This window comes from Corythoichthys intestinalis, chromosome 3, assembly GCF_030265065.1.
Source record: "Corythoichthys intestinalis isolate RoL2023-P3 chromosome 3, ASM3026506v1, whole genome shotgun sequence".
Lineage (NCBI taxonomy): Eukaryota > Metazoa > Chordata > Actinopteri > Syngnathiformes > Syngnathidae > Corythoichthys > Corythoichthys intestinalis.
In genome coordinates this window covers 33,756,580-33,817,527 of record NC_080397.1, presented here as the reverse complement: position 1 = coordinate 33,817,527, position 60,948 = coordinate 33,756,580, and the positions used below count along the sequence as shown (strand labels likewise).

At 37.8% G+C, this 60,948-nt stretch overlaps 1 protein-coding gene across 1 annotated transcript; it reads left to right on the top strand.

The window, feature by feature from the left end:
* Positions 1 to 8,141: 8,141 nt before the first annotated feature.
* On the top strand, positions 8,142 to 14,959 carry lrrtm4l2 (leucine rich repeat transmembrane neuronal 4 like 2). Its single transcript, XM_057830918.1, has 2 exons — positions 8,142 to 8,409; positions 8,767 to 14,959. The coding sequence occupies exons 1-2, from the start codon at positions 8,406 to 8,408 to the stop codon at positions 10,374 to 10,376; spliced, it is 1,614 nt and encodes a 537-aa protein (XP_057686901.1). The 5' UTR covers positions 8,142 to 8,405; the 3' UTR covers positions 10,377 to 14,959.
* Positions 14,960 to 60,948: the final 45,989 nt, after the last annotated feature.

The window sequence follows — 60,948 nt, the reverse complement described above, 5'->3', positions numbered from 1 at the left end:
ATTACAGTTAAAAATGACTTCTTCCAAAAAGTGATTAAGTTAGTAACTCAGTCACCTCAATGTAAGAGTAATTAGTTACTTGGCAAAGTAACTGCCGTTACTTTTCATGTTTTACACATTATTATATTATATACAGTATATTTTAATCCTTTCTATAACGTCTTTCACTTCAAATATGTTTGTATTAACTGATTGAATTAAACTATCTTTGCCATTCAAAAAAGAAGAAAGCATAGGTCACACTATGTGACGTTCAAGGATTTTTTGGACAGTCGGCCCTAGCCTAGGCTTTACCTAAATTTAACTAAACACAGGGATATTGCGGATTTTGCGATAACTAGATTGTAACCTTTATTATGTTTGGAAGTCATTTAACTCATTCACTCCCAGCTATTTTCACCGGTGCAATCCCCCTCGCTCCCAGCCGTTTTACTGGATTTTGAATGATATTGCAAGGCCCACAGAAAATTCTGTTCTATTGCTATATAAACATGGAACCCACCAAAAGAAAGATTAGACTCTCTACTTTCAGCAGGAAAAAAAAACAGTTCATATCTTTTTCCATTCTTTAGAAATCAGCATTACAAAATAGCTTAGTTGGAGCAATTTTCCAATTTCTGATGAAAAAACAGAAATTGAGCTTTTTGTAAAAGCATACATTTCAAACATAACTGACTTTAACACAGCTATTTTTTTTCTTTTGTGACATCCCAAACATCTGAATAATGTTTTCCTCCTACAAAATAACATAAACAACAAGACATAGAGCTTTGATAGCAAAGTAACAATTTATTTACACATAACTATACTATTGAACTGAGAGATGATGCTGTTGTGGCTGCGACAGCCTGGCTAAACTTTTCCCTCATCGCCGCCTAGCTAATCAAGATGGATTTTTTTTTTTTGTCTTTCTTTTGTGGTGACCACTGCCTCGTGGCGGAGTTCCCCTGGGGAATTGTGTGGGGCATGTTCTGTTCCTGGGGGGGAACTGGTTTGGCCGTTCGCGTTTCTGCCTGAGTCGCGGGACACTGGAGGGTAGTGGGGGACGCGAGCGGCCGAGCACAGCTGCGCGGGCTCTGCTCGGTGAGCAGCACGGGCTCAACGGCATCGTCCGCTGCACTGGTGGTCCCAGTCGTTCTGCGTGGTCGTCCAGCACCCGGCATCCCAGGCGTCCTCCCGGTTGTTCTGCCCGGTCGTCCGCCGCCTGGCCTCCTGGTCGTCCATTAGGTCGTCTTCCACCGGCACCCCGGTCGTGCGGCCCGGCCGTTTGTTCCTTTGAATCGGGTTGTGGGTCTTACCAAATGCGCTACTGCCCTCCAGTGGCCAGTTTTATTGCTTTAAAATGGATTTTCATCATTGTGCTTTGGAGCCAAGTTGCATCAGAACCTAGAGATGTCTCTTGTGAAAAAAAGCATAAAAGACGTATAAATATGTCTTTGGGACACTGAAACAATTAACAATCGAAAGTATTTATATGTTTTTGGGAGCAAATGAGTTAATATTGTGAATCAACCGTTAAAGTTGATAAAATTGGTCTCGTTATTGCATTAGTTCCCTTCTGTCTACTTTCGACATGTGAAAGTTTTAAAACTGTTTTATCATTTACAGATAGATTCAAGTCAGGATTTTGCCGATTTAGGAGTATTTTACATAAAAAGTTACTTAGGTTCGCTTGAAAGGTTTGCTACAACAGAGCCTTCCTGAGAAGTCTGCTGCTTTAAGATGGCGGCTGTTTACTGACGTCGCGAGTCTGTCATTTCGCATCTAGTTCTCTATACATGTGCTAACGCCACCGAGTCTGTCATTTGGCATCTAGTTCTATGAACATGTGATATCTAATGTAGTATCATGTGAGTGTAATTTGTAGGCTGTCGGCTATTGTTAGAGCCACCTAGCATCGCGTTTGCAATATTCAACCATATTGCAGTAACGCACTAATGCACCCAATAACGGTAACAGCGTTGCAAAGATGAGAAAAGTAATCAATTAGATAACTCACTACTGAAATCTAACACCGTTATACTCTGTTATTAACAACACTGGTCGTTACACTTTCTTCCTTTATTATACGCATTAGAGTTTATTTTATTTTTGCTAGAGATGCCCATAGGTAGGGTTAGGTCCACTAGAGGGCACTCATGACCTTTAGATGGGCGATGTTTCAATTCTGCAGATATTTCTACCTGGCATTTGTTGATTTTTGTGTTGTGTTTTCTTTTTTTTTTTTTTTGGCCTGATATGGTCTTGTAATAGGTTAAGGTAGCATAATAATACTAAAAGTTAAAAGTTAATTTAGACAACGTGCTGAGAAAACTGTTTATAAGAAATATAATGAAATAATAATAATCAGACATTGTAAGCAGTTTACTCATTACTTGAGTATTCTTTTCATCAAATACTTTTTTACTTGTACTTGGGTAAATTTTATGGACGACTACTTTTGCTTTTACTTGAGTAATATTATTTCGATGTAACACTGCTCTTACTTGAGTAAAAGTTTTGGCTACTCTACGCACCTCTGCTCGTTAGCATGTTGCCTCACAGTTTTCACGGGACCATATTTTTTAACTGAATTTTTCAGTCCATTCCTCTTCCTGATTTGCCTTTGAAAAAAAAAAAAAGGAAAAAAAAATCATGAAATGATGATTTCATTTACTCAGACACTCGAAGGCGAAGGACACATTTATCTATCTAAAAGGCATCAATATGTGACAATTAGTGGGAAAAGGTTGGAAAAACTTGAAGTTACATGTGGAGTACCTCAAGGCTCTGTCCAGTATGGTTTTAGAAAAGACCACTCAACTGCACAAGCTCTGACGGAGTCAATGGAAATTATTACGGATGCAATTGGTCAAGGACAGTATTCCAAAAATTGATATTCGATATTTTCTGCGTCCTATACAGGGTGACCCAAAAAAAAAAGTTTATACTGCCATAATACAACTTAAATTCCATGTTTATTCATCTTAGAATTAGAATTTAATCACAAATTATACATTATTGTAAAGAACATGTACAGTACACTCTGTTTTTCAATGTGTCCTCCCTTAAGTGTCACAACAGCCTCCAGGCGCCTGCGGAACGCTTCTTTATGTAGGATGCTGTCATCTTTTCCCAAGATCTAACAATGGACCTCTCCAAGGCTACCACAGAAGTTTGTGGCTTCTTACAGGCACTGTCTTCCACAGTTGCCCATATGCTATAATCCAGGGGATTGAGATCTGGACTCTTGGTGGCCACATATCACCTTGTCAATCAACTTTTTGGTCCCCACAGATCGGGCACTTCCAGACCCAGGTTTTCGTAAGGCTGTTCCAGTATCTTTCAGCTTCTTTTTAACTTTGTAGACTGCAAATCTGGATATTCTCAGATTTGCTGCAATCTCAGTAGGTGTCAGACCGGCACGCAGCAGTTCAGGTACAGCTAAAGTTTTCTTCATTTTCAGCAGAAGCACAGGAATTGTAGAGACGAGAGATTACCAGCTGCATTGAGTGACCTTAATTAATCACTTAAGCATGACAACCTATTTAGATATGTTTCAATGGCTTTTAAACAAGCAGTCAACTGAGTGTAAACTTTTTTTTGGGTCACCCTGTATGGTATACTGGGGACGGGTTTCAATAAACTTCGGCTTCTCCCGTCAGCCCTTTTCTTTTCGGGTTGAATTAATTGTAAACACATATAAATGCTGTTGGATTTGTCATGCCTGAAGGGAAAATAAATACATAAACATCAATCAATCAATCAATTCTTGTGGTGGGGTCGGAGTCTCGTCTCTGTGTATTGAGCAGACCAGATAATCTCTCTGCCCCTAATAAATAGATAAAGGTATGGGGATCTACCTTTCATAGCTATGTTTTTGGACAAATTAAAACTGCTATTGCTCATTTTGCATCCATTTTCTAAATACCTCTAATTTCAGTGTTAATCTATTTCCAGGAAATGACCCAAAAATCAACAAGAGTCTAACCAAAAGTGCCCCAAAATCAACAGCAAGTGCAATAAAATCCACTGCAGTTCACGGACAAGCAGGAAAGCATCCTCACGCAATTGCATTTTCAAGTTTAAAATATATTTGACCACTTGAAAAAATTAGCAGGCCTATTCAAATTTCCTTGAATTTTTTCTGGTTTCCCTTTACATTCAAACTAAAATTGATTTACTTGAATGCCTCCTTTATTTTTCTACTGCTTTTTAGACATTCTTCAGTGTCTGTCAACTGAGTCAAGTAATGTGACAACATTGAATTGGGTTTAGTGCACCTGCTCATTTGTATGATAGAGCCAAGCACAGCAGAATAAAAATCGGTGTATAAAGACACATTCAAAATTAACTTTTCAAGAGCTCCTCCTGTCTATCCACTGTGTGACATTGGGACGATCTACATTAACATCATTTAGCAAAGGTGAATTCACCTCCTGATCTCACTTAATGGGGTTGAAACAGGTTAATTGTGCTACATATCAAAGAAGTGTGATGTGTCGTGCATTTCTTTGCTCTCTTAGCCTTCTGTTATTGGCAGTTATAGATAGCAGTTATCACCTCTCTGAAGATGATTGCATTGTAAATTCCCCGCAGCAGTCTTTGATGTGCACGCAGTCAGTTCATTTTGGATGTTTTCACACAAAAGATGAGATACCATTGATAAAAAAATTAAAGATCATGAGAGCCCTGTTTTTCAAGTGTGACAGTGTCCTTCTGCCTAGACATTCACAAAGGAACACCTTCTCGCCACATCAAAAGGTTGCTTGATTGGTCTGAGATTGACTCCCACTGTGGTATTTCATGATGGACTGCTTAAAAATGTATTTTTACACAATAGGGCAAGTAACACTACAAAAAAAAAAAAAAAAAAATGCTGAACATTTTTTTTCAATTTATCCAGTAAAAGATACTATAGGCCAAATCCAACAAGAAGGCATTATAAGGAAATGAGAAGAAGGATTTCTAGTTCTGGTAACCAGCAAGGACTATTAATTCATGCTAAAGAAGATTTAAAAATAAATAAATAAATAAATAAATAAATAAATAAATAAATAAATAAATAAATAAATAAATAAGCTTTTTTCACAAGTGTTGGTGGTACAGATTTTTCTCCCCGTTCAATGTATAGAATTTCAGGATTCAAATCAAGGTTCAAAACAACATTTTTACACACACAAGGTGTCGCTGTTACTACATAGTACAAAAACAGGGACGCAACTGTTGTCTATTGTAGGCCTTCTGCATATCCCAACTGGCGCTTTAAGCAAAATGAGGCAAGTGTGGAAAAAAAATAAACACGAGATTAGCAGGAATTCACTCTCATTTGCCTCTTCAAATTGATTCCATTCCCAGTGTTCCCACCTCTTCAGGCTTAAATGAGCGTGTATTTATTTATGCCCTCTTTTCATGCCTCTGGGTGCAGCTTGATAGACATGTTGATGGTATAACATTTGAGTGAATGAAGCAATCACGATATTAGCGCAAAACCCACACAGCTATATCATTAATAAAATATAAGTGAACCAGAAAATTGACGGAATTGAGATAATGCTGTCCCTCCTTGGTGAAGCCTTTTAGTGTTTACTAATTTAACAACTTTTCATTTTGTTATACTCTATGATTGAAGCAGCTAATAGTTATTATTCTAGTTAATATTCTAGTCTTCTATACAATACTATAATATAAAGGTGATTCCAAACCATGTCAGGGACAGAAGAGTCAATTTTCATAAGATACACTACATCTCTCCTTTAGGACTGTAATGTTGTTCTGTTCCAACCCAAAAAGGTCTCAAAGGTCAAAGGTCAAGATAAAAAAATAGTTATGTTTTAGTTAAATGATAAACAAAGTGAATTATGTTGTATATATCATGGCCCTGACATATATCGTTTCGAGGTAACAAACAGCAATTAGGAATGAGTTGGATTTGCCAGTGGCGTAAGAATTTAATACTCATATTTGTGAAGATTTACATTCCGTATTTTTCGGACTATAAGTCGCACCTGAGTATAAGTCACACCAGCCATAAAATGCCCAATGAAGAGGAAAAAAACATATATAAGTCGCACTGGGGTATAAGTCGCATTTATGGGGGGAAATTTACTTGATAAAATCTTACACATAGAACAGATATGCCATCTTGAAAGGCAATTTAAAATAAAAATACAATATAAAAATAAAATATACAAAAACATGCTGAATAAGTGTACAGTATGATAATGTTACATGATGCTTGGACAACGAAATGTGAAACTGGCCGGTATGTTAAAGTAACATAGCTATTAAGAGTTATTTAGATAACTATAGCATAAAGAACACGCTAACAAGTTTAACAAACCATCAGTGTCACTCTAAAACACCAAAATAACATGTGAAATTATATAAGTCGCAGACACACAAGTCGCTCCTGAGTATAAGTCGCACCCCCAGCCAAACTATGAACAAAAATGCGACTTATAGTCCAAAAAATACGGTAATTACGACATTCATACAGGTTTGTAATAGGTGAGTTCCGATATATGCTTTTACATCGCTGTATATTATTTAACACTATATGAGCTGTTGCAGCATAACCGCACGCTACTCACAGAGTCAAAATGAGGCATGGCACGCTCTGAGGGTATCGGTAAAAAATCTGTAGGGGGTATTTTCTGAATAATTTATTAATAAACACTCACCTCAGAAACTTTAATTTCAAAATATGTATCCAAGAGTTGTTGTTATGGGTATTTTTTCAAGTGAACCCATCATTGGCATTGAGAAAACAGCTGAAATAAATACTCTAAAGAAGTGCATTTTTTCACCATGTTTACTGCTTTTACATATTTGCGCCGTCGATCAAAATGAGGGTCAGAGGTTTGTTTATAAAATGGATGTTTGCTCAGATCATTGGATGGTGAAACCCATAAAAGAGAACCTCGGACTTCAAGACTCTAATAAGCCACAATTATTCTCTTTTACAATATGTTATTAGAAACACATAAAATGTTGCCATTGATTTAAAAATCTAAAATATTTAGTACATGTTTTGACCTACGCACATACCATGTTGTATGTGCGCAATGGAGTGTCAGTGTTATGACGTAGATTGTCAGTGTCACTAGACGAACACTACCGGGTTACTCCAATTCCATCTACGTGGGGAGACACATGCGCACATCCAAGGCGAGCACTTGCTATTTGTGTTTTTATTCAGTCTTTCGTTACCATTTCGTTGCCTCAAAATACTTTTTACAAGTGTTTCCCTCTCATACTTTTAAACATTGTGTTTTCTTGTGGTAGTTTTAAAGCAGATTGTTGATCTGTTGACCACATTAGTCACATAGCATATTTAAAACATTCTTATTTGATATTACGTTTAAGGATTTTCTTAAGGCATATTTAGTATGTTCTGTCTGTATGCACCTAAACAAAACAACCTGAAAGCGCATGGTAGTACTTTGGGTGTCAAATTTGCCTCTTGCAGTATGTTTTGCCGGTGTTGCACATTTTGGCAGAACATTTTATTTTCCCTACTTTCGTCTCCTCTCATCCAGTCTCTCTTGTTCATTTTGCTTTTGCTGCTCGTTTTGTGAAATATCGACAGTGCTGTCATGCTTATTGACGTTCATCTCAGGTTCAAATTGAAAGGGTTGTACAGATGACATGTTTATGTCGCTAGAGTCATACTGAGGAAGCCCGGCAGCGTAGCTATGTGACGTCACCACCCTGCGACTTCAAAAACAATAGCGACCTACTCTTTAAACTAATTTTAACATCAACGGGGTTACAATATCAATTTTTTAAAAACTCATAATAACATTTATCTTTTAAGAACTACAAGCCTTTCTCTCCGTTGATCTTGTTGAGACTCTTTACTTTATGATCTTGAATTTACTCAAATTAGAAGAACAAAAGAATTTGATTATTTTATAATTTTAAATCGGGTTTCAAATACTGTTGCAGTTTTGGAACTCTGGCAAATGTACAGAGAAATTCAAATGTTCAATTTTTGACCTAAGTGTCTGTTTTCAGCTTAAATATTATGTGCAATTCCCTCAGCAACCCTCTCCCTTAAATAAAAAGGAGAAGAAATGTTAGAGAGAGAGAGGAGAGACAGAGAGAGGGGAGAGAGAGAGATAGAGATGGTTCCACATCCCTCCGTCAGTGCTCCACATACTGCTTGTGCTGCACATAGAAGGTTGTAAAAGCAGCAACCAACCACGCTTGAAGGCGTCCCTTTTCCTTATGTTTCCTTACTGCACGGCGGATTAAAACTTCCCGCTGTGTTCGTTTCTCTTCCTGCGAGTGAAGATACAGGTGGTGCCTTGCGTTGTATTCGACCCTCCTCCTGCACGAGCTGTGTTTTCTTCACATCTGCGCGCAGATTAATATGCTCCTCATCCATTTATTTCACAGCATTACTCCTTCCCTCAGAAACCATGGGTAAGTGAATACCTTTTAAGTGTATTTAGAATTGTTTTGCATTCCCACAGTTCCTTGAAGTATTTTCATTCAGATTTTGCTCAGTGACATTTTCCTGTACAATACATTAACCATGACTGCCAGTGATTTTAATGGTGTTGTTCTCCATCTGTAAGCTCCCTCAAAATAGTTAATGTCAGTCTGTTATAAATTCTTCATGAAGCAGGTCTGCGCATCACACGTTTTCTCACTTTCACATCCAGAGTTTAAAGGATAAAGAAGTTTTCATCTTTACTTATTTAAATGTCTTTGAGCAAAAAATCTCTAAAAGCGATGCACTGTTTTGATTGCTTGTGCCCCACTTTACTCCCACAACAGGTTCTGTGATGTTGGGCTGGAGGTTTTCATGTGTTCTGGTGCAGGCGACTGTCTGGCTGTTGCTCAGCAAGGGGGAGAGGATATGCCCTGCAAGTTGTCGCTGCGAAGGCAAGCTCGTCTACTGCGAGTCAGGCATTTTCCAAGACATTCCCGAGAATATCACCGCAGGATGCCAAGGTCTTTCTCTACGCTATAACAATCTGCTTGTGCTGATACCCTACCAGTTTGCGCATCTCAATCAGCTTGTCTGGCTCTATTTGGACCATAATTCAATCAGTGCAGTGGATGTTTTAGCCTTCCACGGTGTGAGGAGGCTAAAAGAACTCATTATTAGCTCCAATAAGATAAGCCACCTGCACAACAACACGTTTAGCGCCATCCCAAACCTGCGGAATTTGGATCTATCATACAACAAGCTCCAGTCTTTGCAGCCGGGACATTTGTTTGGCCTGCGCAAGCTCCAGAATCTCCACCTTCGATCCAACGGACTCAAACAGATTATCGTCCGTACATTTCTGGAATGCCGTAGCTTGGAGTTTCTGGATTTGGGTTACAACCGGCTGCGGAGTCTCACCCGCACAACCTTTTTAGGACTGTTCCGGCTCAAAGAGCTTCATTTAGAGCACAATCAATTCTCACGGATTAATTTCTACATTTTCCCACGGCTCACAAACCTACAGACTCTTTACTTGCAGTGGAACCGCATACGAGCCGTAAGTCAAGGCGTACCTTGGACCTGGCTGAAAATGCAGAAACTGGACCTTTCGGGGAACGAAATACAAACATTGGACCCTTTGGTTTTCCAGTCGATGCCAAATTTACAAACACTCAATTTGGAATCCAACAAGCTCAGGAGCGTTCCCGTGGAAGCCGTGGCGGCGTGGACTTCGGTGACCTCCGTCGGCTTGGCCGGCAACGCCTGGGACTGTAGACCGAGTATCTGCCCGCTCATGGCGTGGCTCAGGACCTTGAGGGACGCCAAAGACATTAGCATGATATGCAGCAGTCCCAAGTCTGTGCAGGGAGAGAGGGTCATGGATGTCGTGGGGAATTATTCCACCTGTGCGGACATAATGGCTAAAGTGAATACCACTGCTGCTGCAGCTGTATTGACTTCAAGCCCTTTTATGAACGCCACTTTGGACCATCTCTTCAGTGATGTCACGGAGCTGGATAATGACGAGTCTCCTGCGCTGACATCGACATCTTCATCCATCTGGCCTGATAAAACGGATAGACAGAATCTGAGCACCTCACCGCCCACGCCCTCTAAATCTCCTACTTCGTCCTTCCCAGAGATGCCGTTTGAACATATGGCTTTTCATAAAATCATCGCGGGCACTGTAGCCCTGTTTTTATCAGTGTCATTGATCCTCCTGGTTATTTATGTCTCATGGAGGCACTACCCCAACACCATGAGGCAACTGCAGCAGCACTCAGTCAAACATAAGCGTAGGAAAAAAGTGCGGAAGCAGGAGCAGGACCTTAACTCTCAGTTACAAGAATACTACCTGAGCTACCATTCAAACTCAGAAACCATGGATTCACTAACAAACGAGGCACGGCCGTGCACATGCACCATTTCGGGATCAATAGAATGTGAAGTATAGAGTTCCGCTCTTCTAAGTCTTCTATTAGACTATAAGGGACATTTCCGGGCAAATCTTTCACCTGATATGTGATTTTATAATAAATGGCATCATAAAATGTTCCTCTCCTCTGCAATGGAGGCAAATGTTCAGCAACCGAGTCCAATATATCTGTGTGGAAGGAGCAGAGGCGAGATATCCTGGAAGCTCTTTAATACAGTGACTAACATGCAACACCTACCATCTTACCTGTGCATGACACAATCTACAAACTGCCCATGATTCAGCTCTGTTAATTGGTTGATCCTTTGGTTGGTCAAAATGGATGGTTATACCATGGGTAAAGCAACAGAGCCATTTTTTACTTGCCTGTTTACATCATGTTAATTGTATACTATGTAAAATATGAAATTGTAGGGGAGAATCTTGATGTAATTGAATGTGTAAGTGTATGTGTGAGTGTATGTCCCAAGAGGATGAGTTTATTATCCAGATTAAAAAATTCCAGAGGGATTACTATTGTCAGTTTTAATATTTAGCTATGTTACTCTATGTCCTACCAGTGCATTAGTTACAAATATGTAAGCTATTCCGCTGAGACCAGATGCTGCTCACACAGCGTCTAAAAGAGGTATAATGGCCTGTGAGATGCCATGTGTGTGTTTTATCAGAACAAATGTTTGCGATAGTTCCCAAAATATGAATAAACTCCTACTTCAGAAACATTCACTTATACCGTGGTATCTCAACATACGATCACTTCGACACACGATCTAATCGACATCCAACGTATAAATTAACCCGCCATTTGTTTCTACATCCGACGATATGCTCGAAATACCACGATTTAAGACAGCGACGCAGTTTTCTTTGTTTTCCTGCAAGACGGACGCACAGCGGATTTTCTTGTGAGCGAATTCAACGTGTTCCAAGAATGTTAGTGCAGGTGATGAAAAAAGGAAAAACGTGAGGCTTACCATTGAAATCAAGATGGAAATGATAGAAAAGTATGAGCGTGGTATGCCGTCCGTGAACTGGCTTAACAATCTGGCCGTAGAATGTCTAAAAATCGCCAGCTTCATCAGATTTTTAATTATTTATTTTAGAACTTGTGCAACACAACATGCCTACTGTCTGCTGTAGCTGAACAAAGTGAAGGTAAAATGTCCTCTCTCACTATGCCAAGTCACCAACGCGGTGCGTTCAGGTACACCACGCAAAACACATCCACCACATTAGAAGCCGATGCGTTACATTTTTACAGGTATTATGATCTATAGATACTATCGATTTTTATTCATTTATTCATTTGTTTTGCTCTGTGTAATTGCTATTTGCAATAGTACCAGCAGCATTTATTAAGGATTTAGTGTAGGTTTTTGGGCTGTGGAATGAATTAATAGAACTATAATGTATTCTTATAGGAAAATCCTGCTCGACATACGACCAATTGCAAACAAGGTCCTGGAACGAATTAATTTTGTATGTAGAGGTACCACTGTATTTCTAAAGTTGTGTTTGTGTTTTTTTAGAGGTTTGAGAAAACGGGTTAAAAAAAGAAAGACAGAAAGAAAGAAAGAAAGAAAGAAAGAAAGAAAGAAAGAAAGAAAGAAAGAAAGAAAGAAAGAAAGAAAGAAAGAAAGAAAGAAAGAAAGAAAGAAAGAAAGAGAAAGAAAACGGTCATAATAATCCAAAGTTTCTTTTTTATTTTTTAGCAGCTCCCACCATGTTTAGGTACTGTTTATCAGACTCTAAATGCAAGATCATGCATGGCAATTTGGTGAAGGCAATTTTCCCAGAACTGATCAGAATAAAGAAGTTGAATAAAGCATGTTTGCCAAGCACTTCAGAAAAAAAAACATGTCTAATCATCTTTGGCTATTCTCACACATTGAGTTCCCTCAAGTTTAAACACAAAAAAAAAGATTACTTCATTAATTCTAACTGATTTTCTAATATGTTGCCAGTTTTGGAGAGCTCATAAGAAGCACAGTATGATAAGCCCTTAAAAAAAATGCAATTGTTCTCCATTTTTGACGCAAGTGTCTGGTTTTGGTGGAAGGCTCACATATTATTGGCACATCAATTTGGCAAACTAACCCACACTCATTTCATTTTCAGTATGGATAACACTCCTTCAGACCAAAGTGGCTTTTATGTTTCACAGATGCATCCCTTTATGATCAAATCTGTTTAAAACATGAATATAAACAAATGTACTTTGAAGATTTTTGAATACACCGGCCATCACATTATGACTACACTACTATTGAAATTTAAGTTTTGGATTAGTGATGGTATTGAAGTGAGAAGTGTTTCAATATTTTGGTTACTGCAGTTATAAAGGTACAAAAAGCATTAGGAACAGCTTTCAATCTGATGCAATACAGGGCAATGCCATTGTCAACTAAAATACAATAATGGACATTTTTAAATGAGTACTTGTCTTGCAATGTCTTTCAAAACTGAGACGGAACAATATCTTCAACTCCTGCATTGGAGCTCATTACATTGTACAATTGATCATGACATTTTTGTATTTTTATGAGAAATGGTGTATTGATTCAGCATTGTTTGTGAAAAGCGCTAAGAAATGTGGTTACAATGCATTGCTGGGGAAATGACTGTAATTAGCAGAATACAGACGGTGAAAAAGAGAAGGGAAGGAAAAGAATCCATCTTTATTTCTGCATTTGCGGGATCTACATTTCACAGTACATAATGGCGCATATAAAATTGATGACAGATTTTGTCGTTTTCCATCCTCTTTTGTGACTCCCCTCTTGACTTTAATAACACTGACAATAGTATTAACTAAATGTGGGTCACTCGTGTTGGCTTTATATAGACAAGACTCCATTATTTTTTCTTTTAAGAAAACAATGATTCCAAAATAGGAAAAGGAGAATTGAAGCAGGCCCTATGGGGATTGTTATAGGTCAAGTCAAGTCTGTTACGCTAATAGGAAGACATTACCCACCTTCATCTGTCTCCTTCTGCTTTCCTTCCACCTACGTCTTTCTGGGATAACCTGCGCAGGGGACACGTGGGCATGTGTTGAGTCAGGCAGGATTAACTGATGCTCCAGCATGTGAATTCTATAAAAAGGTGATATTTTCCCCCGGGCGAGACACGACTTGTACAGTTAATCAGTTTACTACACGTGTGGTTTATTATCCCAGCTGTCATGCATGTCATTCCTTGTTTTTCTTGTTGAGTTTGTGAAGAAGGTAAATTTCCGTCTAGTCCAAATGTTTGTTTTGACCGATGGTGTTTGGTAATTGAACGATGCTTGCATTTAATCTGATGAATTTCTTTCAAGGACCAATGGGAACATTTCCAACTGCAAGAAGAAAAAGGAAATTCCATGAACAGTATAAATGATTTGTTGATCCCAGTTTGACACATATTGTAATTACTGTTTGATTTGTCATATAATGACTGATGAAAAGCAATTTTCCCATGTTTTTGTGCTGCGTGTAGCCAAAACAAGAATGCTGATTAGAGAGTCGTGGTCTGCATCTTGCAGACCATTATCGAGGCTATTGGTTTGGGTGAAATATTGCAGCAGTGCACAGTATTGACTGAGCAACAACAAGGTACAAATGCAACCACGCGCTACGTGCAAAATAAGGAGGGTGGAGGGGTGCGGGGACTCTATGCTGTCAGTTTCCTGAACTGGAGAATGTCCTTGTGTTGATGGAGGCATCTTCGAGCAGACAGCAAAAACAAGCAGATGACGGGAGAAAACAGAATTGCAAAAATCCTGCCGGCAAAAATCCAGAAACAAGATTGGTTTTCTCTGTGTTCCTGTTAAGTCAGGCCGTGAGGGGCCAGCGCTCACTTGGCAGGCGTAAAATTTTGATTTACATCTGTCACTGTGCATTCTTTTTCTAGCAAAACATCCATGCAACATTATACTTGTGTTTGCCAAAGGTTACAGCCTAATTTAGAAGGTAAAATGAAGCCAATATGGCAGTTATGACAGCCCATTAAAGATGCAACATAAGGTTTTATTGTCATTGCTTCATTTTCCATTACATGAAGTTGGAAAAAAGAATAAATAGTCATTCATTACTTTTAACGGACTTCTTTGCAGTCTTATTGCAGGTACAATCAAAGTCTGTGTATTTCAGCTGCCTCCCAAACGACACACATTTGAAGGAAATTCCATTTTCAACTTTGTGAAATCTAATGTTGCAAACAGAAAAATTCGATATGTCCCAGAAAATATTCAACCTATGGAAGAAAAGCATGTTGTAGCTCACTGTACATCTGAAATTGGTTTATTAACACATGAACATAAAAGATTTTTATCCGGTTCCAGTAATAAAGTTATCATAGTTACCATGCCTAATAGGGTTTTTAATTTTCTTTTTAAAATATAGCTGTCTAATTATTATTTGGAAACAATTTTTACTCTAAGAAATACTGGAAACTGAAAAAAATAACCTTCAGGGTCAAACTATTACATGAATATTGTTCACAAGTGTAAAAATGAGATTGTTCTTTTTAATTGTTAATTTGTCTTAAAACATAACCATTCTGTTTCAAGTAGAATGGTAGTTTTGCACCGATACCATTTTTTGGCCCCGGTACCGATACCTGGCTGTGCAGTATTGGCTGATACCGATACCATATACATATATATACAGTATATATATATATATATATATATATATATATATATATATATATATATATATATGTGGCGGAAAACACTCAGGTGACTTGAAATTCCGCTCTGAGACCCCCAATTTAGCCAACTTTCAAAATTGTCTGATATGCATGTGTGATACATCATTGGAAAGCTTAAAATCTTAATTTTCTGGGGGAAGAAACATTTTGAACAGGAGGGCAATTTAAAAAAAAACGTTTTTTAAACAGCAAATCCCTATCTAGAGGTGAGAGCACGCGAGAGCAGAATTACAGACGCCATGACTTTAACGAGATATTATCGCATACTTACCTTGTTTCGATCAAAAAACTCCATGTAGCAAGTATCACTGAGTGTCAAGACACAGCTGTGAATAGCCACAGATTTATGGGGGATTTTATGGGTGAATCATGGTAATATAACAAGGGTCGCGATGCAGAAATCGCAGACATTAAGAAGTGGTCGAGATTGTCTTTTTCATATATTTACCCTTTTATTTATTTATTTATTTTTTTGCCCCAATTTTTCTTTGTTTGGATCGATTATTTATCATCTAACATATCGGAGAAAATGCGACCGTAACAAAAGAAAAAAAAAATACAATTAAGCGATAGTTATGAGGTAGATATCCGTGACTTTTTTACAGACGCCATATTTTTTCATTGTAACATAATTTGTTTAAAAGTTTAAAAAATGTGAGTGAATAATTTTTTTAAGTCAATTTTTTTTTTAACGAAGTATGAGACATCAGTTAATGATTCTAAGCTAAAAACAACAGACATTTTTAATAAAAAATATAATTACCTTCGTTTTATGGCTGGGTTGAAACAAAAGCGGTTGCGGGACATCTGTAAACGGGGGTTTTCAGGGTAAAGCGGACAAATTAAAAATAGGGGGCTTAATGCGCCATAAATCTGCTATGGCAGCATATAGACATATTGTTCTATCAAACACAACAGTTGTTTTGGCTTAAAATACAGCAGTTTCTTTTATAGAGGAGTGCAAGAGCAGAAAGTGCTTTTTCAGTCTTGTCTGTGTTTTCTACCATATAATATATATTAAAAAAAATTTTTTTTCTTTCAAAGCCCTACATACTTGGATGTGAAATCATTGCTATCATGGCATTGTCAGGCTGCTGCTTCTCTTTGCAAAACAGGAAAAAGACGAAAAAGTGAATTCAGTAGAACTTTTAATTGCATACCTGGTATGGGTGACAGTAGTTGAATAAACCTTTGGCTCTCAAAGACAGAAATTGTGCTAAATTTGTGTAATTAAAACATGTATAATACTAGCCCAACAGTAAGAAAATAAAAACATCCATAATAATAAACTCTGAACTGAATAAACTTGTTTAAACCTCTCAAAGGCCAAACAGTGCAACTTTCATGAAATAAGTAATAATAATAATTGACCACAGCATCCTGTCTCTCTGTTAGCCTCCCTCTTTGTACACCAGCAGCAACATAACTCCATCGATAGAAACGCACAAATACACACAGCTTGGCCTCTTAGCTTATCCTACATTGCTTACTTCTACAGCACTTTTGAAACAGGTCTCAGATTACTGCTGCGTCTCTTACAGTAAAAGACAAGAAAAGTAAAGTACCTTTGACTTCGGGATGCTCCAGTTGAGCAGCAGTAGCTTGGCCGGTGTGTGATCCCTTGAATTCATTCACATGAAGTACTACACCTTCTAGTCGGCTGTCCAGCTAAGCAGGGAAATTTGGGAGACTTGGCTGCTACTTGGTTGAAAAGCTTATGGCCCCTGCCTTCTCCAGCTTTTCTTAAACATGTTTTGTTACTTTATTTTTTTGTGCAAGATAGTTGTCTTGTTAATGTATTTGCGACTTGGAACCTTCTACTTAGGTAGCCAGCTGCGTGATCCATAAAAAGCAGGATTCCCACGCTTTCAACGATGGCAAGCAGCACGTTACAGACAACATTCATTTCGGTGATTTTTTTCGGACATCTGTCTTGCTGCTTCACTCTTGTGTGTTTGTTGCTTCGATCCAACTCCAGCCATTATACTTGACACTGAAATATTTCTAAACCACCGACATTTTCTTCTCCTACTCGAAGTTTGTTTTTCCTCCACATGAAAAAGCTGCCCCGGCATTTGTTAAGAGCAACTATTGGCCCCTTCTTATTGATCTGTAGCAGGCCAATAGCGTTAGCTGCTTGGCATGCAAAGTAATCACGCGTGATCACACAACACTGAGTGTAGTGAGTGTCGGGAGAAAAAAAGTCTGCGTTCAGTGTTACCGGACCGGTAAATGGTATCGGTGCCCTGTTTGTTGATACCGATACCACCATTTCGGGCCGGATCAGCCCTCCCTGCCGATACTGGTATCTGTGCATCAGTAGGCAAAGATGTTTATTTTAAAAATATATATGTGTTACTATCACACAATGTAAAAAGAAATTTAACGCTGTAGAATCCGAAACTAAAAACTTATTAAAATTGACAACTCATGATTAAAAGGTCTCTTTGAAGGTGAGCTGTCTTACGTAACATGGTTTCCTGTTGTTGTTTTCTTACCTTCTACTCAGTGAAAATTATACTTCCTGTCATTTTTGATTGACTATTTAGGAAAATACCATTTGCATAATAATTTGGAGCACAGTGCAGACTTCATTAACAGCACCATTTGAAGGCTACACACAAGTGTGTGCACCTCAAAGCTAACCCTAGTATCATGGCACTCAATAAGAATACCTCATAGGGAGGTCTTTGTAAGACTTGGTAGGAACGAAATTAATTTTTACCATTAAATGAAGCTAACACTTCCGACTGTATTCAAATCAAGGACTGGAGTATGTATGTGAAAAGGCTTAACTTAGATGACATTTACTTTCCCGGTAAAGACCAATCACCTTGTTATTTTCCTCCTTGCAACAATATTAGCCAGAGTTTTCATCAATTGGTGTATTAAAAATGAGTTACTCTTGTTTTGATGCTGAAGAATGATGCTTTCTTTTGAAAAAGCCAAATTATCACCAGCTATGACTCAGACACTGCTGTTTCTTTTTTACATTTTAATACAGGGGGGAAAATATTAGACCTTGACAAAATGATCCTGATTTTTGGGTGCATCTTAATATATGGGGTGCGCATTCAATGCATTCTTTTTCATTTTTATGATGTGTCAACCGTGCCCGCTTGGGAGAAGGTCAGGTTGGAGGAACACATTATGTATTGATTCTAGCAATTATAAGGACTTAACAGTTTGCTACAAAAGCCTTTGAAGGGCCACTAAACACAAATAATATGCTGTTCATGCCAATACTAGACAAAACACAAGAATTAAATGGAAGAAGTAATCAATCTAGAGCGGCACGGAAGAAGAATGAATGAATGAAAATAATCAGTCTAAGACAGCGAACGTGTTTCTTTTTGCCCAAGACCTATAGTGATGGCTACTTGCTGCTCAAGCCCTATTGTGTAATTTTGCTATGAGAAAAAATGGATTTGAGAATCTCATGCAGTCAGGCTTTAAGGTAAGTGTACAAATCGTAAGTAAATTAATATATGTACTGTAGGTCTACCTGTGTGTATTTGTACGTACAACAAGTATGTGTACTTGCGTGTACTATAAGTACATGTACTAGTGTGTACTACAAGTCTTTGTACTTGCATGTAGGTGTACTTCAAGTACATATACTGTACTTGTATTATAAAAGTAGTGGTATGAAAAAGTATCTGAAGGTTTTGGAATTTCTCATATTTCTGCATAAAATCACCATCAAATTTGATGTGATCTTTGTCAAAATCATACAGATGTAAAAACAGTGTCTGCTTTAACTAAAACCACCCAAACATTTATAGGTTTTCATATTTTAATGAGAATAGCATGCAAACAATGACGGGGGTGGGGACTGTAAGTAAGTGAACTCTCTTCCTAAGGAGACTTAAAGAGCAATTAAAACCAATTTTTACCAAATAATTTAAGTCAGGTGTGTGCCCAATCACTGATGAGTGGTTTAAAGCTGCCCTGCCCAATATGAAACACACACCAGGCTAGAATTGTCTTGATGAGAAGCATTGTCTGATGTGCATCATGGCTCAGTCAAAAGAGCTGTCTGAAGACCTGCGATCAAGGATTGTTGATTTGTATAAAGCTGGGAAAGGATACAAAACCATCTCTAAAAGTCTAGATGTTCATCAACCGACAGTCAGAAAAGTTGTCTACAAATGGCACTGTTTGGCACTGTTGCTTCTCTCCCAAGGAGTGGCCGTCCACCAAAGATAACGCCGCGAGTTCAGTGCAGAATACTCAGAGAGGTAAAAAAGAACCTTTGAGTGTCTGCTAAAGACTTACAGAAATCCCTGGCACAGTCCAATATCTCTGTGCACACATCAACTATATGTAAAAGTATTGCCAAGAATGGTGTTAATGAGAGGACTCTATGGAGGAAGCCATTGCTGTCGGAAAAAAAAAAAAAAAAAAACATTGTTGCTTGTTTAATGTTCACAAAAAGGCACTCGGACACTCCACAAAGGTTTTGGCAAAATATTTTGTGGACTGATGAAACCTAAGTTCAATTGTTTGGGAGTAGCACACAATGTCATGTGTGGAGGAAAAACAGGACAGCTCACCAACATCAACACCTCATCCCCACCGTGAAGCATGGTGGAAGGAGTATCATGATTTGGGGCTGTTTTTCTGCCTCAGGGCCTGGAAAACTTACAATCATTAATGGAATGATGAATTCAAAAGTTTATCAGGATGTTTTGCAGGAAAACCTGAGGCCGTCTGTCAGACAGTTGAAGCTAAAAAGATGGATGCTGCAACAAAACACTGATCCAAAACACAGAAGTAAATCAACTTCAGAATGGTTCCAGAAGAACAAAATACACGTTCTGGAGTGGCCAAGTCAAAGTCCAGACTTGAACCCCATTGAGATGCTGTAGCATATCCTAAAGACAACAATTCAAGCCAGACATCCCAGGAATCTGACTGAACTACAGCAGTTTTGTAGAGAAGAATGGGCCAAGATTAGTCCTGATCGATGTGCCAGACTGATCTGCTGCGACAGGAAGCGTCTGGTTGAAGTTATTGCTGCCAAAGGGGGGCACAAAATATTAAATGTGATGGTTCACTTACTTATTTTCCCCCGTCTGTCATTGTTTGCATACTATCCTCATTAAAATATGAAAACCTATAAATGTTTGGGTGGTTTTAGTTAAAACAGACACTGTTTTTTCATCTGTGTGAGTTTGACAAAGATCAGATCGCATTTGATGGTGATTTTATGCAGAAATGTGAGAATTTCCTAAATGTTCAGATACTTTTTCATACCACTATATGTGTAGTTGCATGTACTTACTCTACAAGTATACCAACCAGCACAGCAAAGCTGCCCATGCAATTGTTTCAGAAATTGCATTTTCTAGTTTCTGATTTAAATGCAACAATTGTGTGATAATGCACCTTGATTCTTCTTTGCAAAGCGCATAAGGCAGGAGTCCCCAAACCGGTCCTCAAGTGGGCCCTGATTTTCGTTTCTACCAATCGAGCACAGAAAGGTCAACCAAGGAGTTTCTGCTGAAGCAAGCAGCACCTGACTGCAATCAACTGATTACACTTGTAAAACACCAGATTGGTGAAAAGGTGTCGTCTTGTTTTGTTGGAATGAAATGCTGAACCCACTGTGGCCATATATCAAATAGTTTGGAGACCCCTGACCTACGGGAAAGGGGATGTTGTGCACTTCAAGATTTTGATTATGGTTGCAGTACCAATTTTGGCACCAATCTTACATAATGCTCCTTTAAAAAAGCTAGCCCTGAGAAAAAGAGATTGACTACGAGCCAGATGGAAGATTTTACTTCTTTCACCTTTCCTCGTCTCAGTTATCGCTTAGTAGTTACAGACATAGTGTTATGACAAGTCTGAAAAAAGTATTTCTACCATACAGCGGGAAATGGTAATTTTACTGAGATTTACTTAATTTAGCCATCCTCTCATATTTTACCCTTGCTGAGGTAGAAATTTTAAAATTCCAGTGTTTATCACTGGTGGACAAGGTTGAATGCACGCAAAAACATTATCTGACTTTGTCATGTTTGTTAATCAAAGGCCAGATGGTGGGCAATAGGGTAATGGGGTTCTGACAGTTTCTCCTCTGAAGCTTGATTGGGTTACCTGTATGTCAATCATAAGACAAATCCAATTGCAAGCAAGGATGATGGACGAGTCGATTTTTTTGTCTTCCAAACAATGACGTGAACGACTGACACCATCTTGAAGTTTTACCAGTCAATTGCAATTAGCAGTTTGGGCACCACTGAACTAGATTTTGTTAGCTCACATGAACACCTTTCAAAGCCAAAAGACTGCAACAAGATGTAATGATGTTACCGTGGGTTTACACAAGGGAGAAAAGTATGCAATTGTTACCACAGCAAAAACACATTCTGACAAGGCCACACCCTAAGATAGTATTCAGTCATTACGTTACATATACGGGTAGTCCCCGGTTTACGGACTAGTTCTGTTCCTGCGCTGGCAATGTAACCAGGGTTTCCACATGAGTCGGAATTAACCCTTTAAATACCTCAAAGCACACTTTAAATATTTTTATTTTAAAAACTATCCAAAAAACTATTTTAAAAACTATCCAAAAACATGTATTATACGTCATCGTACTAACCTCGCCAAGACGTTGGAGCTAAGTCCTAGCTATGCTACTAAATGATGGTGTCAGATGTCCGTGTGGCTTTCTGACTTTTTTCAGCTGCTAATGACATCAACAAATGAAACTAAAATAAAATAAAAGTTAATCAGTCTCATCTACAATAACAGCAATTCAAGTCTGCGTTTATAAGTAGCTGCTAATATAGCAAAAACAAACGATTAGCATGTATCAGTTAGCGTCTGTACATAATCAAAAACAATCACATCAACACGCCCCATATTCGACCACAATTCAAAACGCACAATAAACAGTACAAAAGGAGTTATATACAGCCGTCGCCTCTGGATGCTTCACAAGCAACAAATGTGCACGCAGGCTGTCACCTTCGTCACTCGGCTGCTGTGTGTGTGTGCCTGGGATGGCTGTCTGTACATGCGCTCGCTTCCCGTGCCAAAATAAAAGCATGCATCACAAAATAAAAGTCAACATTAAAATAATAATACTAATAAAAGAAAAAAAAAAAAAAAAGAAAAGAAAAGGACCAGACTCAGGCATCGTAAAGTTAAAATTGCAAATATCCTGTATATTTTTACCAGCTTTTAATAAATGTCATCTAGCTGGCCAAATGTAATTGATGGCGTGTCAATTATTGCTGGCGGCTGTTAATTTAAATGATATTTTGTATCTCTCACGAGCACTTACACAATGATTTCATATAACTATGCATGTTCAAATTGTTACATTGCTTCATCATAACCGGATCTGTCAAATAAATTATTTACCATAACCTTTTCATGCAGGAAATCATAAGATTAAAAAAAATATATATATATATATATATATATATATATATATATATATATATATATATATATATATATATATATATATATATATTATACATTAATCCTCCCAATTAAAATGGATTTGACATCTAGTGCCATTAATGGTACTGAAACATAGGTATTTACAGCCAGTCTTCCCGATTAAAATAAATTGGACGTTGAGCGCGATCAATGACATGCAATGCCTTGAATACTATGAAAATGAAAAAAAAAAACCAACAACAACAACAAAAAAACTTGTGTTACTTGTGGCCATAACCAGTGTTTATTTACACTGCTGGCCAAAAGTATTGGCAAGCTTTGCATTTATTGATGACACGGTGAGCACACGGTGGACACAGGAACATTCAGGTCTTTGGAGATGGACTTTTACCCTTGAGATTGCCCATGCTCACAATTTTGCTTCTCAAGTCTTCAGACAGTTCTTTGGTCTTCTTTCTTTTCTCCATGCTCAATGTGGTACACATAAGGACACAGGACAGAGGTTGAGTCAACATTAATCCATTTTATTTGGCTGCAAGTGTGATTTAGTTATTGCCACCACCTGTTATGTCCCACAGGAAAGTAACAGGTGCTGTTGATTACATAAATTAGAGAAGCATCACGTGATTTTTCAAAGGCTGCCATTACTTTTGTCCAACCCATTTTTGGAGTTTTTTTCCCCCAATCTCTTGTGTGTTTTTTCATTGCAAGCAAAATAAATGAAGATATGACTACTTTTGGCCAGTGGTGTAGGTTTTTATTCATTTTAATTTCACAATTAACTATGTACTGATTTATTCATGTATTTATAATTATTTAAAAAACAATGTAAAAATATAATAATGATTAACCGTTTAATATATACAGTGTAATGATGATGATAATAATAATAATTATAATAATGCCTTGGATTAATGTAGTGCTTTTTTTTTTGGACACTAAAAGATGCTTTACATTGCATTATTCTTTCACTCTGCACTCGAGGGTGGTAAGCCACTACTGTAGCTACAGATGCTCTGCGGCAGTCCGACAGAGGCAAGGCAGCCAATCCGCGCCATCAGCCATCTGACCGCCATTTGACCACTCGTCCTCATACTCCTTTCACACAGACAAGTTGGGTGAAATGTATTGCCCAAGTATACAATGACAATGGCACACAGGCCAAGGCTGGAGTCGAACCCCAGATCCTTCAATGAGCAGATGAACCACCTTTACCACCGTGTAACAATAATTGCTTAAGTTTGATGACCAATGACCAAAAATAGTCACGTTCCCTATAAAAGGTTAGAGGTCATAAGCCCCCACACAAAATAATAATAATATTAAATACCAAAAATAATCACTTACTCTGTTAAGTGTTAAGTATTGAGTGCCATCTTTTGAATAGCTGTCCCCGTAAGGGTTAAATCCATTGAAAATATATGCAGTAGTCAATAAGTATTTCTACACTACACCCCAAATTTTCCAATAATTCCTCTTCAAAATGGAAATTAAAGTTGAGCAACATTTATCTTTATTAAGTCAGAACATTTTATTCCGGTCTTATTTATCATATATCACAAATCATATATTATGCAAGTGGAAACATTGTTGTGGCTATTTGTGCGTATTACGATGTTTGTTTAATCTGTGCATCAATTGTTATTTGGACGTCTGTGAAAGGTTAGGAGTTGAAATGTTTCTTAATTCCATGACGGGTCACTGCTTTTATCATTTCTGCTTTTTTACTTTATACCCACCAGAGGGGATTTCTTCAAGGATGACTGGTTCTTAAATTCAACAAAATTAGTTCACAAGACAGACAAGACATCTTTTTTTTTTTTCTTCATCTCAACAGTGAAATTGCAGCAACTCTTGTATGAATTTAAACGTCCTAAAATTTACTTCCTTCCAGCCACGTACCTGGTCAAAATAATGAGTTCCTGTCTGTGAAATTAAAATGATTAAAGTTAGCTGAAAATAGACTTACTGGAGTATGAAAGTATATCGTTTCCTGTGTCCCCCTTTTGCAAAACAGGGATTCTTTGTTATGCCACCTTTTGTGTAGCCCACTTCACCTGTAAAACCCATTTGAATACTAATGCTTTCGTGCCATTGTTACAAGAGACAGTAAACTCTCAAAGGAGAAGACTTTTCTTCCTTTCGGTGTTCAGTATAGGACTTCTGCCCCACTATAAAGCATGTTTCAACCTTCAATCTTCATTCATCCCGTCAGTTGCATTAAGTCAGAGGTGGAGGAGTAGAGGAGCCAAAAATTTTACTCGAATAAGAGTTACATTATGTAGAAAATAATATCACTCAAGTAGAATATTTACACAAGTACAAGTAAAAAAAAACTATTCGGGGAAAAAACTATTTGGTGAAAATAATACTTTGAGTGATGAGTTATGTTCCGATTTTTTTTCTCAGCACAACATCATCTATAGCCACTTTTGGACTGTAGGAACCTGAATACTTAGTTCTGATAACTATAGGCCTCTCCAGTAGGTATTTGAACTATCCTTCGCCAGGCAATGGTGTTTGCCAGACCCGTGCAGTCCATAAGGCGAGCTAGGCAAATGCTAGGGGCGTCGTAGCATCCTAAAGGGCGTCAAGAAAAATGTTCAAATAAAATTTGATAATATCAGTATTCAAAAAATTATACAAGACAATAAAACAAAAGAACAACAATACATATAGTAATAAGTGGGCTGTCAAATGATTAAAAATTTTAATCATGTTAATCACAGCTTAAAAATTAATTAATCATAATTAATCACAATTCAAACCATCTCTTAAATATGCCATAATTTCTGTAAATTATTGTTGGAATGGAAAGATAAGACACAAGACAGACATAAACATTCAACATACTGTACATAAGTACTGTTATTGTATATTATAACAATAAATCCACAAGATGGCATTAACATTATTAACATTCTTTCTGTTAAAGGGATCCACGGATAGAAAGACGTGTAGTTCTTAAAAGATAAATTTGAGTACAAGTTATAGTGATTTTATATTAAAACCCCTCTTAATGTTTTCGTTTTAATAAAAATTTGAAACATTTTCAATTAAAAAAAAAAAAAAACAACTAATAGCTTACCATTGTTGACGTTGCCGAGCGGGACGTCACATGGGCTCCCTGCCGTTCTTCCACAGTGTCTTTATGTAATTGATTGAAATACACCACTAGGTGTCAATGGCTAGTTTTAAATTAATTAGAGATCTAGCCAAGGCAAAGTCTGAGTAAGTTTTATGTGTATTTTGCATAGCTATTTTCATTGAGAATGCCAGTTCTCTTTGCATTGAGCGCTTTCCTTTTTGTGAACATTATTTTTTTGAGAGATAGGAATATTATTTTTATTGTGCTTTCACTAAATGATACTGTAGCGACTTCACTGTTCTACCCAAATACATGATGGGAAGTTGGGCAACCATGACTGTCAGTGGTGGCTGCAAATGGTATACAGTATGTTCTGCATTGTGTTAGGAAAAAGATCATCTCCTCTCAGTCTTCCCCATGTCGTTCGCCACACTATGTTTGTTGTGAGTTGCCAAAGCTTATGCCAATGCGGTCCAATGAACAACTGTGTCCACTCACATTTCTCTGCCTTTACGCTCTCAATGTGCTAAAACGGCGTCATTGTAAACTGTTTGAGGCTACACAAGAACGGGTCATTCGGTGCATGCGTATATTGTGTCAAATATTTTAACGTGATTAATTTAAAAAAATAATTACCGCCCGTTAAAGCGGTAAATTTGAAAGCACTAATAATAAGTCTAAATAAATAAATAATAAATAAATAAATAAAATGCAATAATTTTTTAATGCACCTTCTGCCCATTTCATTGTTTCCTGTGATGCGGTAATTTCAGCACAGTCTCACTCACCCCCTGCAGACAAGCGAGCTACCTGAAGTTGTTATTTTTAGCCTCCGCAATTGAGCGCCGTTACGGTGACGACGTCATGAAAAGACAAAAGCCCTCCGGGTCACATTTTAGAAAGAGAAACAAAAAAGAGGAGCATAAACGTAAAAAAGAGGTTTGTTGTGATGAAAAAAACGTATTTAATTGCATAAGCACGTAGACATAGCCCAATTGCAAGCTAGCAGTTATTTACAAAGAGTTTAGATGACATACTGCTAAAGCTAAATCACACTGTATCATTAAAACGGAAGTCGCAAGCAGAAATGCGGAGGTAAAATGGAAGTACCATGGAAAATTATCTAAAACCAATTACATGGTCATATTAGACCAAAAAAATACACAAAAATAATTGAATTTGAAGGAATGGACCACACCAACTGTGATTGTAGATCAACCTTAAATTAACATTCCCGCTGACAAAAGACATCCTTTTGTTTTAGAGCTGATTTTAACTGTCTAGATTCACATATTTTTATACGGAATTTCATAACTGACAGAACTGATCTTGAAATACTGGAATAAAACCATTTTATAGCCAAGTTTTCATTTACAGGTATAGTTTAGATATAGATGTCATTTTAACATCAAGATATGGAGGCATGCCAAGATCTGTAGGTGAAGCCAGTCACGTTTAGTGTACCCCAGGGCCACAGGATGTTTTCTTGCCCTTTAGTCCCTGTTCTTGAGTCACATCTCCGGGGTATAACAAACCTTCCTACGCTCCCTAGCTGTGTTAGCATCAGGTGTGTCACCTACACTGATTGCCTCAGTGGGTGCACCTGGTGTTCCCTGGCATTTGGCCTCCTTTATGTATTTGCGTGTAATTCACTCACTCCTGGTCCTCCGTGCAAATTATTTGTGAGCGTTTTTCTGACATGTTCCTACCTGCTTCCCAGTTTTTGTTCCCAGGTTTTTGGCAGAGATTATTTTGTACGTCAGAATGTGACCACAGAGATGAGTTTTCACTACACTCCCAGGAAGATGGAACTGTTCCATGTTTTCTCCTTTTGCAGAAAATGTTTCTGCCAGTGCTTCACTGAAATCCAAACGTTTGTCAGACATGTTCTATTTAAGTAATTTTTTTCTTGAACATGTCTGACGGTGCACTAATTATGCTTTGGGATGTTCACTGAAATAGTTTTCCACTGTTAATTAATGCTTTAGAGCGGTGTTTTTCAACCTTTTTTGACTCAAGGCACGTTTTTACATTGGAAAAAATCTCACGGCACACCACAAACCAAAAATGTTCCAAAATTATTTTCTGTACAGTATATTTAATCATGAAATAATTTCTCAGTATGTATACCTACTCTGTGTGAAACTTGAGCCTGTTTAGATGAACACAAAGTCGATATCCTTATTCTTCGACAGCTCTCAGTCTTTCTCTGTTTTTATTTTTTATTTTATAGTTGTTAGGCTTGAAAAAACTCAGAATTATCAGAAAGGGGGACTTGAGCAATGTCTTTAACCACATCAGGGCTGAGCATCCCGCAGACAATGGCTTTGCAGGCAGGTAGTATTAATGTCTCTGTCACGGTGTGGGACTTTTTGGATTTAGCAACAAGGTAACTGGCTTTGAGGGCTTTCTCGTTTACCTTCGTAGTTTTTCTTTTAAAAATGCCTGTTTCTCTGTTTTTTCACAAAGGCAAACAAAATAGTCCATCGACTTGTTTTGAAGCGACGGGTGTTTCATTTGGAGATGACGTTTAAACTTGGCACCGTGGCACTGTTGTTGGAGAGCTGCTCGTGTCGTGTTCAAGAACTGCTCGGATTTTTATCCATCTTCCTGTTCTCAACAATGTGTTGGAATAAAACACAGGGGGAGGATTAACTGTCGTCACATATGGACATAATAGAAAGGACACTTTCAAGGATATCAACACATGACGAGTCTAACCAAATGATGTGCACTACACGACCGAGAACTTTCTACCTACTCCTTCCTTCCTTCCTACTGCAACTTCGTCCGACGACGTAAAAAAATATTGTAATAGCTCCGAATGGGGAAATAGAAAGGAGAGGAGTCAGTGATGACTTTCCCACCTTATTGTGGCAACAATGGAAGATAATATACAAAAAAACAGCGGGATCCGCAACATGCGACCGCTAACTTCGCTCTCACGCCGTTCTCCCTCCGTCCTTGCTACGTCACCACTCTGCAGTCTGATGGCCCCTTCAAGGGCCCGCACATTACAATATATATACTGTATATATGTACAGTGGGGCAAATAAGTATTTAGTCAACCACCAAATGTGCAAGTTCTCTTACTTGAAAAGATTAGAGAGGCCTGTAATTGTCAACATGGGTAAACCTCAACCATGAGAGACAGAATGTGGAGAAAAAAAACCCCCAGAAAATCACATTGTTTGATTTTTAAAGAATTTATTTTCAAATTATAATGGAAAATAAGTATTTGGTCAGCTACAAACAAGCAAGATTTCTGGCTGTCAAAGAGGTCTAACTTTTCTAAAAAGGTCTAACGAGGCCCCACTCGTTACCTGTATTAATGGCACCTGTTTTAACTCATTATCGGTAAAAAAGACACCTGTCCACAAACTCAGTCAGTCACACTCCAAACTCCACTATGGCCAAGACCAAAAAGCTGTCGAAGGACACCAGAGACAAAATTGTAGACCTGCACCAGGCTGGGAAGACTGCATCTGCAGTAGGTAAAACGCTTGCTGTAAAGAAATCAACTGTGGGAGCAATTATTAGAAAATGGAAGATATACAAGACCACTGATAATCTCCCTCGATCGGGGGTCCATGCAAGATCTCACCCCGTGGCGTCAAAATGATAACAAGAACAGTGAGCAAAAATCCCAGAACCACACGGGAGGAATAACCTGCAGAGAGCTGGGACCACGGTGGCAAAATGCGCCGGCAGTGACTCAAATCCTGCACTGCCAGACGTGTCCGCCTGCTGAAGAAAGTACACGTCCAGGCCCGTCTGCGGTTCGCTAGAGAGCATTTGGATGATCCAGAAGAGGACTGCGAGAATGTGTTATGGTCAGATGAAACCAAAATAAAACTTTTTGGTAGAAACACAGGTTCTTGTGTTTGGAGGAGAAAGAATACTGAATTGCATCCGAAGAACACCATACCCACTGTGAAGCATGAGGGTGGAAACATCATGCTTTGGAACAGTTTTTCTGCAAAGGGACCAGGACGACTGATCTGTGTAAAGCAGACATGTCCAAAGAGCGGCCCGGGGGCCAAATGCGGCCCGTGGTCAAATTTCATCCGGCCCCCAGCCTGTGTCATAAAATCAATAATGTCTGGCCCGCACAAAGAGCTAATAAATTGGTCAGCAGTACTGCTACCAGCATATGAAGTAGCTTACACACTAAATGCTGCTCCTCTTTTACCCACTAAAAGGCAGCAGCACTCTAAGCAACATTACCCCGCGTGACCCTTTACTCCCAATTTTCTAAAATGGCGACAATCAACAACAACAACAAAAAGAAAGTTGACTGTGACGGCCGACGCTTCAAGGATAGATGCAAATTGGACTATTCCTTCACTGAAATAAGCAAAAACTGTGTCTGCCTCATTTGCAAAGAGACAGTCGCTGTTTTTAAAGAGTTCGATGTGAGGCGAGATTCCTAAACAAGACAAGCTGACATGTACGACAAGATTACAGGGAAGATACATAGCGAGAAATTGAAGCAATTTAAAGCTAGTTTAAATTTACAGCAGCAGTATTTCACAAGAGAACAAGAGATGAAAGAGAACGCCACAAAGGCTATTTGCAAGATTTTGTGGAAATTACTACTACTACTAATAATAAAAAATAATAAAGCAAATATGACACACAGAATGGCTTGCTAAAATTTGCATAAATATATTGTTCTACGTAAAGGATGTAAAGGATACCACACCGATTCTTAGTGGTTGACTAAATACTTATTTGCCCCACTGTATTTATTATATATATATATATATATATATATATATATATATATATATAAATAAATGCAACATTAGATAATTTCTCACGGCACACCTGACGATCCGTCACGGCACACCGGTTGAAAAACACTGCTTTAAAGGGTACCACGGCTAGAAAGACTTAATTCTTAATAGAAATTTGTAAAATTTTAAACCAAAAAATGAATTAGTAGGTTGTCTTTTTGACGTCGAAGGGCGGTGCAACAATCTGCAACTTCTGATAAACTGAAACACAGGCAGGAGGATCACTGACGTGGACAACGCTTTTACGTGACAAAAATATGGTAAGCTGTCATTAAACGTCTCAGTAGACTGCATTAACGTTTTTGTGTGCTGTGATGCAAAAAATAAACTGCTGTGTTTCACTGTATATCCTAATCATATGTAAAGAAAACGACAGCTCTGGATACTAACTATCTCTATAAAAATATTGGAATACAATGGATCACACAATAGTTTACTGTGAAGATCTGCAAACACTCCTGCTCCGTCACTAGAACGGAAGAGTGGTAGCTGTCACTAGCGAACTTGACACATTTATGCTACCCGTCTCATCCCGTCTTTCCTGCTCATTTTGCATTTGCTGCTCTTTTTGTGAAATATCGACAGGGCTTTCCTTCTCAATAATATTCTGCTGGGCTGGCTGCGCCTTGCACGGCAGCAGCGCCATTGGTGTGTGAATGTGTGTGTGAAAGGGTAAATGCATGCTAATGTAAAGCGCTTTGGGCATTGTAACAATATAGATAAATGCGTTATATAAGTACTCTCCATTTAGCATTTATTTCTCGCGACACCTCCCCCCAAATAAATTGGGTTTGACACCCCTAGTATCGGAGAAAGCAACTTTTGAATAGATGTCATCTGTAGCGACCACTGTCCCTGAAAGAAGAAAAGCTATTTAAAAAGACTACTACTCAAAGCAAATCTGATTTAAATATTCAAATTGATGATTATTTCAAAGCAAAACTTAGCAAAAATTAGAGAGGAAGTTAATTCTCTCATCTACCCAATATTTGTGCAAAGAACTTGAAAAGGGCATCTTGGGAATTCCCAAGCCAAATTATTTTGAAAGCTTATGAAATATTACTATATAAATATGTCATGAATAAATATAAAGATGAGCATGGGACCATTAAAGCAAATGATCATGGCCTTGGGTATGGGGGGTTAACAGTCCATCTATAAGTTGTTGGTTAGTGGTAACATTCCATAATCATTCCAATTATAGAGCCATTTATAATAGATAGTAAATAACAAGAGATTTGACTAGGTGGCTGTAACACATCTCTTACTTTTAATCAAAATTATAGTGAATGACTTTTCATCCGTAATAAATGATGCCATTGCAGTGTGCTCAATGTTTAATGTTTAATAACTTGAGGTTCATGCAACATCACAAAATGCGTCCACTCAATGTGATGCAAAAGTAATACTGCGCTTCCTTAATAAGTTCTACCTCTTGATTTAATTTTCATATGATTTATTTCCCATGATTCTTCTCGAGTTCCTTCGCCAACACCTGGGAAATCAAACAACCTGGACAATTAAATGCATGTGATTTATAAGCATATACAGCATAGATATTTATTTTGGTGGCTTCTTAGCAATAAAACCTTGCCTTTAATAAGTCTCTTTAATAAAATATAGGGACATTTTTCACAGTTGATTCACTGCACAGGTAAGAAAAATATTTAAAACATTAAATATGAAACAGTCGTACACACATGGTGTTGTAGAGACTGCTTTAATTTGGCACTTGCTGAAGTGTCGAGACAAAAATAAATAAAATAGTAAAACAATTAAATAAATAAAACATGCATTCTGCCAAGATCCTTCCTTATATTTTTATACCAGATGCACACATGCATCCCCACCCCCCCACACAGACCCATACTTAACCAAAAACAACACACTTGAATGGGAATACACAAATACAAAAACAAATGTTTTACAGAGTTCATTCAGGAGTTAAACTACACGATTCATTCACATTCCCCCATTAACAGTAATGAAAATCCAATATGTTATAATAATCCTTGATAACTGACTATTCCAAAAATACTGATTAGTCTTAGTCATTTAAAAATGTGTTTGTCTTCTTCTAGTTTTCGTCGACAATTACTCAAAAAGGTTTTTGTCTGTAAAATTCAAAAGTTTTAGTCCAAAAAAAACCAAAAAGGGTTTCTAACAATTTCAAAGGAACATTGACAAGCCCATAGTTGTAGAGTCTACAAGGACATGTACATTATTTTCAATTAATTAAACCCACCTGGATGCCACAAACTGTTTGTTTGTTTTAAGGTAAATATGATATTTTTCATACCATGCATGCATTTTGAAACGTTGTGAAAAAAATCATTGGGAGAATGGGAACCGCTATGGTATTGGCGTCATTCTTCGACATACTGTACGTAAAATAGATGAACTCCCCGTTATATTGCTCTTTTAACAAAGAATCAAGACAGTTTTACGTCCATATCTACAAAGAATTCAGTGATTGAAGCATTTATTCACAGGAATTTTCTTCTTTGTTTACAAATGGAGGCGGTTATTTTTCGTAACTGACTAGCCTCATAGTTGGCAATATTTACGCGAAATAAATACTACCTGCATGTTTTTTTGTGTGCTTTTAACCAAGAATCAAAACCATTTTCCGTCCATATCTATAAAGAATTCAGTGATTTAAGCTTTTATTCACAAGAATTTTCGCCAGAAAAGCTCCATTATGTCAGGCAGCCGCTAGCCTCATTCGCTAACAGAGTAGCATTGTACTTCGACATACTGTACAGGCTATACATAAAGAAAAAAGCTAACTGCACAGTTTCTTTGCTTTTAACCAAGAATCGAGACTGTTTTACGTCCATATTTATGAAGAATTCAGGGATTTAAGCATTTATTAACAAGAATTTTTGCCAGAAAATCTATGTGTACGTCAGGCGGACGCTAGTCTCATTCGCTAATACTCCGACATATATACGTAAAATAAACGCTAACTGCACAGTTTCTTTGCTTTTAACCAAGAATCGAGACTGTTTTATGTCCATATCTATGAAGAATTCGGGTATTTAAGCATTTATTCACAAGAATTTTTGCCAGAAAAGCTCTGTTTACGTCAGGCGGTCGCTAGCCTCATTCGCTAACAGTATATAGTGTATAACGATAATAAAAGGCTATTCTATTCTATAATAAGTTGTGATTGTATATAGAATTTATTAATAATCTATGTAAATATTATATATAATTGATTCTTAATGTTTTCCTCAAGTATTAAGTTTCTGATGTTAAATTGAGTGATTTATTAACTGTTGAAAACTTGCAGTAAATTAAAAAAAAAAAAAAAAATTAAGTTCCTATTTTGGTCAAAAACTTATATGATATGTTAAATATTGCTATTGATCCTGAAAATATTGGTGATTATCTCAGCATTTGGTGATTTTTGTACATCTAGTGTAAAATCTGAGACTTTTATAGCCATTTTAAGTTGTGTTATACTTCTGTGAAAAAATAATTCATCTGGATTTTATAAGGGAACGACTTTGAATTTTTTGATGCCGCTGCTCATGGAGACTCATACAGGACTACGGCTAAGGTAGGTGCCTGTTTTGGTTGTAGGTCGGTAGCAGCTTTGATTTGAATTTGAAGTTTTTGAAAATAGGCCCCCTACGAATTGTTATAGTCATTTGTTTCGGATGTACTGTAATTATTTTCTGTATAAAAATTAATTTGGTGTTCAAAAAGTCTTTTTTCAAACTTCAGTCTTGAAAAAGAGGGGTCATCTTGTAATCAGGGCCGTCTTATGTTCGGGCCAATACGGTATGTCGCATTTTCATCTCGTTCGCAGACGAAAGCTGACATTGGTCTTGTTATGTTTTAGTCACCCAAGACACGTTTTTAGCTCGTCAATTTCACATCATTGTCATAAAAAAATTGTTCGTCGACGAAATATTTCCGTTATCATAATCGTTGACGAAAACAACACTGCATGGAAGAATATACTAGTTAATGCAACCCAGTGACAACTTCCATTTTTTTTGTAACACAACAATTAGAGTTCTGGTGAACATTAAAAGCTTTCAATTTTTTTTTTCTCTGGGTGTAGGTGGGTTAATCCTTTTTAGAGCAAGTGACTTTTCTGGCAATTAAAAAAAAAAAAAAAAAAAAAAAAAAAGTAGCTTTTTTTGTCATTTAAAGAAAAAAAAAATCCCATGAAGACATACAGTACATGGACATCACATTTTGAGTCATTTAAGCCACAACATTACACTTAGTACACATGTATTCCCTACTTAACTCAAAATGTGATGTCCACATATGTTGACACCAGGTCTCAATTAAATTGATATCATATTTTTTACTATCAAGGTTAGCTGTAGAAAGACGAAGTATCTGTGTGTAAATGAGAAGGACCAAAGTGGAAGAGTGAGGCTACAGGGTAGGGATGGGAATCAAGAACCGGTTCCTATAGAGAACCGGTTCCGTGCGTTTCAATTCCATGGAATCGTTTGACAGTTTATCTAACGATTCTCATATCGATTCCAAACAGTACAATTTACGTCACGTTATTTATGCATGTTACACTCATTCAATTCAGCAAGACGCAATATAATCTAAGGAGTCATTGCCGAGTGTTTATGAATTTATTTTCATAGGCCAAGTCATTATTTATGGAACTACTTGAAGAAATGGTGATTTTTCAAAAAAAAAAACAAACAAACAAAAAAAAAAGTCTAATAATGGGTCTATCGTATTCCTCGTCGAATACTCTATAAGAAAATTGTAACATTTATGCATCTAAAATAATCCTAAACGATTTTATTGGCAATTCTAATATTCTTGTTAGAAAAGTGCCTTGGGTATTCGTTCGTTCCCATAGCAACCAGTCAGTTTCTTCCTGATATTGTCCTACGTCACAAGCGCTGCGTATTCTGGGACCGAGAATAGGCGTAAGGTGCGCATTTCAAGTATAGTGTGGCCACCTGTTAATCTGTGTGCGTCCATGAACGAATGTAAGTATTTCCTCTTCATGTCAAAAAGTTCTTATGATAAATTAGAGCTGCTATCAGCGCGACCATTTCGTGTTTTTATTATCACGTCGGCTGGTTGTTTCCGCTCATCCTGCTGTGTCGAGGAGAGCGTTGTTTACATTATATTCATGTTGCACATTTGTGTTAAGAGGGAATGTGTTTGTTTAGCATTTTAAGATGATGTTGTACACCCATATGAGTGTAAAGTGCTTAGTTTTCGCCACGATGACTGCACGTGCACGCAGCATGCTTCCGGGTTGTGCGGGCACACTCGCGCCCCCCCCCCCCCCCCACACACACACACACACACCTTTGTGTTCATTACACTGTACAAGTCATGTATGTGTGTTATTGACTGCTTTACAGTCAATTTGCATTGTTTATTGCATCAGCTCTAATATGATGCAATTTTCTTTCCTTTCAGAACAACAAATACACCCACACATTCCAGTCTTCTTCCACACACATACAAATACATCAACATCTTTCCACGCATGCTCTCATCTGCTCATTGAGTGATTGTCATATCAAGTGCCAATCCCTGCATATAGAGCCTACCCACCGACGTCACAAAACCACGTGCTCGCTGTATGGTTCCGCCCACTTGTCCGTCATTTTGTCTCTGTATTAGCATTGGTTTCAATTGATCGAGGAATTTAAAATGCATTTCATGGAAGACCCGGTGCTTTCTGATGCCGTAAACTCACTGGATGTGTTGCATAAAAGGCGTTATGTGGAAAAGCTTCGTTCTATACAGTCGCCAGATCCGTATTTGATGCCTAAATCGATGATTTTTGACCGGCTGCCTTCGCCGTCTCTGCCTGACCCTGATATTTACAACTATCTTGTCCACACAAAATCAGCCTATTCTCACGAAAGTTTGAAAAACTTTAAGAGCTTGGAGGCTTATAAATGCTACGTTGCTGGTTGGGTGAAACAGGTCCTCGTACACGAAAATTCGGCAGGAATCTTGTGCTCGGAAGGTGAGTTACGAAATTTTCAATTCAAAATCTTTTGTTCTTGCTAACATCCACTGTCAAGTCTAATGTATTTCATGTCATTTGTCAATGGAGCTAGGGCTTTTAATGTTTATATGGTTTAGCGATAGCACTCTCACGACATACATACGTGTATGTTGTCGGCGATTAGCCTAGCAATGATCTTAATTGTGGTTATTTGTCAGCCCCGTAGACGAGGCCAGTTTCTTTCACTTGGTACCAGCTAAATATTATTCAAGAAATAACGATGGTGGAAGAAAGGGAAGTCACAAACATCTTGAATTTGAAACTATGTCGTACTACGTCGTATGTTGTCGGCGATTAGCCTCGCAATGATCTTAATTGTGGTTATTTGTCAGCTCCGTAGACGAGGCCAGTTTCTTTCACTTGGTACCAGCTAAATATTATTCAAAAAATAACGATGGTGGAAGAAAGGGAAGTCACAAACATCTTGAATTTGAAACTATGTCATACTACGTCGTATGTTGTCGGCGATTAGCCTCGCAATGATCTTAATTGTGGTTATTTGTCAGCCCCAAACCCCCTAAGTATATCTTAAATGCATCTTACCGGATATAAAATGACTACTACATAGTCTGTGGTGATTTTTTGGTGCCCAGTTTTCACGTCGAATTGCAGCCGTCCATTTCGCTCTCCTCTTTGGATCCCTCGGAGTACGGTAAAACTTCAAGTCTCTCCTTCCATCTTCTCTGTTAGTGCAACCAACAGCCACACACGCCTTCACCATTTTGATTATTAATGTTAAGGAGCAGAAAAACACGCCGTAAATGGGAGAAATGTACGTAGCCGTAACAGGTTAACACTATGTTTTGACGGACAAGTGGGCGGTACCATTCAGGAGAGCGGAGCTGTGACGTCACGTGGGTAGGGTCTATAGTTGTGCCTGTTGCCAAGTTGGATTAAAAGTGCCAAAGACCAACTCCACTCTCCGCTCCTTGTGTTCTAACTGACACCCCGAGGTGAATGAACCATAAAACATATTGAACCTAGAACCTCATTCAGTCCATTAGTCCAAATTAGAATCGAAAAGAGAATCGATAAAGAATCGAATCGTTAACCAATATAGATAATGGAATCGGAATCGTAAAAATCTTATCAATTCCCACCCGTACTACAGGGAGTAGAGAGGAAGAAGGTGGAGGAGTTCAAGTTTTTAGGCTCAACAGTCCAGAGCAATGGAGTGTGTGGAAAAGAAGTCAAGAAGCGTGTGCAGGCAGGCTGGAAAGTCGGGTGTGATGTGTGATAGAAGGGTTTCAGCTAAAATGAAAGGAAGGGTTGATAAAACTGTGGTGAGACCAGCGATGTTGTATGGTCTGTAGACAGCGCCACTAAGGAAAAGACAGGAGGCAAAGCTGAAGATAAGGTTCTCTTTGGGGGTTACCTGGATGGATAGGATCAGGAATGATCATATCAAAGGGACAGCACATGTTAGAGGACATGAAGGTAGTGGGTGTGCGAGCAGAGGATGCAGAGGACAGGGTTAGATGGAGACGACTGATTCACTGTGGCGACCCCTGAAGGGAAAAGCCGAAAAGAAGATTAAATATATTTATGGGGGAAAGTAAAACAAAATTAAATTAAATAAATAAAAACAAATTGGTTATGGCCCCCAATAAACACTAAATTTGATATTGTAAACAATCATTTTTAATATTATTATTATTTATTTTATGTTTCTCCATAATATTTAACTCTTTGCCTGCCATTGACAGCAATGGACATCTGGCTGTAAACGTTCATATTTCAGTTCCATTTATAATATGCGATTTACAATTTTACAGCGATCATTCACTGCCAGCCTCTTCCAGTCAAAATTGATTGGACGTCTAATCCCGTCAATGGCAGGCGTTGAATTAAACAAGTGCCCTATAAAAGGTTAATGAAGGCCTCTTGCTACAAAATGGTACGAACTATAGAAAAACTAGTTTGTTCCATGTGTCAAACACTCTCCTTTATCAAACAGGTCACGTTAGAAGTAACCTTTTTCATAGCTAATTGTGCCACAAGTGCAAATTCAAGTATTGTAAAACTGTAGATGTCGTCCAGTTCATCCGATTAGGGAGTTGTTGAAAAAAAAAAAAAAAAACTATTCTGCAATGCTGTTTTGTCTAGACCCTTTTTTTGTTACAATTTTTGCTCATATTTTCAAGTCATCCATTTTCCGTAGCGCTTGTCCTCATTTAAGGTCGCGGGGAGCAGTTGCTCATCCCAGCTGACTTCAGATGAAAGATATGAGTCCCCCTCCCTGTACTAATCACCAGTCGTTCACAGAGAAACTACTTACACGGGTTTTCTCCAGGCGTCTGGCTTCATCCAACAGCACAAAAACACACAACGTAATTTCACTGAAGACTCCATTTGTTCTTAGGAGTGAATATTTTGATGTCTGTTCTCTGATTGGCTTGCGACCAGTCAAGGGTGTACCTCGTCTTGCTCAAAGTCTGCTGAAACAATGAGTGAGTTAGGGGGAAGAAAACAAACCTTTTACATATTTTTGCCATTGCAGTGCATTACTTTTAGCATGACATTTACCTGACTAGTTTTGAGAGAACTTATAAAAGATTGATCCCGGTGACAGACATTCTCAAAGGTTGTTGCTGAGGGCTTCGACGTTTCCATGTGAATGATGACAGCGTTAGAGGGGCCGTGGTGCACAACAAGATAAGACGGTACAGACCAATAAAGACCAAAAGTACCTATCTCATTTTTATCACCACACCATAGGGTGTTAAAGACGAGCAAATAAATATTTTTTATCTGCTGTTGAGCTGCTTGGTCACTGATGTTTAAACATATTTAACAATTGGAAACTTGGAGCCGCTTCCTTCTGGTGACCTTGCAAAATAAAATTTACTGACTGTAATTCCAAGTCAACATGAGTGTGTTTTCTACGACACAGAATTGAGGCCAAAGAAAGAAAGGGACTACGAGGGTAAAGTTGTAATATTACGAGATTAAAGTCGTAATACTACAGTGGTATGAAAAAGTATCTGAAACTTTCGGATATTGTCACATTTCTGCATAAAATCACCATCAAATGTCATCTTATCTTTGTCAAAATCACACAGATGAAAAAAACAGTGTCTGCTTTAACTAAAAAGACACACACATTTATAGGTTTTCATATTTTGATGAGGATAGCATGCAAACAATAACAGAAGGGGGAAATACGTAAGTAAGTCTTTAAAATATGAAAACCTATAAATGTTTGGGTGGTTTTAGTTAAAGCAGACACTGTTTCCACGCCTAGGATTGTGACAAAATATTGAAATGGTGATGTATCGTGATACTTTGTATCCCAAAAGGTTATTGATATGCACCTGCCAAGAATCAAGATATCGTTTTAAAAAGGTGTCAATGTTTTAAAAAAAAAAAAAAGGAACCAACAAGTTGCTATCAAAATCTTCAACTATAATAGTGTCTCAGTTAACTCTATGGCTGCCATTGATGGCGCTCGACGCCCAATCCATTTAGACTGGAGGGTCGAACGAACGTTCATTCATTAGAAACCAGAGCATTCACAGTCACTCTTTCTGATTTTCAGGCCATTTACAAGTCAATTACTGTTCATTTTAGTGCATTTACATGTCGCTTCCTGTTGAGTTTGAGTCGCTGCCTATTCATTTGGGAGATTCCTGGGCCAATTCCTGTCCCGTAACCCAAAATCAACAGGAAGTGACTCATAAAATGCAGCGAAATTAACAGGAAATGACTCAAAATCAATAAAGTAATGATCTGAAAGGCCCCAAAATTACCTCGTTGCCTAGCATTGGCTGCCACTGATGGCCATAGACATTCAATCCGTTTGAAGTGGGAGGGATGGCAGCGAATGAATGAATGTTCATTCGCTGCCACCCTCCCAGTTCAAATGGATGGGATGTCTACTAGTGGTAAACTCATTCCAATTCACAACAGAAGCTTATTTTTCTGTTTATTAGTTATTTTGCAGGATATCTTAGGTTGATTTCCTGACCAATGTATCGATAATCGTTGCATCGCCATATCGTGAGATCATTGTTATCGTAAGCTTTGTATCGCAAATATGTATCATGTCGTGAGGTACCAAGAGGTTCCCACTCCTATTTATGTCAGTGTGATTTTGACAAAGATCAGATCAAATTTGATGGTGATTTTATGCAGAAATGTGAGAGATTCCAAAAGGTTCAGGTAATTTTTCATACCACTGTACATAACTTTATATAATGTTCCCAAAATAAGTCATCATATTGCGGATAAACAAGTTTGGAGAAGAACGCTCGTTGTGCATGTGAGCCTATGAGGTTCATGCACTCTTCTTTACGTTACTTAATTTGAAATGCAATATTCATTTAATTTCCCAAGCGAAACCTGTATTTACCGTAATTTCTGGACTATAAAGCGCACCTGATTTTAAGCCGCAACGGCCAAATTTCACCAAATTCTAAAAAAAAAATCCACATATATGCCGTACTTGACTATAAGCCGCAGGTGTCCATATCTTAACATTGGATATTTACGTAGATGTTACACAAAAATATTTGATTGATCAAAAATAATATTTATTAGCCACATAATCATGCATCAACATCATCAACTTGTGCTTTTTGAATGCTTAAAAACTAATTAAAAAAAACAAAAAAAAAACAGGTCACTACATTTGCAAAGGTACATAATCCACTTTAACTTGTGTTCCAAACTTGAAGTGGATGCAAGGGCGTAGGGACGGTGGGACATAACACTACAAACTTTTCAGAATGCTCAAATTGTCCCCACCAACCTTTAAGCAACCTTATATGCATTATGTAATGAGTTCAACTATACAGGTAATTTAGATTGTCTTCCCATATGTTGTAAGGATGTAATTGACCCTACCATTATTAATTGAATTATCTTCATTATGTTCAAACTTATAATTACCCCTATTCACTTGCTGAACACACCGGTCCATTTTTTCCTCCCTCAAACGCACGTTTGATTGGCTGATGACTTGACCCACCCTCGACATACACCCGCACGGTCACACTCACACAGCCCCGACAGAAATAAATGCCGACAACATGCTGCCTCCTCCACCCCCTTCCAAGAGCAATGGGATTAGAAGTTTTTTTTTTCGTCCAGCAGCAGCCACTGTAGGTCAATTAAAATGATGCCAATGTAGTGGAGGAGGGGAAACACACCACTAACTTTGCTACTGAAAGTCCGACCTGCATCAAAGTTAGCAAAACATTAAACTGTGTGTGAAGGAAGCTGCTTTGAGAGAACAGTCCTACTGTTTGTGTTTTCTACTGTTAATGTTTAATTAAACTGTGAGAAATATAGCGAACTCTGCTGGAAACTATAGAACCGGAAAAATGTGAGCAAGACGAACAAGCAATAATTAACTATGTACATTAAAAATTAAGAAAAAAATTTGGGGGGATGCCGTGAGCTACCCACACTAGCTTTGCGATCGACTGGTCGATCGTGATCGACGTAATGAGCACCCCTGATTTAACATATCACTTAATTAGGTTCATATTCGTAAGAAACCTAGCCCTGACCCCCGTTCACCCAATCGGTTTGGTTTTATTATTGTCCCATCCCGAGCAAAAAGTGCACATGCAGGTTATGCTATTATATTGTCCCTACCAATGTTGAGACCAAACCTACACCCTTGAGTGAATGAAATCCTATTAAAAACAGTTAACATCTAGCGCTAGCCCTTATATAGCAGCTTTGTTGTAGCATACTGTGGTAATAATGTCCTCCAAATGCCAGTTGAAAACAGCTAATCTACGCTAGCATCGCTAGTATTTAAAATTGTTGTTTTGTAGCTGCAAATACTGTAGTATCAGATGGAGCCATATTCATCTATAAAATTCTGGACTTTTGAGTAAGTCTGACGAAGTTCTGGCGAGCTTTATTGGTGGTAGTGTAGTGGCTGAAAGGTACATCATGGCAAAATTTGGAAAGCCATTCTTTCAGAATACAGTCCCAGATAGCAGACCGACATTTAATAAATGTTGATTTTCCATCAAAATCATCAGTATGGTTGACATCAAAATTGTCGATGTCAAGTGACGTTGAAACAACGTTGTTCTGTGGTATGTCAGGCGATGGTTGGGTTAACATTGTTTTATAGTTGATGAACTAATGTTGACAAATAGTTGATTTATGATAGACTGGGAAATATGAAAAGTCATTGAATTAAGGATGAGCGGGCGTTTTGGTCAAAAACATAACATTGATTCAGCATTGTTCCAATGTCATTAATAATCAAAATGACGTTTAAATTTGTGAGGATTTCAACGTTGAAGCAACATTATTTGAGGGTGCAAAAGTGAGGCTGATTCAACAATATAAGATCAACAGCGAAATGTTGATCAAACATATTTTCAGCGTCGGTCTGCTATCTGGGGTATGCCTAATTATCCAATATGTATAATATATATAAGACAATATGAAGCGTATTGGTCAAAAAAAAAAAACACAACCATGAATAAGCTGCTTTGTTATAAAAGACGCAGGGTAAAAACAGTGAGAAAAAAGTAGCGGCTCATAGTCCGAAAAATACGGTATGTGTTTTTATGTATCTGTTTGACTAGTGCTCATGGCTTGGCAAGACCAGAAGAAACCCTGTTTCTTAATCAAACTTTTTGTCGTGCACAACGCAACATCCGGAGGGAGCTATAATGATTTAATTCATTGTGACTTTTTTCTCGTAATCTTGCTTCTTTTTCTCATAATCGTATACAACATAGGACTTCATACTTGTAACAGTACAATTTTTTTCTTATAATATTGCTATTTTTTTCATAGCATTACAACGTATGACTTTATACTTATTATTTATAATATTACGACTTTAACCTCATATTATTACTTTATATTGTTGTCTTTTCTTTCTTTTATGTTTCTTTGGCCCTATTTTTCATTGACATTGCAAAGCAATTGTTCACAGAAAAGCTTGCTTGTTAATTAAAATTTCCAGCTAAAAGAATCAACTTTTGCAACTGTAGCTGCAATTGTATTGTCATATTTGGCAGTGAGATTAGTTTCATTCAGCGCGGTGATCTTTTTTAATCACAGGTTTACATTAGATTGATTAGAATCACCTGCAATTGGCTGGCGACAACTCCGGGGTGTATTTTACTTGCTGCCAACTGTTATCTGGGATAGGCTCCAGCTCACCCATGACCCTAATGAGGACAAGCGCAGTAAAAAATGGATGGATGAGTTAATCCACAGTGTTTTGATTTTATGAATAAGATTTATATCTTAATTAGTATGCTATGGAGGGGAAAAACACATTAGCGTGCGCATTATCGGGTTTCAGTTCATTTTTCTTTTAACTGCTACTCCAATGTCCTTCCCCAGCAAGAAGAAGAGACTCATCATTTTTGTAATCCAATACCAAATGACCTTCAATTTAATAAACATGAAAATAAATGGCATACGCCGAGGCAGCACTTTCGTCACGAGAGGAGTAATTAATGTCACATATATAACATGGCTAATTGACATCTAATACATTAAATGGAAGGTGCAAGACAGCCCTGCAGTACTGCGGCCTTAACGGTTCTCACAAATGAATTTCAAGCCACTATCTTCTTCTCTGGAAATTAAAATAAATATAAAGTTTTAAAAAAAATAAAAATTAAAAATTAAAAGGCTACATACACAAACAATTTAATCCAACTATGAAACACAATTTTGTGGGTGTGCATGGGACACTTCTTTTAATATTTTGGGGCATTTTTGGGTCACTTTTTGTTAACACAAGTTAATTCGCCTCTCCCAGTCATGGTGGATTGGACATCTCGTGCCGTCAATGGCACTGAAAGGTGAGTATTCACAGCCAGTCCTACCAGTTTAGATGAATTGGATTTTTACTGTTGTCAATGGCAAACATGAGTTAGTTTTGGACAGAGGTGAGTAAAGTTTGCCTGGCACCGCCAGACTATTCTCCCTGTATTTTTCAAACACTGTGAGAAGAGTTTGGGACCTATCTCCTTATTGGCCTCTCGAGCCAGAACGAAATCATCAGTGCAATCAGATTCGTTTATTTGCGTGACGTGTTCTTAACGAGCAAAGTCACTCTTGCGCGTTGGAAGTCGTCTCCAGAACAACACAGATGGCGAACGGCAGAGCCGACAATATGTTCCAATCCATGGTAAATTCAGTTTTAAATGACCAAAAACACATCGAGTCGCTAAAACCAAGTCTGTCTCACGATAGCCATGTTGAATAAACTTCTCCGTTCCACGCTCTCCTCGTCTGTTTATTCCCCCGCACAGTTTCTTGTCGCTTTATCATCGGCATGTCCACCCGTCGCTAATTGGTCCGCTCCGCTGTCTGTTTGTTGTCGCTTGCCCCGCCCTGGGAATTTGACCCGCCGAACGGTCACCATACTCTATTGCTGGAACAGCGGTGAGTCTGGTGTATCAGGCAAGGGTAAAGTAGCCAAAAATTTTATTCAAGTAAGAGTAGTGTTACTTCAAAAATAATACTTCAAAAATAATATTACTTAAGTAAAAGTATAAGTAGTCATCCAAAAAATGTACTCAAGTACAAGTAAAAAAGTACTTTGTGAAAAGAATACTCAAGTAAGAGTAACATTGTGAGTAAAAGCTTACATTTTTGTTAGATTTTTTTTTGTTTTGTTTCAACAATTATTTTTCTTCTCAGCTGTTATTATAATAATACTGTATAGTAAAACTTTACATAACCACATTAATTAACTCCCAGCCATTTTCACCGGAGCAAGGCCCTTCACTCCCTCCGTTTTACTGTATTTTGACTGATTTTGCAAGGCCCACAGAAAATTCTGTTTTATTGCTATATAAACATGAAACCCGCCAAAAGAAAGATTAGACTGTTCTTTCAGCAGGAAAAAAAGTAAGTTCATATATTTTTTCATTATTTAGAAATCAGCATTAGAAAATAGCTTAGTCTGAGCAATTTTCCAATTTCTGATGAAAAAAACAGAGAAATTGAGCTTTTTGTGAAAGCATACATTTCAAACATAACTTTGACTTTAACACAGCTATTTTTTGCTTTAGTTACATCCCAAACATTTGAATAATGTTTTCCTTTTACAAAATATCATAAATAACATGACAAATAGAGCTTTTGATAGCAAAGTAACAATATATTTACACATAACTGAGAGATGACGCTGTTCTCGCCGAGATGACGCTGTTGAATCGGGTTGTGGGTCTTACCAAATGTGCTACTGCCCTCCAGTGGCCAGTTTTATTGCTTTAAAATACATTTTCAGCTTTGTGCTTTGGAGCTCGGTTGAATCAGGACCCAGAGATGTCTTTTATGAAAAAAAAAAAAAAAAAACGTAAAAGACGTATAAATACGTCTTTGGGACACTGAAACAATTAAAAATAGAACGTATTTATACGTTTTTGGGAGCAAATGAGTTAAGCCAAAGAAATAAAAAAAAAAAAAAAAAAAAATGACAGAAATGAAGCCTTATTCGTCCAAAGTGCATGAGTGCCCTCTTGTGGAGAAAATAGTTCCTAGTTTGAATAGTGAATAGTTTCTTCATAGTTCCTATAAAATATAAATGAACAGGCTAGCGTGATCATAGAACGGCAAGGTTACGTCTGATTGGTATTATGGAGTCATGTGATTATTGTTGCGACATCTCTATGGTGAAATTGGTAGAGCTACTGTTGGCATCCCTGGCAAAAAATGTAAATAAATCTAATATGTAGAATAAAGCGGAAAACTTTAACGACTCTTGTGTAGCCCAAAGTAGCGGAGTAAGAGTAGCGTTTTTTTTCTTCATAAATCTACTCAAGTAAAAGTACAAAGTATGGCTTAGTAAAACTACTCTTAGAAGTACATTTTTCTCAAAAGGTTACTCAAGTTAATGTCACGGGAGTACACGTAACGCGCTACTACCCACCTCCGGTTTTGGATCACTTCCTTTTTCATTTAAGGGTACTTCCAGGTCATTTCCTGTTGATTTTAGGATTTTCTGGGTCACTTCCTGCTTTTGAGACACTTCGTGTTAATGTCTGGTCATTTTTCCCATTTGAAATAAATTTGGCCTTTTAATCCGTACGTTTATGGCAAACCTTTTTTGAAATTTAATGTTTTTGCCATTGGAAATGAATATTGAGGGTTTTTGGGGTAAAAAAACAAACAAACGAACAAACAAACAAGTAAAACATACACTTGTTTTTACCGCCAAAAAACATTTGTTTTTATCACAACCATAAACAAATCTTTGGAATGTTTCAAATTTGCAACTGTGAGAATCGGTCAAAGCGTGTGGGTACTGCGACAATCCGAAAAACTGTCTGGAAAAAATACGAATATTACATGTATAATATTATATATAATAATGAATAAAATTTAAGCACTAATGTGATGGGGTTCATAATTATTTTTTTTCTAAACCATTATATATTGTTATTGTTACTCTTTTAAATGTGACGTAGTTAGCTATTCAGACAATGAATATGTTCTTCAAAACTTTGTTTCCATGAGGTTGATGCTTTTTCTTGAAAACTTAAGTGCTGCCTAATAGAAATGTTAGCATCAAGGCCAGTATCTCTTGTTTTCTTGTTTTCAGTGGTAATATCATCTGACATCCAGCTCATTAAGAGCACTTTACTGTGCATTAAATGTGAGGAAATAAAACATTTTTTCTTTTTTTATCTGGACATGAACAGCGCCATTATTTCTGGTCACAAATGATCACGTTTCCCATTGTAACTATTAAAATAAAAAGAAGTCTCTGTAGGTGCGAATATGACTGTGAAGGTAATTTGTTTATATGAGACCTCAAAGTCGTTAAGCTCTAGCACACCTGGGACAGTAATTGCATGTGATTACCATACAATTAATCAAGCGATCATTATTAGCAGCTGATTCAAGTGCTTCCTGTTGCATCATTTGATTACCGTAATAACTTTTTCCAGACTTTACTGGAAAGTATAATTTGGCGCAGTGGAGTCCAAATTAGTGCCCGCGTGCCAAATGCGGCCTACTGCCTGTTTTTATTGGCCGGCAGCAAAGTATCCAAATATCATTGAATATGGCCTGCACAGGAAGCCCAAATTCTGCTTACCACGAGTTGCCCTTCTCAGTTTTAACATTAAATAGTCACTTAAAGTTAAAAAAAAGTTACAAAAATTATTTTTACCGGACAGTTTCAACAGTTACGGAGCTGTGTGAGCTTTGATAATTGATTTTTGAAGACTCTTTGACTGGATTCAATCATTTAATTACTGTGAAAAACACTGTGAAGTGGAACTTCAAACAGTGCCTCTCCATTAGCTCAGTGGTCAAAACCTAACAACATGTTGAAATCAATGTGGGAAACTTTGAAGAACTTCAGTACAGTCTTTTGTTTTACATAAATAATCTTGTGTAGTATTTTATGTTTGTTCTGCAAAGTTTGTTTCCGTAGTGTAATACACTGTATAGATATTTATTTATTTATAGTGGTACCTCGACATACGATCGCTTCGACACACGATCTTTTCAACATCTGACCTAAAATTTGACTCGTCATTTGTTTCTACATCCGACGACACGCTCGAAACACGACGATTTTTGACAGCGCTCAGTTCCTTTGTTTGGCTGGAAGACGGACGCACGGCTAATTTTCTTGTGAGAGAAATCAACACTGGATCCATAAAGGTTAGTGCAGGTGGAGAAAAAAAAAGAAAAGGTGACGCTTACCATTGAAATAAAGATGTAAATGATAGCAAAATATAAGCATGGTGGGTGCATCCATGAACTGGGTCGACAATAGGGCCGTAGAATGTCGTTCCTCCTCCGTTCACCAGTCTTTATAAATTAAGGTGACAATTCTTATTGTGGTAACATGAACACAAGAAATCGCCAGCTTCGTCAGGTTTCTAATCATTTATTCCATCAACTTGTGCAACACAACACGCCCAGTGTGCGCTGCTGTTGACGCCAGAATCAAAACAGAAAGTAAAACAGAGCCACGCTTTTTTGCTCACTGTCACGTTAGCCCCGTGGTGCGTTCAGGCACAGCAAAAAAAAGTCTGCCACATCGGAACCCGATTCATTACATTATTACAGGTATTATTAATATTATTACTATTATTATATTATTATTCTGTTTTTATTCATGATTTATTTGTTTTGCTCTTTGTAATTTGCCATTTGCAATAGTAACAGCAATATTTATTAAGGATTTAGTGTAGGGCTGTGGAACGAATTAATGGAATTATAATGTATTCTTATGGGAAAATCCTGCTCGACAACGGGCGGGGTGTTAACGGGCGGTAATTAATTTTTTTGATTAATCACATTAAAATATTTGACGCATTTAACACACATGCCCCGCTCAAACAGAATAAAATAACAGCACAGTGTAATGTCCAGTGTTGTTAATCTTACTGAAAAAAAGTAATTAATTATAGTTACAAATTACTTCTCCCAAAAAGTAATTGTGTTAGTAACTCAATTACTTGAATATAAGAGTAATTAGTTACTTGGCAAAGTAATTGGTGATAATTACTTTTTTTTTTCCCTCCAAAAAAAAAAAAAAAAAAACCAAAAAAAACCATTGGCCACACTATGTGAAGTTTTTTGTGAAGGTTTTTGGTACAATTGGCCCGAGCCCAATTCTTTACCCTAATTTACCCTTTACCCTGAATCAACTGTTAAAAGTTGTTAAAATTGCTCCCATTATTGCATTAGTTCCCTTCTCTCTACTTTCGACATATGAAAGTTCTAAAACTGTTTCATCATTTAAAGATAGATTCAATTCAAGATTTTGCAGATTTAGAAGTATTTTAGATAAAAAGTTACTTAGGTTCGCTAGGAAGGTTCTCTACAACAGAGCCGTCCTAAAAAGTCTACTGCTTTAAGATGGCGGCTGTTTACTAACGCATCTAGTGTCGTGTCTGTCATTTTGCATCTAGTTATATCTATATACAGTATATGTGACATCTACCATGTCTACCATATCTACCATAACATGCATGCGTAGTTTGTAGGCTATCGGCTAAAACATGTATTATTGGAGCTACCTAGCATCGCGTTTGCTCGGCGTCACAACTTTCTTGCCTCCTCCCCACTCCTGCTCTGCTCTGTTGTCTTGGTGAGTCCGTCTCCCTCAGACTTTTCGACCAATATAATAACGCATAGTAACGCATGCCTTTCCGTCCTCAGTAACGGTAACGGCGTTGCCAAGATGAGAAAAGTAATTAATTAGATTACCCACTACTGAAAAAAATAACGCCGTTAGTAACGCCGTTATATTGTAACACCGTTATTAACAACACTGGTAATGTCCACTTGTGTTTTTCGGTGTTTTGTCGCCCTCTGCTGGCGCTTGGGTGCAACTGATTTTATGGGTTTTAGCACCACATGAGCATGGTGTAAAGATTGACATCAACAATGGCGAGCAACTAGTTTTTTTTTTATTGAAAATTTAACAAATTTTATTAAAACGAAAACATTAAGAGGGGTTTTATTATAAAATTTCTATAACTTGTACAAACATTTATCTTTTAAGAACTACAAGTCTTTCTATCCATGGATGGCTTTAACAGAATGTTAATAATGTTAATGCCATCTTGTTGATTTATTGTTATAATAAACAAATACAGTACTTATGTACCGTATGTTGAATGTATATATCAGTCTTGTGTCTTATCTTTCCATTCCAACAATAATTTACAGAAAAATATGGCATATTATATAGATGGTTTGAATTGCGATTAATTACAATTCATTAATTTTTAAGCTGTAATTAACTCGAAAAAAAAATTTAATCGTTTGACAGCCCCAATTTATATATAACGTACCGTATATTTATATATAAAGTATTTTTTATTTATTTTTTTAATTTTTTTTTTCTTTGTGCAATATGTCTGAATTACATTTACAGGTATAGACATCAAATCCATTTTAAGCGGAAAAGTTGGCATTGAATGAGCATGTTTTACTGCCATTGATGCCGATATGCGTCGTATGCGATTTTGAATGGGGGGGCTAGCTGCTAGCTGTCTGTCATCCATCTCAGTCAAAATTGGGAATCGACACTTATCGGTGATGGAAGCTAATTAATTAATACATATAAAAATTAATAAATACAGTTTAAGAAAAAAATTAAATATTACCTCGATTTCGATCGTCTGTTTACTAATGAAAGTGACATTTCTGAAATGCCGCCCTCGGAGAAAAAAGTTTGGACACTGCTGATTTGGAGCAAAGGCATTTCTCAATATAATTCTAGCTTTATGAATATGTATTTGACTATATAATCTATAATTCAGAGATCCCTTCTGTGACCCTTATCCTGTGTGTAGATGATATAAAACATCCTATTAAAATGACTTGTTTTGTGTTGACAGTGGGCTCAGAGTACTTGAATACAAATGTAATAACACAACGGTTCATCATTGTTGCATGTGAAATCCCGTTGGTTTTACACAATATGTTAATATGTCTATTATAATGTCATTTTCGTGCGCTCTTTGTGGAATTCTACAATAGTCTGATGATAACTTGTTAGGTCATGTGTGATGAGAATTGTGTTTGCTCAACTTAATAGACATTTTAAATATTTTATCTTATGTGTGTGGGTTGTTTTTCTGTCTGGTTCTTTATTTATGACTGCATTCATCAAAAATCATTACACGCAATATGGTTTCTGTTGTCCTGTGGTCTGGGTTGAGCATGTTTGACACAGCATGTCTGTAGAACTTAAGTCTGCAGGGTTACTGAGAATGTGCCCCCAAATGGAGAACATTTGACTTGGTAACATGCTATTATCAGCACAGGACAATGTGCATTTGGACTGTCTAAAAAACATGCATAGAGAAAGAAGACATGCTCATGTAAATTCATTCATCACACGTCACAGGAAAAGGATCTGCTTAGTTATTTGTTGACAGTGGAAAAACACTTCTTTGAAACTTTATGCAAAGTAGAAAACTAAAGTGCATAATTTAGAATTCTATCAATAGGGTTATTTTAACAAATTCCCATAACAGACATTATTTTACATGTATTTTAACCTTTTTATGCAACATTTTTTTTTTTTTTTTACCCTTACAGGGCACTCATTTAACTCACTGGCTACCACTGACGGTAGGGGTGTGACAAAATATCGAAATGGTGATATATCGTGATACTTTGTATCCCAAAAGGTTATCAATATGCTCCTGCCAAGAATCGAGATATCGTTTTAAAAAGGTATCAATGTTTAAAAATATATATATATATAAAATAAAATAAAAGGAACCAACAAGTTGCTACCAAAATTTTCCACTATAATAGTGTCACAGGTAACTCTAAGGCTTCCATTGACGGTGTTTGACGCCCAATCTATTTAGACTGTAAAGGTTCGTTCATTCGAAATAGGGCTGCAGCTATCGATTATTTTAGTAGTCGATTAATCGATGAACTATTTAGTTCCAACAATCGAGTAATCAGATAAGGAACATAAAAATTAAAATGCCTGAGCTGAGCCTAACACGGTATATAATAAAAAACGAGGATCTATATACAACAAAAAAACTATTGGCTAACTTACATGGCAAAAGTCTGCTAGCTTAATGCTATAAAATGCTAACGCTTTTTTAGATTGCTCTTAACAAAGGGCTCAGACACACATTCCCCCCAAAAAACAGCTAAATTTACCTTTAAATTAAATTAGGAATGCATTCAAAAAAATCATTAACGCAGACAAACGCTTATGTTGGGCTTAGCAGGGAGTAGATGGATTCAGCCATGTGATATGAGGTAGACTACAGGGCTGTGTATCCACCCAAATCAATAAATGCAAACACTTTCAAAACAAACCATTACAACGCCACTTTGATTAAACGAATACTCGAAGCACTGAACTGTTTATTAGTTGTTTGTAGAACATCCTAGAATGATTTCCTGACCAATGTATCGATGATTGTTGTATCATCAGATCACCGTTATCGACAGCTTTGTATCGCAAATCATATCGTGTCGTGAGGTAACACGAGGTTCCCACGCCTAACTGGCGGCGCTAGATGTCTAATCGTTCATCCACCCCTCCCATTGAAAATGGATTGGATGTCTAGCACCGTTATTGGCACTGAAAGGTGAGCATTCAGACATTCTTCCCAGGTTAAATGAATTGGACGTCTATTGCTGTCAATGGCATGCAATGAGTTAAATTCTATGAAAATACAACAACTTATTAGTGTCACTTGGGGCTGTAACCAATGTGTATTTCTATTTTTATTCATTATAATTTCATTAATTTAGTTTTTATTCACATTTATTTAATTTCAAAATGTACTGATATTACCAAAAAAATATACACAAATAAAATATTATTAATTGTGAATATTTAATCTAAAAAAATAATAATAAGCACTTGATTTATAAAGAGTTAAAGGCTTTAGGTCTAAACTTTTGAAAAACGGTCCACTTAATTGACCACTGTTCTTGAAAGGGTTAAACTCCCATTCATTATTATTGTTTTCCTTTGTGACAATATGATTCTTAGCGAGTCAACTCTTGTCATGTTGCTAAAATGTTCCATTTATTTGCACAGATAACCATGTCAAGCAGGGTTTTTTTTTTTTTATCGCTTCAATAACTGCAGCATTCAAATAGGCAAAAGGAGACTATTTTTTTCCCCGCATTCGTCAAATCTACTCAGCACAGATACATGAATTGTCACAGGAAGAAGAAATGAACCACATTTTTAATGCCCTTGAACTGAATAAAAAGTTTTTTTTTTTAATGATTTTAGAAGAACCTTAAATTTCTCTCAAGTCAAACATTATTTCTGCTGCTCAAACAAAATTATCCTCTTCATGTCGCTCAGTATTTTGTGCATTCATTTACAAAGATTGACTTCTTAGGAAAACACGATTGTTCAGTCATCATTTAAAAAAAAGAATTGTAGACAATTACTAAGTTTCTACTTTAACTGTACACTGTCACTCATAGCAAGAGTAGCATGACACTTGCGCGTAAGGTCCTAATGATACTTGTGCAGCCTTTTGTGATGTACAGCGGCACTTATTTGAAAGCCTCTGTCTTGTTCCTGTTCGTTTTCTGTCTTGTGTTTAATGATGCTTGCAAGAAATGTTTCAGGCCGAGTCCATGACAACAGAACTTCAAAAAACAACACACATCACTGGGGTGAGATATGCATAATACAATAAAATCTAAATGGAAATATGCAAGTCCTGGAGGGAATGTATGACTAAAAGTCATGATGCGAGTCTTTCTCAATACTGAGACAGAAAAGATAAACGATGAGTACCAAAATAGGATTTTTGGAATGAGGCCCAAAGTGCATTATTATTTCTTTCCAACTTGTACAGAATTTATTTTTAAACTATTAAAATTGCTGAAGGAAAAGGGACAGTCAAAAGAAAAAATAGTGAAAGAAGAGCATTTTTTAATAGACTTGTGTCATGAAACTTGCTCATATGATAAGTGCAGATGTGAAACACCAATCTGAACTCACTGAAAATATCAGGCCTCAAAGAGTTGTATGAGCAGTACACCAGAAGTGTGAGTCAGATTCACTGCCCATCAACGTGTTCCCCAGTTGCTTAGGTTTTAGGTAAAAATAAAAAAGCCTTTACTGATGGTGTTATCAAAGAGTGCTGTAGCTAAAACACTGCAAGCTAGAAGCCAAAATAAGAGCTTTCTGATAAAATAAAACAAATACCCATGTCACCTTCATCTGCAGCAAAAGAAAAACAAATTCTTGACATGAGATGTGCTAACTGCTAAGCCAGTAGGGTGAAGCCAAGGCACCATGTGGGGGGCTTAGGTGTGGATGAATCAACCAACATATGTGAGAAAAGCCCTGGAATGTTGCGAAGACACCACTCCCTTTCAGACCAGTACAAAAGGAGAAGACAACCTTGCCATTAAGGATAATGTTCACACAAAGTGGAATAGTAGGGATGTAACAGATCCAATCAAGTTATTTTAAGAGGATCGGGTAAAAAGATCAGGTACAGCACTGGCTAAAAGTATTGGCACCCCTGCAACTCTGTCAGATAATGCTCAATTTCTCCCAGAAAAATTATTGTAATTACAAATGCTTAGGTAGTAATATCTTCATTTATTTTGCTTGCAATGAAAAAACACAAAAAAGAATGGGGAAAATAATCATTATCGTTTTACACAAAACTCCAAAAATGGGTTGGACAAAAGTATTGGCACCCTTTGAAAAATCATGTGATGCTTCTTTAATTTCTGTAAATAACAGCACCTGTTACTTACCTGTGTTACATAACAGGTGGTGGCAATAACTAAATTACACTTGCAGCCAGTTAAAATGGATTAAAGTCGACTCAACCTCTGTCCTGTGTGTACCACATTGCGCATGGAGAAAAGAAAGAAGACAAAAGAACTGTTTGAGGACTTGAGAAGCAAAATTGTGAGGAAGCATGGGCAATCTCAAGGCTACCAGTCCATCTCCAAAGACCTGAATGTTCCTGTGTCTATCATGCACAGTGTCATCAATAAGTGTAAAGCCCATGGCACTGTGGCTAACCTCCCTAGATGTGGACAGAAAAGAAAAATTGACGAGAGATTTCAACGAAAGATTGTGCGGATGGTGGATAAAGAACCTTGACTAACATTCAAGCAAGTTAAAGCTGTCCTGCAATCCGAGGGTACAACAGTGTCAACCCGTACCATCCGCCGGCGTCTGAATGAAAAGGGACTCTATGGTAGGATACCCAGGAAGACCCCACTTCTGACCCAGAGACAAAAAAAGCTAGATTGGAATTTGCCAAAACCTACCTGAGAAAGCCAAAAACGTTATGGATTGTCAAACGAGACAAAATTTGGGTTGCTTTGCTGCCTCTGGCACTGGACTGCTTGACCGTGTGCATGGCATTATGAAGTCTGAAGACTACCACCAAATTTTGCCGCATAATGTAGGGCCCAGTGTGAGAAAGCTGGGTCTCTCTCAGACGTCATGGGTCTTCCAGCAGGACAATGACCCAAAACACACTTCAAAAAGCACTAGAAAATGGTTTGAGAGAAAGCACTGGAGACTTCTAAAGTGGTCAGCAATGAGTCCAGACCTCTACCCCATAGAGCACTTGTGGAGAGATCTGAAAATGGCAGTTTGGAGCAGGCACCTTTCAAATCTCAGAGACCTGGAGCAGTTGCCAAAGAAGAATGGTTTAAAATTCCAGCAGATCATTATAAGAAACTCATTGATAGATAACAGAAGCGGTTGTTCGCAGTTATTTTGTCTAAAGGTTGTGCTACCAAGTATTAGGCTGAGGGTGCCTATACTTTTGTCCGGCCCATTTTTGGAGTTTAGTGTAAAATGATCATGGTTTAATATTTTTTCTTCATTCTCAGTTCTTCAGTTTTTTTTTGTGTTTTTTTTTGACGATCCAAAGACATTTTGACCTCTAGTAAACCTGCCTTGTCATAAGCGATCAAGTAGAGGAGGAAATACGACGGCTGAGATAAATAGCACACACTCTAAACTGCCTTCTTTAGTTTTACTATTGAAGGTCTGCTTTATGACAGGCAGCGCCATTTTGTCGAAGGACATCAAATTTAAACCACTCGTGATGTCTGGGTACTTTTTTTTCCCGACATCGTGACTAGGACCTCCCAGTTCGAGTGGCATTTCAATGATATATTTCCAGGTCGGAGGTTGAAAACTCCGATTTCCCACTTTCCTTGACTGCATCATCAGTCTGCTGAGTTGACTAAAGGATGGCAACATTGTGAAATGTGCATTTAGAGGCTGTGGAAACAGACAGAAGAAATAGGCAAAGGAAAGTTTCCACAAATTCCCTATGAAGAACAAGGAACAATACAAACTGTGGTTACTAGCTGCTGGCTACGGCATAAAAATGAGCGGTGAAAAAACAATGTGAAAACACTCTGCCCTGCACCCTGCTGAATTACAAATTGTCACGGATAGCCCGGGCAGACAGGTTGTGTGGACCAAAATGCAGGAAAACAAAAATGCAGCAAGGCAGGTGGCGGTGAACTCAAAAACGTTTTAATAATCACTAACAAAAACACAAAATACAACCAAAAAGATCAAAATGGCAATGTTCAAACAAAACTTACTTAATCGGAGGGACTGGTACACGAAGGCTTGGACAGGACTTGACATTGACTCTGACAATGACGCAACAAGGAGTGAAAAGAAAGCGGAAGCTTATACACACACACACACAGACAAGGGGTAACGACACAACGAGGAACAGGTGAGCACAGGAGGATGCAGGTCGGAGAATACACTAGGAGCAGTCAAAACAGGTGAAATCATTGGGCAATCACAGGGACAAGTCACACTAGGAGAGAACCAACACAAAACCTAACACAAATGTTGCTGCTCATACTACAGTCATTGAAATGCAATAGTAAGTTATAATAACTTAATCCTGAAAACATTGCCAACACTATTGATAGCATGGGTGATCGGTGATTTTCATGCGTGCATTTTTCTTTTTTACTGGCATGCTAAGATTGTACCATTGACTCGTGCTTGCTTAAACACTCTGGAGGCCTGAAACTAACAAACTGCCCAGAATTTGTTGAAGTCAACTCCACCAACTAATTAAACCCCCGCTAACTCGAGGATTAAGCCTAAAGTCAGAAATTATGAATTTCCCCTTTAAAGGATCCACAGATAGAAAGGCTAATAGTTCTTAAAGGGCAAACATTGTTATGAGTTAAAATAATTTGATATTGATACCCCTCTTAATGTTTTCGTTAGGTGGGGGGGTTGTGAATTTTTTTTTCGCTTCAATTAAACCAATATTGTACAAAGAACCCTTTCACATGGCTTTCCTAACATAATCAGGTGACTTGGACTTATACAAAAATATGTGATCGGGACATCCCTAAAGAATAAAGTCCAAAAAAGGTGATCTGAGTAAGAACAGATGGAGCCCCAGCTATGAAAGGGAGAGAGAACTGTGCTGAAGCAAGATTTGAAAAAGGGCAATTCTAAACTCATGGCGTACAGTATCATCACATCATTCATCAATCTGTCCTCAGTGCCTCATTGTCAGACGAACATGCTGAGGTGATGAATACATACAATGATGATAATGATCGCTTTCCTCAGAGTGTCCGCTTCCTACCAGCACTGCATGAAGTGTAATAAAGAACTTCCAGACGGTCCAAAGGAGTGTCAGGAGGGTCTGAGAATAAACGTGCTTCTGTCGACAGACTTGACGTTCCTGAACGTGACGAAATGTGGAAGCCAGATTCTGACTGGGGAAATGGCAATTGTGAACAGAAGGGAATTGTGGTCAGAGACAGCAAGGTCAATGCTTGGCAGATTAGAAGGCGATGAACCTATGAAAGTCCAATGTGTGACCTTTTGTGGAAATGGACATGTGGCATGATGTTGAAACATTCCAGCAGTTTACATAATTTACCGAGATAATACTAACTTCACTTTTGTATTTATTTTTCTTTTCAGACCATGAACTGCTTTAGAGCAACTATAGCCACTGGCCCAAGTTTGACCCCTGGTTGTCATAGTAACCAAAAATGTACTCTATATCGTCTCCACATTACTGGATGGCAAGCCAAGAAGAGGCTCATTTGCTTGTTAAATAACCACCGAAACCTGTGATCCGCCCACAAATCCACCCACCTTGGATTGCTACCAGCATAGCAATTACCGGTAGATCTTTCATATATTATCCAATGCAATGCTAGAACGGGTAGCTTTAAATAATTATCTCCTTAAAAAAATACTGTATAATATATCATATTTATATAGTATAATATATACAGTATATACATGTACATACATATACATATACTGTATACTGTATATTGCAGGATAGAAGATGTTGAGGAGTACCTTGGAATACCACAGACAAATGGTAACCACGACGAGGCAACAAGGAAAGCTGCAATGGTCAAGTATCTGCAACAAATAAGGCCGGTCTTGAGAAGTCAGCTCAATGGGAAGAACAAGATCGAAGCAATTAACAGCTATGCCCTACCAGTGGTCAGATACCCTGCTGGGATATCAAACTGGCCAAAGGAGGAAATTCAAACCACAGATGTGAAAACACATAAACTGCTCACCATGCACGAAGGGTTCCACCCCAAATCCAGTATCCAGAGGCTATACATTAAGCGCAAGGAGGGGGCCGAGGGTTACTAAGCGTCAGGACCACTATCCGAGACGAAACATCTGTGTTTCACGAATACATCACGAAGATGGCCCCAAGTGATGAAGCACTTAGTGGATGTCTTAGGCACTGGAAACTGGAAAAAGAGAAGTTTGAGGAACCATCATGGGAGGAGAAACCTCTGCATGGGATGTACCACAGAGAGATAACGGAAGTGGCAGATCTGAACAAGTCCCGCCAATGGTTAGAGAGGGCTGGACTGAAAGACAGCACAGAGGCGCTCATCATGGCAGCACAGGAGCAGGCCTTGAGAACCAGGGCAGTAGAGGCCCAGATAAACCACACCAGGCAGGATCCCAGCCGCAGGCTTTGTAAAGAGGCCCCTGAAACAGTCCAGCGCATAATGGCAGGGTGTAAGGCAGGAAAAGAATACATGGAACGCCATAATCAAGTAGCCGGTATAGAAACATCTGTGCAGAGTATGGACTGGAGACCTCTAGATCACAATGGGGAACACCTCCCAAGGTGGTGGAAATTGAGAGGGCTAAGATCCTGTGGGACGTCCAGATACAGACTGATAAAATGGTTGTGGCCAACCAACTGGACGTCGTGATCGTGGATAAGCAGCAGAAGACAACCATTGTGATCGATGTAGCCATCCCCAACGATTGCAATATCAGGAAAAAGGAACACAAGAAACTTGAGAAATACCAAGAGCTCAAGGAAGAGCTGGAGAGAGCCGGGAAGGTGAAAGCAACTCTGGTGCCCGTGGTCATAGGAGCACTGGGGGACGTGTCCCCCACACTGGACAAGTGGCTGCAGCAGATACCTGGAAAAACATCAGAAATCTCCGTCCAGAAGAGTGCAGTCCTAGGAACAGCAAATATACTGCTCAGAAACCTCAAGCTCCCAGGCCTCTGGTAGAGGACACAAGCTTGAGATGAACAGCCACCCACCCAACCAGGGAACATGGGGTTGGGGTAATGGGGGTGGGGGAGTTGAGAAAAGAGGTTGTTGTTGTTTTTTAATACAGTGGCCTGAAAAAGTATCCGAACCTTTTCAATTTTCTCACATTAAAAATGTTTGGTTAAAATTAGTTTCAATTTTGCTTTAAGTCTCCTTGGGCAGAGTGTTCACTTACTTATTTTTCCCCCTTCTGTCATTGTTTGCATACTATCCTCATTATAATATGAAAATCTATAAATGTTTGGATCGTTCTAGTTAAACCATACACTGTTTTTTCATCTGTGTGATTTTGATATTTCAGATCACATTTGATGGCAATTTTATGCAGTAATTTGAGAAATTCCAAAAAGGTTTTGATCCTTTTTTTATACCACTATACACTGTTGGCCAAAAGTATTGGCACCCCTGCAAATTTGTCAGATGATGCTCAATTTCGCCGAGAAAATGATTGCAATTACAAATGCTTTGGTAGTAATATCTTCATTTATTTTGCTTGCAATGAAAAAACACAAAAGAGAATGACAAAAAAATAAATCATTATCATTTTACACAAAACTAAAATAGGCCAGACAAAAGTATTGGCACGCTTAATACTTAACTTAATACTCCATCAATGAGATTCTTACGATGCTTTGCTGGAATTTTAGACCATTCTTCTTTGGCCAACTGCTCCAGGTCTCTGAGATTTGAAGGGTGCCTTCTCCAAACTGCCATTTGCAGATCTCTCCACAGGTTTTCAATGGGATTCAGGTCTGGACCCATTGCTGGCCACTTTAAAAGTCTCCAGTGCATTCTCTCAAACCACAGTCATCAGACAGAATTAAAAAAAAACTTACAATCCTGCATTCAGGCTATGTAGTAAAATAAACTTACAAAAAGAAACTGACAGACAATAATAACAACAACAACAACAACAAAAACCTAATTAAATTCTAATCTATAATCTTCTCAAGGAAAACATTGTTTTGGATCGGTTCTTTATATTTTCACCTCACAAACAGTCATCAAATAATTTCATCACATCCGTCTCTATCGCACTCCTATAAGCAAGGCTTAAAATCTTCACTTTCTATGGACTCTCTCACTGTGTGCCCAACCTGACTTAGTTTAGCATGAGAAACACAATTTATTGGATTATAGGGGTCCATCATATATGCTCACATTGCTGGAGGCTACATGTACAAGTGGGGATATGTGTGGGTGCGCGGCTAGAAAACGAAGAGAGGGTAGGAGCTGTAAATACGAAATGCATTCACACGTAATTTTCTCTTTTCAAAATTCATGATTAACTCCAACTCTTTTTCAAATGCATAGGTCAAAAACCAGAACAGAGGGCTAAAATCTTACCTCAAATTCCTTTTATGATGGTGGATTTTTCTTGTTCAACACGTTCATGGTGCTTTTAATAGTTTACTGTTGCCCACTTGAGGAGAGAGTTTTGCAGTAGAATTGACACTAAAACTGTCGTTGTCCCTGCTGCCTATTCAATTACAATAATAACTCTGTGCACCTTTCACACAATTCAGCCAAGGTA